Here is a 70,479-nt window from a genome sequence, read left to right as displayed (position 1 = left end):
GACTTCTCAAAAATTTCTCGGCCTCTGACTAATTTATTGCAAAAAGATATACCATTTGTCTTTGATGATGATTGTGTAGAAGCATTTGAAATACTTAAGAAAGCATTAGTCTCTGCACCTGTTGTTCAGCCACCTGATTGGAACCTACCCTTTGAAATTATGTGTGATGCTAGTGATTATGCTGTAGGTGCTGTTCTAGGGCAAAGAGTTGATAAGAAATTAAATGTTATTCATTATGCTAGTAAGACTCTAGACAATGCTCAAAGAAATTATGCTACTACTGAAAAAGAACTCTTAGTAGTTGTATTTGCTTGTGATAAGTTCAGATCTTATATTGTTGATTCTAAAGTAACTATTCAAACTGATCATGCTGCTATTAAATATCTTATGGAAAAGAAAGATGCTAAACCTAGACTTATTAGATGGGTTCTCTTGCTACAAGAATTTGATTTGCATATTGTTGATAGAAAGGAAGCTGAGAACCCCGTTGCAGACAACCTGTCTAGGTTAGAAAATATTCTTGATGACCCACTACCTATTAAAGATAACTTTCCTGATGAACAATTAAATGTTATAAGTACTTCTCGTAGTACTCCATGGTATGCTGATTATGCTAATTATATTGTTGCTAAATTTATACCACCTAGCTTCACATACCAACAAAAGAAAAAGTTCTTCTATGATTTGAGACATTACTTTTGGGATGACCCACATCTTTATAAGGAAGGAGTAGATGGTGTTATTAGACGTTGTGTACCTGAGCATGAACAGGAATAGATCCTACGCAAGTGTCATTCCGAGTCTTATGGAGGACACTACGCTGGAGATAGAACTGCACATAAGGTATTGCAATCTGGTTTTTATTGGCCTACTCTCTTCAAGGATGCCCGTAAGTTTGTCTTGTCTTGTGATGAATGTCAAAGAATTGGTAATATTAGTAGACATCAAGAAATGCCTATGAATTATTCTCTTGTAATTGAACCATTTGATGTTTGGGGCTTTGATTATATGGGACCTTTTCCTGCCTATAATGGATACACACATATTCTAGTTGCTGGTGATTACGTTACTAAGTGGGTAGAAGCTATTCCAACCAGTAGTGCTGATCATAACACTTCTATTAAAATGCTTAAGGAAGTTATGTTTCCAAGGTTTGGAGTCCCTAGATATTTAATGACTGATGGTGGTTCACACTTTATTCATGGTGCTTTCCGTAAAATGCTTGCTAAATATGATGTTAATCATAGAATTGCATCTCCTTATCACCCACAGTCTAGTGGTCAAGTAGAGTTGAGAAATAGAGAGCTCAAATTAATTTTGCAAAAGACTGTTAATAGGTCTAGAAAGAATTGGTCTAAGAAACTTGATGATGCATTATGGGCTTATAGAACTGCATACAAAAATCCTATGGGTATGTCTCCGTATAAAATGGTCTATGGAAAAGCATGTCACCTACCTCTCGAACTAGAACATAAGGCATAATGGGCTATTAAAGAGCTCAACTATGATTTTAAACTTGCCGGTGAAAAGAGGTTATTCGATATTAGCTCACTTGATGAATGGAGAACCCAAGCTTACGAAAATGCCAAGTTGTTTAAAGAAAAAGTTAAAAGATGGCATGAAAAAAGGATACAAAAGCGTGATTTTAATGTAGGTGATTATGTATTGCTATACAACTCTCGTTTAAGAATTTTTGCAGGAAAACTTCTCTCTAAATGGGAAGGCCCCTATGTTATCGAAGAGGTCTATTGTTCCGGTGCCATAAAAATCAACAACTTCGAGGGCACAAATCCGAAGGTGGTAAATGGTCAAAGAATTAAATATTATATCTCAGGTAATCCCATAAATGTTGAAACCAATATTATTGAAACCGTAACACCGGAAGAATACATAAGGGACACTTTCCGGAACGTTTCAGACTCCAAAAAGGTTTCAGACTCCGAAAAGGAATAGGTATGTGGTACGGTAAGTAAACCGACTCCAAAACAATTTTTAAGGCAATATTTCTCCTTTTTGGAATATTTAGAAAAATAGAAAAATAAGTAGCAGTCCGGGAAGGACACGAGGGCCCCACGAGGGTGGTGGGCGCGCCCTACCCCCCTGGGCGCGCCCCCTACCTCGTGAGCACCTCGTGTGCCTTCCGGACCATGTTTTCTTGCACATTACATATTTTGGTCGGTAAAAATTCATCATATATTCTCCCGAAGGTTTTGACTCCCGTATCACGCAAACCTCCTCTGTTCTTGTTTCGAGCTGTTTTCTGTCAGGGTTTTCCAGGCTAGGCATCATGTCGTCTCCCTCCTCCAACAATGGTGACAACGATGCTTGGCTAATGAAGATAGATCTGAAGAGGGAAGAACCCACGAAGGTCAACAAGGATGAAAGGATCAAGAAGGCCACGGAGGATCAAGCTCCAGCAGCAGAAGACACCCTTCAAATTGATCATAACCTTCTTACCCCAACTGAGATCGAAGCTTTCAAGATGATTGAGTTAGCTCGTGTTCAAAACAAGTATCTCACACAAGAAAATATTTTGTTGAAGGAGCATATTGTCGCACTCAAGGGCATTATTCGCAAGCTGGAGGACCTCTTACGCTCGATGTGCGATTATCCGTCACCTCCACCTTCGCCGTCTCCTCCAACAAAGAAGAATTGAGTACCTGGGTATGGGCACTCCCCTTGGCAACTGCCAAGCTTGGGGGAGGTGCCCCGGTATCGTATCACAATCACAACTCTTATCTTTACCGTTTTTCTTAGTTCAATCCTATTAGTAGTATCTTGATCTAGTAGAATAAAGTTTATGACATGATCTAGTTTTGAGTTTTTGCTTTATGATCTCTCTATGTAATCGAGTCCGTGAGCTATATATAATAAAGATTAGTGTTGAGTCAAGGGCTTGATTATTTTGCCATGATCTTGGGTGAATAAAAGAAAAGAGAGAAAGAATAAAAAGAAACAAAAAGTGCATATTGATCTTATTGAGAGTAATGACTTCACATAGAAAGAGTATGATGATTAAAAGTTGTTGGTAGTTGGCATACATAGCTTTGGTCATTGTTGCAATTAATAGGAAGTAATAAGGAAAGGGAGGTTTTCACATATAGATATATTATCATTGACATCTTCTATGATTGGGAGCACTCATTAAAATATGACATGCTAAAGAGTTGATGTTGGACAAGGAAGATAACGTAATGAGTTATGTCTTTCTTATATCTGAGATAAAGTATGTTGTCATGGATCATCTAACTTGTTGAGCTTGCCTTTCCCCCTCATGCTAGCCAAATTCTCAGCACCAACTAGAAATACTACTTGTGCTTCCAAATATCCTTAAACCAGTTTTGCCATGAGAGTCCACCATATCTACCTATGGATTGAGTAAGATCCTTCAAGTAAGTTGTCATCGGTGCGAAGCAATAAAAATTGCTCTAAATATGTATGATTGATTGGTGTGGGAGAAATAAGCTTTATACGATCTTGTGATGTGGAAGTAATAAAAGCGACGGACTGCATAATAAAGGTTCATATCACAAGGGGCAATATAAAGTGACGTTCTTTCGCATTGAGATTTTATATATCCAACCATAAAAGTGCATGGCAACCTCTGCTTCCCTCTGCGAAGGGCCTATCCTTTATTATTATATTCTACCTTATGCAAGAGTCATGGTGATCTTCACCTTTTCTTTTTCATTTTATCCTTTGGCAAGCTCAGCATGTTGGAAAGAACATGATATATATATATCTAATTGGATGTAGGGGAGCATGAACCATTATTGTTGACATTACCCTTGAGGTAAAAGGTTCTGGGGCAAAACTATAAGCCCCTATCTTTCTCTGTGTCTGATTAAAACTCCATAACCACAAGTATCGCGTGAGTGTTAGCAATTATGGAGGACTAAATGATAGTTGAGTATGTGGACTTGCTTTTTAGCTCTGACATAGACTCTTTCCGATGTTATGATAAATTGCAATTGCTTCAATGACTGAGATTATAGTTTGTCGGAGCCCAATAAGGTTTATGATTTATACTTTTGCATTGTGAATAGATCATCACTTGAACATAAGTAATCATATGACAAAATCTATATATGTTGCTATTATGAGAATAATCATGATGCCTTCATGTTCGTATTTTATTTTTATCGACGCCTCTACCTCTAAACATGAAGACATATTTATTGTTATCGGCTTTTCGCTTGAGGACAAGCGAGGTCTAAGTTTGGGGGAGTTGATACGTCCATTTTGCATCATGCTTTTATATCGATATTTATCGCATTATGGACTGCTATTTCACTTTATATCACAATACTTATGGCTATTCTCTCTTGTTTTACAAGGTTTACATAAAGAGGGAGAATGCCGGCAGCTGGAATTCTGGTCTGGAAAAAGGAGCAAATATTAGAGACCTATTCTGCGCAACTCCAAAAGTCCTGAAACTCCACGGAACGTCTTAAAAGAAATAAAGAAAAATCCACGCCAAAGATGAAGGCCAGGGGGCCCACACCCTACTCACGAGGGTGGGGGCACCCCCCTAGGGCGCGCCCCTACCTCGTGGGCCCCCTGGTGGCTCTCCGATGCCCATCTTCTCCTATATGAGGTCTTTTGATGAGAAAAAAATAAGGAGGAACTTTTCGGGACGAGACTGAGCCGCCACGAGGCGGAACCTTGGCGGATCCAATCTAGAGCTCCGGCAGAGCTGTTCTGCCGGGGATACTTCCCTCCCGGAGGGGGAAATCATCACCATCGTCATCACCAACGCTCCTCTCATCGGGAGAGGGCAATCTCCATCAACATCTTCACCAGCACCATCTCATCTCCAAACCCTAGTTCATCTCTTGTATCCAATTCTTGTCTCAAAGTCCGGGATTGGTGCTAGTAGGTTGCTAGTAGTGTTGATTACTCCTTGTAGTTGATGCTAGTTGGTTTAATTGGTGGAAGATCATATGTTCAGATCCTATATGCATATTATTACCCCTCTGATTATGAACATGAATATGCTTTGTGAGTAATTATGTTCGTTCCTGAGGACAAGGGAGAAGTCTTGCTATGAGTAGTCATGTGAATTTGGTATTCGTTTGATATTTTGATAAGATGTATGTTGTCTAGCCTCTAGTGGTGTTATGTGAACGTTGACTACATAACACTTCACCATTATTTGGGCTAGAGGAAGGCATTGGGAAGTAATAAGTAGATGATGGGTTGCTAGAGTGACAGAAGCTTAAACCCTAGTTTATGCGTTGCTTCGTAAGGGGCTGATTTGGATCCATAGGTTTCATGCTATGGTTAGGTTTACCTTAATACTTTTGTTGTAGTTGCGGATGCTTGCAATAGAGGTTAATCATAAGTGGGATGCTTGTTCAAGTGAGAACAGCACCCAAGCACCGGTCCACCGACATATCAAATTATCAAAGTATCGAACACGAATCATATGAACGTGATGAAAACTAGCTTGACGATATTCCCATGTGTCCTCGGGAGCGCTTTTCCTATTATAAGAGTTGTTCCGGCTTGTCCTTTGCTACAAAAGGATTGGGACACCTTGCTGCACTTTATTTACTTTTGCTACTTGTTGCTCGTTACAATCTATCTTATCACAAAACTATCTGTTACCACTTATTTCAGTACTTGCAGAGAACACCTTGCTGAAAACCGCTTATCATTTCCTTCTGCTCCTCGTTGGGTTTGACACTCTTACTTATCGAAAGGACTACGATAGATCACCTATACTTGAGGGTCATCAATCGACGTCTGCGATGATACGTCTCCAACGTATCTATAATTTTTGATTGTTCCATGCTATTATATTATCAACTTTGGATGTTTTATGGGCTTTATGATACACTTTTATATCATTTTTGGGACTAAGCTATTAACCCAGAGCCCAGTGCTAGTTTCTATTTTTTTTGCCTATTTTTGGGTTTCAAAGAAAAGGAAAATCAAACGGAGTCCAATTGACCTGAAACTTCACGGAACTTATTTTTGGATCAGAAGAAGCCCAGAAGACTTGGAGTCCACGTATGTGAAGCTTCGAGGAGGCCACGAGGTAGGGGGGCGCGCCCACCCCCCTAGGGCGCGCCCTCCACCCTCGTGGGCCCCTCATGGCTCCCCTGACGTATCTCTTTCACCCATATATACCCACGTACCCTAAAACTATCAGGGAGCACAATAGATCGGGAGTTCCGCCGCCAGAAGCCTCCATAGCCACCGAAAGCCAATCTAGACCCGTTCCGGCACCCTGCCGGAGGGGTCAATCCTTCTACAGTGGCCATCTTCATCATCCCGGTGCTCTCCATGACGAGGAGGGAGTAGTTCTCCCTCGGGTCTGAGGGTATGTACCAGTAGCTATGTGTTTGATCTCTCTCTCTCTTGTGTTCTTGAGGTGATACAATCTTGATGTATCGCGAGCTTTGCTATTATAGTTGGATCCTATTATGTTTTCTCCCCCCTCTACTCTCTTGTAATGGATTGAGTTTCCCCTTTGAAGTTATCTTATCGGATTGAGTCTTTAAAGATTTGAGAACACTTGATGTATGTCTTGCCGTGCATATCTGTGGTGACAATGGGATACCACGTGATTCACTTGATGTATGTTTTGGTGATCAACTTGCGGGTTCCGCCCATGAACCTATGCATAGGGGTTGGCACATGTTTTCCTCGTGATTCTCCGGTAGAAACTTTGGGGCACTCTTTGAGGTTCTATGTGTTGGTTGAATAGATGAATCTGAGATTGTGTGATGCATATCGTATAATCATACCCATGGATACTTGAGGTGACATTGGAGTATCTAGGTGACATTAGGGTTTTGGTTGATTCGTGTCTTAAGGTGTTATTCTAGTACGAACTCTAGGGCTGTTCGTGACACCTATAGGAATAGCCCAATGGATTGATTGGAAAGAAGAACTTTGAGGTGGTTTCGTACCCTACCATAATCTCTTCATTCGTTCTCCACTATTAGTGACTTTGGAGTGACTCTTTGTTGCATGTTGAGGGATATTTATATGATCCAATTATGTTATTATTGTTGAGAGGACTTGCACTAGTGAAAGTATGAACCCTAGGCCTTGTTTCCTAGCATTGCAATACCATTTATGCTCACTTTTATCATTACTTACCTTGCTGTTTTTATATTTTCAGATTACAAAAACCTTTATCTATCATCCATATACCACTTGTATCACCATCCCTTCGCCGAACTAGTGCACCTATACAATTTACCATTGTATTGGGTGTGTTGGGGACACAAGAGACTCTTTGTTATTTGGTTGCAGGGTTGCTTGAGAGAGACCATCTTCATCCTACGCCTCCTATGGATTGATAAACCTTAGGTCATCCACTTGAGGGAAATTTGCTACTGTCCTACAAACCTCTGCACTTGGAGGCCCAACAACATCTACAAGAAGAAGTTTGTGTAGTAGACATCAAGCTCTTTTCTGGCGCCGTTGCCGGGGAGGTTAGCGCTTGAAGGTATATCTTTAGATCTTGCAATCAAGTCTTTTAGTTTCTTGTTTTAGCACTAGTTTAGTTTATAAAAGAAAACTATAAAAAAATGGAATTAAGTTTGCCACATACGCTTCATCTTTTTAATATCTTTTGTGAGTATGATGGGAAGGAAAATTGTGCTCAAGTACTAGAAGAAGAATTACATAGAATGCTTGGCATAAAATATGTGAATGATGAGCATGATTGCAATGTTGTTAGTACGAATTCTTTGAATATCCATGATACTAATGATGATTGCACTAGTTATGATGAAAATGTCTCCTATAAACATGTCAATTTTTGTGGAGTACATTGGGTTTGTAAGTACACACCAAATAGGGAAGATAGATATTGCAAGAGACATAAGTACTTAGAAACTAAATTGTTGCAAGAAAGGCTAGATGAATGTGCTGAAAATTTAAATTACCTTGGCCATACTTGTGATCTTTGCAATGAACATGATCATTTCAGTACCCAATGCAAATTGTTTCATGATCGTATCATGTCCAAAAATTGTGATGACTTGATTTCCCTTGCACATCATAATGAACTTAGTTTGCTTATGGGTTACGAAGAAATGAAATGTATAACTAATCATCTTCCATAATTTGCCCGTTACAAACTTCTCAGCTTTGATCTAGAGGAAATTTATATGTATTGTGCGGTGAATTGCATTGAAAATCCTTATATTGCCAATTACATTGCAATCATGCTCATCATTCACATATTTTATGCCATAAGCAATCCTTATATTTACTTCTTGGCTTTGATCTAGATGAAGAGAATACTAATGAAAGGGAAGAGACTTCCCAATACCCTCCTATTATTTCTTGTGATGAATCAGGTAACGAGGAGGAGCCTCCTATTCAACCAATCTCATTAATAAGGAGCTCCAAAAAGAGGATTGAACCCACACATGATGTGGTGAAGAAGAAGAAAAGAAAAAGGAAGAGAGGTAAAAAGATATCTCTCCCAAATAATGATGCTCCTATTACTATTGTGCCTCATGAAAATATAATTGTGGAAGATAATGATACTTCTTATGATCTTGAAAATCTTTTTGGCACTTGCTTGGAAGAATATGATAATTGCTATACTATTGGTGCTATCTATACTACTAATGATGAGAGTGATTATGCTTATGATATGAAAAGGCCCAAGCTTGGGGATGCTATGTTTGATGAAGATGATGTTTTTGAGAATATATTTGCTGCAATTAATGTTTGTCCCAAGCTTGGGGATGCTACGCTTAATGAAGATGATATTTTTAATTTCCCAAGTTCTGATATGCAAATTTATAATGATGATAGCATGCCTCCTACTTATGATAATTATTGTGATGATACATATGCTATAAAAAGTAGTGATGATTATATTTATAAAACTTGTCATGATTATGATTACCCTTTTTCTGAACATTACTCTTTTAATGTGGAAACAATTTATAGTATTCAAGTCTCTTATGACACTCCCACTATTCCGAATGAGAATAATTTTGTTTATGTGAAGAGTAATAAAAATTCTATGCTTGTAGATCATGAAAAGAATGCTTTAGTTGCTGGTTATATTGTTGAATTCATTCATGATGCTACTGAAAATTATTATGAGGGAGGAATATATGCTTGTAGGAATTGCAATAATATCAAGTTTCCTCTCTATGTGCTTAAAGTTTTGAAGTTATGCTTGTTATGCCTTCCTATGCTAGTTGATTATTGCTCCCATAAGTTGTTTGTTCACAAAATACCTATTCATAAGAAGTGGGTTAGGCTTAAATGTGCTATTCATATTCTTCATGATGCTCTCTTTATGTTTCAATTCTTATCCTTTATGTGAGCATCATTGAAATCATCATGCCTAGCTAGGGGCATTAAACGATAGCGCTTGTTGGGAGGCAACCCAACTTTGTTTTTGTTCCTTGCATTTTGTTCCTGTTTAGTAATAAATAATTCATCTAGCCTCTGTTTAGATGTGGTTTTATGCTTTTAATTAGTGTTTGTGCCAAGTAGAACCTTTGGGAAGACTTGGGGAAAGTCTTTGCGATCATGCTGTAAAAAACAGAAACTTTAGCGCTCACGAGAATTGCTGCCATTTTTATTTGGATAGTGATATTTAGTTAATTCTTTTTGAAGATGATTAATAGATAAATTCCTCAGGTCCAGAAATTTATTTGAGAATTTTATGAGTTCCAGAAGTATACGTTTGATCCAGATTACTACAGACTGTTCTGTTTTTGACAGATTCTGTTTTTCATGTGTTGTTTACTTATTTTGATGAATCTATGGCTAGTAAAATAGTTTATAAACCATAGAGAAGTTGGAATACAGTAGTTTTAACACCAATATAAATAAATAATGATTTCATCACAGTACCTTGAAGTGGTGATTTATTTTCTTATACTAACGGAGCTTACGAGTTTTCTGTTAAGTTTTGTGTTGTGAAGTTTTCAAGTTTTGGGTAAGGATTCAATGGACTATGGAATAAGGAGTGGCAAGAGCCTAAGCTTGGGTATGCCCAAGGCACCCCAAGGTAATATTCAAGGACAACCAAGAGCCCAAGCTTGGGGATGCCCCGGAAGGCATCCCCTCTTTCGTCTTCGTTCATCGGTAACTTTACTTGGAGCTATATTTTTATTCGCCACATGATATGTGTTTTGCTTGGAGCGTCATTTTATTTTATTTAGTTTTGCTTTCTGTTTGAATAAAATACCAAGATCTGAAATTATTAAATGTTAGAGAGTTTTCACATAGTTTCATAATTATTCGACTACTCATTGATCTTCACTTATATCTTTCGGAGTAGTTTGTCATTTGCTCTAGTGCTTCACTTATATCTTTTTAGAGCACGGTGGTGGTTTTATTTTGAAGAAATAGATGAACTCTCGTGCTTCAATTATATTATTTTGAGAGTCTTTAGAATAGCATGATAGTTTGCTTTGGTTACGAAACTAGTCATAATATGATGGGCATCCAAGAGGGATATAATAAAAACTTTCATATAAAGTGCATTGAATACTATGAGAAGTTTGATACTTGATAATTGTTTTGAGATATGAAGATGGTGATATTAGAGTCATACTAGTTGAGTAGTTGTGAATTTGAGAGATACTTGTCTTGAAGTTTGTGATTCCCGTAGCATGCACGTATGGTGAACCGTTATGTGATGAAGTCGGAGCATGATTTATTTATTGATTGTCTTCCTTATGAGTGGCGGTCGGGGACGAGCGATGGTCCTTTCCTACCAATCTATCCCCCTAGGAGCATGCGCGTAGTACTTTGTTTCGATAACTAATAGATTTTTGCAATAAGTATGTGAGTTCTTTATGACTAATGTTGAGTCCATGGATTATACGCACTCTCACCCTTCCACCATTGCTAGCCTCTCTAGTACCGTGCAACTTTTGCCGGTACCATAAACCCACCATATACCTTCCTCAAAACAGCCACCATACCTACCTATTATGGCATTTCCATAGCCATTCTGAGATATATTGCCATGCAACTTTCCACCGTTCCGTTTATTATGACACGCTCCATCATTGTCATATTGCTATGCATGATCATGTAGTTGACATTGTATTTGTGGCAAAGCCACCGTTCATAATTCTTTTATACATGTCACTCATGCATCATTGCACATCCTGGTACATCGCTGGAGGCATTCATATAGAGTCATATCTTGTTCTAAGTATCGAGTTGCAATTCTTGAGTTGTAAGTAAATAAAAGTGTGATGATCATCATTATTAGAGCATTGTCCCAGTGAGGAAAGGATGATGGGGACTATGATTCCCCCACAAGTCGGGATGAGACTCCGGACGAAAATAAATAAATAAAATAGGCCAAAGAAGCCCCCCCCCCAAAAAAAAGAGGCCATAAAAAAAGAGAAGGCCCAAATAAAAAATGAGAGAAAAAGAGAGAAGGGGCAATGCTACTATCCTTTTACCACACTTAGTTTCTTTTGTTGAGTTTTCATACACTTATAGCTCTAGTGCATCCGTTGCATGGCAATCCCTACTCACTCACATTGATATCTATTGATGGACATCTCCATAGCCCGTTGATACGCCTAGTTGATGTGAGACTATCTTCTCCTTTTTTTTGTCTTCTCCACAACCACTATTCTATTCCACCTATAGTGCTATGTCCATGGCTCACGCTCATATATTGCGTGAAGATTGAAAAAGTTTGAGAACATCAAAAGTATGAAACAATTGCTTGGCTTGTCATTGGGGTTGTGCATGATTTAAATACTTTGTGTGGTGAAAATGGAGCATAGCCAAACTATATGATTTTGTAGGGATAGCTTTCTTTGGCCATGTTATTTTGAAGAGACATAATTGCTTAGTTAGTATGCTTGAAGTATTATTATTTTATGTCAATATTAAACTTTTGTCTTGAATCTTATGGATCTGAATATTCTTGCCACAATAAAGAGAAGTACATGATGAATATGTTAGGTAGTGATAAGGCCATAAGAAGATGCAATACAGTGCCACATAAAATTCATCGAGGAGCCGACGGAAAAATACGAGTATTGTGCGGTCCAGAAATAAGGGATAAAAATAAATGTACAGATGGGAGAGTAGTTTACTATAGCATTGTCCAAGCAAAAAAGAACCGAGAACCAGAACCGGAGGAAATAACCCCCACGTTCAGAACTCCACCGCAAGGAATCAAGATGAGTAATGCTACATCCACGTAAAGAGTTCTACGTGTTTTATGTAACCTGCCACATGGACAATTGTGATTGGAGAAGGGGGAGGAAGGGGCCCCACCCACCTAAAAATCATGGGGGCGAGAGAGTTATTAGGAAGGTTACGTAGAACGTTTCGTAAAGCTACGTAGGTCTAGGATTATCGAATCAAGATTGGGTCGTTTCTGTTCCCATGGAATTAAGAAAAGGAAGGCACGTTACATGCTATAGATAAATGCATACATGTGTAATTAAAAATGATTTTCTATTAGGAAGTTTCCTAGTGTTAGTTATGTCCCTTCGGTTAGTTAGGATTCCTATTTACTTTCCTAGTCCTAGTCATGCACGATTTGGTTTCATGAGATATTCACATTAGTTATTTGCTTGCTGGAAGGGACGTGCATTGGCCATATAACGGCCAGGCTACGGCCATTGTATGGGATCAGTTTTGTATTTGGAGTTATGAAGTATACAGAAAAACGTTTGAGTCGCGGGCGATCATATCGTGTGTATTATCTGTGATTTTCTCATCGAGGAAATTACTAGCGACGAAGGGTTGATTATCACATCGACGCCTACGTACTGATCCGAGGGAATCATTATTTTTGTTCATGTATTTTCGTACACGGGTGAATCTTATTATTGGAGGTTGAGGGACCAGGTGGAAGAATAGTTGATGAAGGATCGTCGTGAAAGATCGGGCCATCTACGCGCGTGAATTAGCATCTCGCTAGTTTGTACTTCATCAAGTGGTATTCAGAGTTAAGGTTAGTCACGGCGATTTAATTTGCAATATCATCTGTGGAGATGAGCATCACCATGTTGAGCAAGAACATATTGATGGAGGAGGAAGGCATTGGCGAGGTCATTCTTTTTCACAGTCGTTGCGTTGTGAACGAATGATGTGTCAATCTGACGATCGATGAGACTACTGCAGTTAACATGGTTAGCATCGAGGTGGTGGAAAAATTGGGGCTGAAGATGACACCTCTTGAAAGACCATACACACTGAAGTGGTTCAAAGGTGAAATCCACATTACACATCAGATTTTGCTAATTTTTACTTTGGGGAAATATTGTTGTGCGGATTTTTTTTCACGTTTGTCCTGTGCCCATGGTGTCGTGCCATCTGCTGCTTGAGAACCCATGGTGCAAACGTGTTGGGGCTGTTCGGAATTCCAAGAAAAATACTTACTATGTATCATGGAAGGGCCAAAAAATCTGTTTTATTCCTATGCCAGTGGATGTGTTCATGGCAGATTGGACGGGCCGTTTGCAGAAAAGGAGAGAAGAGCAAAAAGAAATAGAGGAAGAAGTTGATGCACCGATGAAGGGTGTAAATCTTTTGGTGGAAAAGGTTCAGGGGGATGGTGATGCAAAGGGGCAGCGATGGAGTGTTTTCAAAACACAGTGTAAGATCAACAATCGTGCTTGCAAGTTGATAATTGATGGTGGTAGCTTTACAAATGTCATTAGCAAAGATCTTGTGCAGACATTGGGTTTGTCCATGTGGCGCCACCCGCAACCGCACCGCGTGGAGTGGCTATACAACTCCGGAAAATTAAAGATCACACATAAGGTACGTGTGAAGTTTGCAGTTGAAAATTATATTGATAAGGTGGACTCTGATGTTGTGCCGATGGACGTGTGTCAGTTGTTATTGGGAAGACCATGGCAGTTTGATCATGATGCAGTTCATGCTGGAAGATCCAACACATACACATTTATGCATGACGGAAGGAAGTATATGCTGAAACCAATGGCAGACAACACAATCAACATAGAGCTACAAATTCCGGAGAAGGCGGAGCAGAAAATTGACACGGAACCAGGGATGGTTTCGCTTCAAGGGGGAGAGGATGATAAGGCCATAAGAAGATGCAATATAGTGCCACGTAAAATTCATCGAGGAGCCGACGAAAAAATACGAGTATTGTGTGGTCCAGAAATAAGGAATAAAAATAAATGTACACATGAGAGAGCATTTTACTATAGCATTGTCCAAGCAAAAAAGAACCGAGAACCAGAACCGGAGGAAATAACCCCCACGTTCAGAACTCCACAGCAAAGAATCAAGATTGGGTCGTTTCAGTTCCCATGGAATAAAGAAAAGGAAGGCACGTTACATGCTATAGATAAATGCATGCATGTGTAATTAAAAATGATTTTCTATTAGGAAGTTTCCTAGTGTTAGTTATGTCCCTTCGGTTAGTTAGGATTCCTATTTACTTTCCTAGTCCTAGTCATGCATGATTTGGTTTCCTGAGATATTCAGGTTAGTTATTTGGCTTGCTGGAAGGGACGTGCATTGGCCATATAACGGCCAGGCTACGGCCATTGTATGGGATCAGTTTTGTATTTGGAGTTATGAAGTATACAGAAAAACGTTCGAGTCGCTGGCAATCGTATCATGTGTATTATCTGTAATTTTCTCATCGAGGAAATTATTAGCGACGGAGGGTTGATCATCACATCGATGCCTACGTGCTGATCTGAGGAGATCATTATTTTTGTTCGTGTATTTTCGTACACGGGTGAATCTTATTATTGGAGGTTGAGGGACCAGGTGGAAGAATAGTTGATCAAGGATCGTCGTGAAAGATCGGGCCATCTATGCGCGTGAATTAGCATCTCGCTAGTTTATGCTTCATCAGGTAGCATTCCACATCAAAAATTCTGTTTTTATCATTTACCTACTCGAGGACGAGCAGGAATTAAGTTTGGGGATCATGATATGTCTCCAACGTATCTATAATTTTTGATTGTTCCATGCTATTATATTATCAACTTTGGATGTTTTATGGGCTTTATGATACACTTTTATATCATTTTTGGGACTAACCTATTAACCCAGAGCCCAGTGCCAGTTTCTGTTTTTTTTGTGCCTATTTTAGGGTTTCGAAGAAAAGGAAAATCAAACGGAGTCCAATTGACCTGAAACTTCATGGAACTTATTTTTGGATCAGAAGAAGCCCAGAAGACTTGGAGTCCACGTATGGGAAGCTTTGAGGAGGCCACGAGGTAGGGGGCGCGCCCTCCATCCTCGTGGGCCCCTCATGGCTCCCCTGACGTATCTCTTTCACCCATATATACCCACGTACCCTAAAACTATCTGGGGGCACAATAGATCGGGAATTCCGCCGCCAGAAGCCTCCGTAGCCACCAAAGGCCAATCTAGACCCGTTCCGGCACCCTGCCGGAGGGGGCAATCCTTCTCCAGTGGCCATCTTCATCATCTCGGTGCTCTCCATGACGAGGAGGGAGTAGTTCTCCCTTGGGGCTGAGGGTATGTACCAGTAGCTATGTGTTTGATCTCTCTCTCTCTCTCTCTCTCGTGTTCTTGAGGTGATACGATCTTGATGTATCGCGAGCTTTGCTATTATAGTTGGATCCTATGATGTTTTCTCCCCCCTCTACTCTCTTGTAATTGATTGAGTTTCCCCTTTGAAGTTATCTTATCGGATTGAGTCTTTAAAGATTTGAGAACACTTGATGTATGTCTTGCCGCGCGTATCTGTGGTGACAATGGGATACCACGTGATTCACTTGATGTATGTTTTGGTGATCAACTTGAGGGTTCCACCCATGAACCTATGCATAGGGGTTCGCACATGTTTTCATCGTGATTCTACGGTAGGAACTTTGGGGCACTCTTTGAGGTTCTATGTGTTGGTTGAATAGATGAATCTGAGATTGTGTGATGCATATCGTATAATCATACCCACAGATACTTGAGGTAATATTGGAGTATCTAGGTGACATTAGGGTTTTAGTTGATTTGTGTCTTAAGGTGTTATTCTAGTACGAACTCTAGGGCTGTTTGTGACACATATAGGAATAGCCCAACGGATTGATTGAAAAGAAGAACTTTGAGGTGGTTTGGTACCCTACCATAATCTCTTTGTTCGTTCTCCGCTATTAGTGACTTTGGAGTGACTCTTTGTTGCATGTTGAGGGATATTTATATGATCCAATTATGTTATTATTGTTGAGAGGACTTGCACTAGTGAAAGTATGAACCCTAGGCCTTGTTTCCTAGCATTGTAATACCGTTTACGCTCACTTTTATCATTAGTTACCTTGCTGTTTTATATTTTCATATTACAAAAACCATTATCTATAATCCATATACCACTTGTATCACCATCTCTTCGCCGAACTAGTGCACCTATACAATTTACCATTGTATTGGGTGTGTTGGGGACACAAGATACTCTTTGTTATTTGGTTGCAGGGTTGCTTGAGAGAGACCATCTTCATCCTACGCCTCCTACGGATTGATAAACCTTAGGTCATCCACTTGAGGAAAATTTGCTACTGTCCTACAAACCTCTACACTTGGAGACCCAACAACGTCTACAAGAAGAAGGTTGTGTTGTAGACATCAGGCGACACGCTACGCCTCTTTCCCCCTCCTCCTTCTTCCTCCTCTTGCCCCAGCTCGCACGCGCGCCGGCCGCCCGAGCGCCCGAGTGAGCGCGCTCGCATGCGTGGAGCCTCTAGCCCCCCTGATCCCTATCTCTACTCTCCCTCACTCTGGACCAACCCCACAAATGCCTCAGACACGCCCCGACGAGCCGCCGTGACCCGCTTCGACCGCAATAGGCTCGCCGGCGCACACCTCCTTGGTGGACCGCCGCCCGCCTATTTAAGGGCCTCACCGAGCCCTCCTCTCCTCACCACTCGCTCTCCCACTCCCCTAGTCACCCCCTACACCGCCCGCTCCTCTCCAGAAGGAGCTCTCCACGCGCCCGAGCTCGAGCTCCGCCGCGGCGGCTCACCGTCGTCCGCATGGTAGAAGCTCTCCCCGCTGCTCCTAAGCCCCGATCTGGAACCCCCGCACTCTACTGACTGTTTCCCCCCTCTTTCCCGCTTGTTTTGCAGTCGGATACGACCGGAACCACCGACGCCCGAAGCACCTCCGCCGCGTGACCTCGTCGCCGGCGAACCAGGCTGCTCCGGTGACCAACTCCACCTCCACGCGAACGGCGACACGACGCTGAGCCCAGCCGTGCCCTCGCCCGACCCCGCCTGTCAGCCTCTCCCCTTCATCGCCTCTCTCTCTCTCGCTGACGCCTGGGCCCCGCCCGTCAGGTTTAAACCTGGCGCGCGCACATGCACCAGTGCGCTGGGCCGCCTCTCGGACTGGGCCTGCTGTGCTGCGGCTGCTCTGGCCCAGTTGCACAGTGCTCCTTTTCCTTCTTCTTTTCTATTAGACTTGCAAAAATTCCACAGGATTAAATATTCATCCAAATGCAATAATTCCAGTTCCTAAAATCTTGTAAAAATCCCACCTATTTAATGGTATAACTTTCATACATGCCCAACCAACTTTTCTGTGCTGTTCAAATTTAAATTCAAATTTGAGCAATTAAATCCTTGTTTGAAAATCCATTGCTCTGTCTCTGTAGCTCCAAACCCAGAAATAAGAATCCCCCCTTCTTAGTTTTAACCCTAGTATTTAACAAAAATGAGTTGACATTTTTCTGAGCACTTTGGTTTTTCTGTTTTATTATTGCCTTATTTTGTCGTTATTATTTTGCGACGATAGATTGCGTTGTTGACGAAGGAGTTGGACCAGAAGACTTTGCTGAGCCAGGCAAGCAGCCCTTTGACCATGTCTATGAAACCCTTTTTCTATGCATGTCATATAGCACCATATTGTTGTTGCAACAGAATCATGATGAGGTGGTAACCACCTTGATGGTTGCCTCTATTACTTCCTTGTTGACACTTGCATTATGCATGACCCTACCTTCCTATTAGGGTTATGCCGATGGGAGTAGATAGGATGCTAAAGTAGTTGCTACGCAAAAAGGGACGGGAATATGCATGGTGATGGAGACAAAGTATTTCCAAAAGACTTCTCAAAAACCCCATCGGGTGCCACTTATGCCCGAGGGAGATGATGAGTTGGGTAGCCACTTGATGACGAAGTGGTGTACCGAGGCAAGTGTGTGTGTTGTTTTCCAAAACATATTGGTTTAAGTTGCGACCGTTATTCCAACCTTACATGCGCAACCACTCTACCCTTATATGGGAAAGGGCATTATTGATTACCTAGGCCGATACTAGCTTGGAGCCCGCATTACTAGTGACGGGAGAGTCGTTGTTGCGCTCTCTCGGGACGGGGTCGAGCCAGGTAGGGCGGCCATGACTGTTTTTACAGGGCACCGGACACACCGTTGGTACCCCGTGCTTGTGGTATGAGATGAATATGGGAGCATGGCACCAGATTTTTAAGATGTGAAATGTTGGGCACGGGGGTTACTACCAATCGAGTGGACTCTATTTTAGTGTCGTCTAGGGAAAGATAGTGATCGGGTGCTTACCCCGGGTACTTGAGGTACCGCGGGTCGTGGATGACACAAAAGTTCTCTGGATCTTGTGGGTAAAGTGTGCAACCTCTGCAGAGTGTAAAACTATTCGAATAGCCGTGTCCACGGTCAGGGACAGTTGGGTAACCACTCTTGGGCTATGTCCACTTGTTTACAAACCAGTGTGTGTGGGAAGAAGTACTTGGGTCAAGTCAAAGGACTTGACATGGATGAGTTGGGTTGGAGCCCACTCCCTTTATGTTGATATCTGTAACCAGTCCATATGGTTACTTGAATTCATACGATGCATGATTTACCAGTTATTGAACATGTCATAACGCAACAAAATTAGCTTTCTACAAAAATTTACCTATGTCATGCATTGTTGTATCTTGAGCCAAAACATGGGTTGTTTGTGAGTACATTCAAAGTACTCATTGGCTTTTCACTGGTTATTTAATTGGCCAGGCATGGAAGAACAGGAGTTCGATGAAGAGTTCTTTGGAGATAAACATGCGAACTAGGACGTTTCCCAGTCAGAATGCCTGTAGGGTTAAGGCAGATGGCATGGGTTCTACTTATCGATGAAGATTTCCGCTGCTTAAGTTTATTTGGTATTCAGCCCTTGTGGCTTTATCTATGTAAGACTTGACCATAATGGTCATAATTTGTGTAAGACGATATGTATGGATGTAAGACTCTTGTTATTCAGCTTCTGTGTGTTCAGTGAGCATTGATCTCTGGGATCACTGTACACGTGCATTCGGTGATCACGACTTATGAGTCGGGGTCCCCACAAAATGATATTTCTATTTCTGATGTTGAAACTCATTCTGGTAATGAACCTGAAACTAGTGATAATGCTAATGATAATGTTCATGATGTTACTCAACCTAGCAATGATAATGATATAGAACTAGAACCTGTTGTTGATCTTGATAACCCACAATCGAAGAATCAATGTTATGATAAGAAAGACTTTGTTGCTAGGAAACATGGTAAAGAAAGAGAACCATGGGTTCAGAAACCCATGCCTTTTCCTTCCAAACCATCCAAGAAAAAGGATGATGAGGATTTTGAGCGCTTTGCTGAAATGATTAGACCTATCTTTTTGCGTATGCGATTAACTGATATGCTTAAAATGAATCCTTATGCTAAGTACATGAAAGAAATTGTCACTAATAAAAGAAAGATACCAGAAGCTGAAATTTTCACCATGCTTGCTAATTATACTTTTAAGGGTGGAATACCAAAGAAACTTGGAGATCCAGGAATACCCACTATACCATGCTCCATTAAAATAAACTATGTTAAAACTGCTTTATGTGATCTTGGAGCCGGTGCTAGTGTTATGCCTATCTCTTTATATCGTAGACTTGATTTGAATAAGTTGACACCTACTGAAATATCTTTGCAAATGGCTGATAAATCAACTTCTATACCTGTCGGTATTTGTGAGGATGTGCCTGTTGTGGTTGCAAACGTTACTATTTTAACGGACTTTGTTATTCTTGATATTCCCGAGGACGATAGTATGTCTATTATTCTTGGAAGATCCTTTTTGAATACTGCAGGGACTGTTATTGATTGCAACAAAGGCAATGCCACTTTTCATGTTAATGGTAATGAGCATACGGTACACTTTCCGAGGAAACAACCTCAAGTTCATAGTATCAACTCTATTGAAAAAATTCCATCGATTATTATTGGAGGTTTTGAATTTCCTCTTCCTATTGTCAAGAAGAAATATGATATTCTTATTATTGGGGATGTGCATATCCCCGTTGAGGTAACATAGTGTTATTCAAAATTTCTCCGGTTCCATCTTATCCGGAATGAGTTCGTTAACAAGACTTGATCAACCTTGTTAGTGGATTCCTTTTGATGAGCATGAGATGGATGAAACTAGAAGGCACAACCTTCTGTACCCTCCTTTTACTTTCTGTTATTTATTTTAAATACAATAAAACTAGTATTTTCTGTCTGTTATCTGAATTATCCATGCAATATAAAAATACCCCGAAAATAAAAGTTCTCCAAATGCCCCGAAATTTAAATATGATTTTTTATGGAATATTTGAGAATATTTGGCACTGAGAACACAGCACGGGGGGCATCCACCTGGCCACGAGGGTGGAGGGTGCGCCCTACCCCCTGGGTGCGCCCCCTGCCTCGTGGACCCACGGTGGCCCTCCTCCACTTATTCCTGCACCCACACACTCCTTCTTCCTCCCACAAACACGAATATCCAGCTCAAGCACGAGTTCTAGCTCATTTTGCTGCGATTTTCGATCTCCTTGCTCAAAGCACCTCTCACAAAACTGCTTGGGGAGATTGTTCATTGGTATGTGACTCCTCCATTGGTCCAATTAGTTTTTGTTCTAGTGCTTTATTCATTGCAAATTTGTGCTGCCTAGGTGACCCTGTTCTTGAGCTTGCATGTCAAATTTATATGGTCCCAAGTAGTTCTAATGCATGATATAGGCTCTAGGCAGTTGTAGGAGTTGTTGCTATCAATTTTGTTGAGCTTGGTTCACTTTTGTTTGAAGTTACTAAAAATTTCAGAATTTTTCAAAAAATAATGAAGAGATTTTTGAGGGGCTCATCGAGCCGAAGCTCGAAGGAAAAGAAAAATGAAAAACCAGAGAGGCCCAAATATAATCTGCCTCGCACCGCGGAGGTTCGGCCGTGTGAATGGCCTTTCGATGATTTCTTGAGAGCAGCCGGGATTTATAATGATTTGTATGAATTGGCTGAGAATGCAGGCCTCACCGCCTTCCTCCACGACCAACGCGAACAGTATCTCTTACTCACCAATATCTTTGTGCAAAACTTTCATTTCTATGCTAGGGGCTCACCACCTACAGTGGAGTTTTATTTATATGATGAGCATAAGGAGATGTCACTTTATGATTTTTGTCGGGTTTGTTTGATCCCTTTCGAGGGCACAATAGAGGAACCACACCGCGGTGATGTGGATGGGTTTATTGATACCATCACTGTAGGGGAAACGAGGAAGGTTTCCGATGCACGAATCACTAGCATACATTTTCCTGTTTTATGCTACTTTGCAATATTTGCTAGTCGTTGCTTAATTGGTCGCGAAAACTGTGGAAACCTTAGTGTTCCTGATATTATTATTTTGTTCCATGGTTTATTCTGTGATAACTCTGTTAGTATGGGCGGCATTATTGCTAAACGGTTAAGTCTGAACCGTACAAAGGGCCCCATCTTTGGAGGCATCTATACTTCACGCCTAGCTGCACATTTTAACATACCTATTAGGCATTATGAGAAGGAAGAAAAATTGCTGCCCACTGTTTATTTAGATTATAAGAGTATGGTAGCACATGATTTTATTGTTAAGAATAGGGAAGGGGAGCTTAAATACAAATTGTTTTTTCATAAACATCATCCTGAGACTATTACCCTGCCTGCTCCTTCCTTGTTTGATTTATCTGCAGGACGGTACCTTGTTCCGTTAGAGGCTATTCACGCCTACTGGAACCCCACATTAGCCACAGAGCCAGAGTCGGATCCACAAGTTGATCCTCCACGACAGTCTAACTACCATTGAGATCCGGAGACGATTGTCAACCAGTGGCAATCAGAGTCTTCTTCTTCGCAGTACGACCCCAACTATTACTATGGATATCCGCCAGACCAACCGTGGCCATAGATGTGATGCCCAAGACCAGAGCTTCAGACACCTTCCATGTTTTCCGAGTTTCGTTGTGTGATTTGTTTTTGCTTGCGTGTTGCATTGCATATTTTGCATTGCATCATGTCATCATGCCATTAATATTGCAACCGTTTCAAAACTCTTTTAAATAAATCGTATGGATCTTCGATCCATTTAAATCGAGGGAAGGGTGACTTCTCTTTATAACATATCCTCCTGATATTAGGGAGCTATAGTAAATATTTCTTTAATTTGGAATTCACCTTAACACACTTGCATATTAAATCTCTTGGCCTTTTCTTCTTCAAGTGTTGACTCTCTAACCTTGCCATTTATTCTTTCATCATTTTCCGGAGCTCCGCCAAAAATCCAAACATTTTTGGACCTTCCTAACCCTCACTTCCTATTCGAACCATTTGAATTTAAATCAAATGAGTTTGAATTTAAACTTTGAAAAATGCCCACTCCCTTTTTCTTGGATCGTACACATTTTTGCGAGTCCGGGAAAATCAACATCTTGCCCAAATTCCTTTCCCTAACCCCCTCTTCGTTTTCCTTATCTCTAGTGTTGTTCTGTTAAAGAAATTATAGAGAAAGGGGAGAGAGAGCTTAGCCCAGTGGGCCAATCAGGTCCAGCGGCCGGCCCATCCTACCCCCGCAGCCTTTTGGCCAAGGCCCAGCCGGCCCCTGCCTACCTAACCCTAGTCCGCACCTAGGCCCATTTTCCTCTAAGGCCCAGCCTCCTTCCTAACCCTAGCCTTCCCGAGCCCGCTCCCTCTCACCCTCCCGCTACCGCCGCCACCCACACGCACCAGGGAGGAGTCCCGCTTGGCCCCCTCGTCCTCCTCCAGCAGGAGTCCTCGCACCTGCGCCTGGCCGATTCCCATGCCCGAGCGCATCTCCTCTCATGCACCTCATCCCCGGCGCCGTCCATCCATGCCGCGCCCGGTTCCCACGGCCATCTCCCTCTCGTCCCGATCGGGATCGTCCTCGATCCCCTCTGCCTGCTCCGAGCTTCTCCGGCCCCGACGTCCCCTTCGCCGGAGCCCTTCCTCCGCCTCTGCTCCGGCGACTCCTTCGACCGCCTTGCCGCCCCGTCGCCGCTCCATTCTCTGCCATCCCCTCTTCGTCATCTGCCAAGAGCGCCACCGCCTCTCTTCGTTGCCTTCAATAGGAGTTCCAAGCGCCATGGCCGCCCTTTGGTGCTTCGTGCAGCGCCTGACCTCCTCCTTCTGGTGGCCTCAGCCTTGTGCGACGCGCCATACGGGAGAGGAGCTCCCCGCAGCTAAATCTGGGAGTGGTTTTAGAAAAACTGGTTTAAATGGGTTGGTTTTTATTATGGGCTTGATTGGTTTAGGTCTTATTGGGCTGAGCTTTTTTAAGTTTGGTTTGGTTTCAGTTTTGAGAGGAACCAGTTTGGGTATAGTTGGTTATGGGCTGAAACCATTTGATGCATTATGGGCTACAAACCGTGGGTACAACCCGGTTTGCTGCGTCCAGTTACCCACACGCTGCCCTGATGCGGTGTTGCTCCTGTCTAGCTGTTTCTTCCCCCGCGCCGCCCTGCTCCCCTGCCTCTTCCTTGTGCCGCCGCCTCGCCGTCACCCTCCGGCGCCGCCCCTTCCTTGCACTGCCGCCTTGCCGTCACCCTCGGGCGCCACCCCCTCCTTGCGCCGCCGCCTCGCCGTCTCTTCATTGCGCCACCGCCTCGCCGTCACCCTCCGGCGCCGCCCCCTCCTCCGTCGCGCCACCTTCCCTTCGCCGGCAGGTACCCCCCTCCCCCGCCTCTCTCTCTCTCCCCCTCCCTCTCTCTCTTTTCTCTCTTTCTCTCTCTCTCTGACCGGCTCCTCCTGTTGACCAGGTCCTGCTCCTCCCGCAACAAGGTGCTCCGGCGGCAACGCCGGCAAGGTGCTCCTGCTGGTCCCCTCCTCGTCTGCAACAACAATAATAGCAACCAGGTTGATTCCACAGCTTGGGCATTAGTTGGATTCATGATGCAGGATATACAGATCTAGAGTATTCCATTTGTTACACTTTGCAGTCACAGCTTATGTAGGAATGATGGCTTTCTAGCTTTAGGTAGCCCCCTTTTTTTTGAGGAAAACATAGATAGCCCCTAAATGATCTGTATATATAGCATTGTTAACACACTTTAGCTGCTTCAATATTATTTCTGTACTTCTATAACCAAGACCTACCAAGTAAAATTACTATGTTTCACAAGTAGTACTGGTTCAAAATTTGACCTGTAGAGCAGGCACTGTGGCCTCAGATCTCGGCTACCATGCGTCTAGTGCAATCGATTTGGCAAACTCATTAGACTAGTGAAGTAAGGCAATTCCAGATCATGTTGATCATGGCAGCAGCAAATTGTATGATGATTTGCTGTGTAATTCATATTGATCATGGTTATTTTGCCATAATAAGATTGGGATGATTGTTGAGATATGAGGCGTGAACTTCTTTATGTACACTATACTCTATAGCATTTTAATGTCGGCATACATACGTTGTACTAAACCCAACATCTTTTTACCCTGTCGGTAGAGGAACTAAAATAACTGTCTGGTTCTCTCTTCTTTCACTACCTTCTTGCTCTATATTCTACCATTTTCTAACAGTAAGTTTCCACATATTTCCCCCCTGTAGTGTGCTATAAAATTTGAGGCATGTCTACGTCAGAGGGTTCGAAGACTGCTGATTCCATGGATGAGGATACGAGTCAAATACCACATGTTAGAAGGTCCAAGGTATGGGAGCATTATGAAGTAGATTTGGTTCTCGTAGATGGCGATTTCAAGGCTGTGTGCAAATACTGTGGAGCGCAACTTCACACCAAGTTTGGGACTAGAAGTTTGAGGACCCATATTGCAGAGGCTTGCCGATCAATCCAAGATGCTTGCAGACATAGGTTTTTGTTGACCATGAAAAAAAACAGCTGAAGGACTGTTTGTGTTTGATGAAAAAGTTTGTCGTGAACGCATGGTCAAGTATTGCGTCCATGCTGAGATCCCCTTTCTTAAGTTTGAAGATCCCCACCTTCAGCCATGGATTGACTCAATGCAGCCAGCGTTTCAAATCAAGGGTCGTCACACAATTCGTGATGATGCAGTGAAGATGTATAAGGGAATGAAGAAAGATATCGAAATAGAGCTACAAAATTTGGATTCTCGCATTTGCTTAACATCTGACATGTGGACATCATCACAGGACTTGGGCTACATGTGCATCACCGCCCATTATATCAATGCAGAATTCAACTACAAGAAGAAGACCATAAGTTTCGCAGAAGTGAAGTATCCCCACACAGGCTATGCGATAGAGGAAGAAATAGTTTGTTGCTTAACAGAATGGGGAATAAGAGGCAAATTATTCACTTTGACACTAGATAATGCCAGCAATAATACTAATGCATGTGAGGAGTTAATAAAATATCACAAACATGAGCTGCTCCTTGAAGGTCAACATTTGCATGTCAGGTGTTGTGCGCACATTCTTAATATCTTGGTTCAGGATGGAATGAAAATAATCCATGAAGCTATTGACATGATACGTGAGCTGATGAAGTATATTGACTCTTCTCCTTCAAGACTTCAAGATTTCAATACAATTGCAAGTGGGATGGGTCTACGTGCAAAGAAAGGCATCTCTGTTGATACACCAACCAGATGGAACTCAACCTGGAAAATGCTTGTAGAAGCATTGACGTACAAATCTGTTCTCACTAGTTATGCCAACAGAAAGATGATAGATTCTCCAAGTGAGGAGGAATGGGAGAAGGCAAAAGCTATTTGTGAGTTTCTAAAAGCTTTTGAAGAGCTTACTTTGATTGTTTCAGCTCATAGGAAGCCAACTTCACATAAGTTTCTGCCAGTTGTGCTTTCTATTCGCCATGCATTGAAAGATCCAGGTTGGCAGACCTCTGATGTGTTGAAGGAATTGGCGGCAGTGATGCAAACGAAGCTTGATAAATATTGGGATCCCGAGGAGAAGGAGAATGCAGATCCTAACCGTCGTAGAAAAAGCAAGGGCATTGAGTTTAACCATGCACTTGTCATTGCTACATTCCTGGATCCAAGGAGGAAAGAAGATTACTTGGATTTCTTCTATTGCAAGTTGTCTACCGACGGGGAGCAAATTACAAAACAAGTGGAGATTGCTTTAGAATGGGTGAGAAAGTATGTCAAGGAATATGAACTACTTGCAGCGACAAGCACTGCACACTCGACACCTTCTAGTCAAGGCAATACCATTATTGGATCACCTGTTGCAGGGAAAAGGAAGTTGGAAGAAGAGTTTGCCCAGCACAAGTCTCGCCGGAGGTCACGTGTACACAAATCCGAGCTTGATGCATACTTGGAAGAAGCATCCGAGAAGGTCGGTGATGACTTTGATGTCTTGGGTTGGTGGAAGAGGCATGGCGAAAAGTTTCCTATATTGGCATCTATGGCCCGTGACTTTCTTGCAATTCCTTTGAGCACAGTGGCATCTGAATCAGCCTTCAGTTGTGGTAAGAGGATACTAGGCGACAAGAGAAGCTCTTTGAACCCTGATATGCTGGAAGTTCTTGTTTGTGCTAAAGATTGGTTGTTCAAACCAAAGGAGGGTGAGTTAACTGCTTACATTTTGGTTCTACTACTTGTGTAGAATGGGATATATAAAACTTGCAGTATAGAAGTGTTCATATGCCTTTAAATTAATCCTTTGTTTCATTTGCAGGAGATGGACAGTAATCACACGGCTAAAAACATGAAACCAAGAAAAGGTAAAAATATGATCCTGATCATCGATTTGCCTTTGCCTTGCTCCTTTTTTCCGTTATAGTGATTGGACAAGCAAAACCACTGTTGCTAAGCGAGTAAACATTGCCAAGACTAGTCTATAGAACTATTGGACTTTGGTTTGATATGACACTCTTGACAAGAAGTGAGTGATGAATAAAGGAGTGATGAATCAGCTAGTCCATAGGCATGTCATAAGTTCATTGAATTTGTTGGCTGGAACACAGCCGGGTCTTGTTGCCCTATTTCTTCCTCTGTTCTTGGAATGAGTGTTCATTTCGTCTAGCACGTAATAAATCCACCAAAACCTGTAATAGGAGTTGCCAGCACTATTTTTCGTTGATATATATATATATATTCTAGGCTTCCAGTGATAAGCAAGTGTTTTCGAAGTGAAATGATGCCCATGTTATTTTGCAGGTCATGGCCATTCTCATGTTCTCGGGTGCTTGTGTCGGGGCCAGCGTGATGATCTTTTTCATAAAGGATGTGAACTTCTGTGCCGAGTACTAGCGGCTGCCGTAGCCATGGCCAAGCTTGTTACATAGATTGTCTATTTGATAGCCCATCTTTGTTTAGATGATGTGGACTCCTGATGCTCTGGTTACTTGTGTTGTTTCTTTGTTAATTTCATTTCTTTAGAGGTCCAAGGAGTACAACTAGAACCCCGTCTCCGGATGCCCGGTCTGCCTGCATGTCTGGTTTAAACCACACACTAACTGAAATCCACTACCCCCTAGAGTTGAACTGTCAGTCTTAAGTGCAGGACACAGTTATTGTTGGCCACCCTATCATTGCGCTATGTTATGTGAACGTTCTGAATTTCTGCTCACTCTTTTATAATCTGCAACTCATTTTTCTCTTCCTTTTTCCTGCTAATTCTGTTACAATCTGTATTTCTCTTTGCCTTTTAGTATTCCGTCTGTCTGTAAACATTCTGAATTTCTGCTCGTTCTTTCTATGATCTGTGGCCCATGCTTTTCTTCTTCTGCTCATTCTGCTATAATCTGAATTTCCTTTGGTCTGTCTCTCTTAGTCTGTACTCCCTCCGTTCCATAATCTGTGTTTGTTGTTTTTTGGTTGACTGTTAATATAGTGCTTAACCCATTTACAAACGGTTCTGAACCCATTTATGATAACAGTTTCAACCCATGGTTGAAGGCTTGGTTCAGTTTGGTTTGGTTAAAATTCCCAGCAAGTTTGGTTTTGGTTGGGTGGCAAGAGAGCTATCGTGGGTTTAGTTTAGGTTCAAGTGTCAAGCTAGCTCACGTGAGTTTGGTTGAGTTATGGTTCAGGTATCAAACTTTTCTCAGATTTACCCGCAGCAGCGCTCGAACCCATCCAGCCGTAGCCACCTGAGCTCCCTGCCACGCCGGAGTCCCGTCGTTCCCGTGCCTCCATCGTTCCCCCGTTCCAGCGAAGCTTCTATCGCCCTCGTCTCTCTGCGAGGGAGATGAGCCCTTGCTCGTTGACCTCAGCTTCCTCAAGCCCGGCGCCGCCACCGTTCCCTGCTGCTGTCGTGCGAGTACGCGGGGACGACGATCGGCGCCAAGTCTTGCTCGAGCACCCGCCTGCGTTGCTGCGTCGGTACACCGCGTCGTTGCTCGTTGCCTGCCAAGACCGCCTCCGTGGAATTCGCCAAGTACATCACCGACAAGACCACACGAATGCTCGAATGAGTACCGAACGAAACACCAAGTACCACTATCGCCGAGTACGACTACTTCCACGATGATACGAGAACAACTACCGTCGACGTGCATTTTGCCAAGTACCAATACCATCGACCCTCGAAGCCTCCGTGGATGTCAAGTTCCTCGCCGTGACCCCGAACATCTACGAAAAATTGTGCGACTAAAAACGTGAACGACTACCATCGCCGGGGACCGATAGTACCACTACTTCCACTACATCATGAGTACAACTACTACCACTACGAACGTGGCGAGAATGTCTACTTCCGCTACCATCACCACGAGAAGGACAACTTCCCACAACGACCCGTGAACAACCACTTCCACGACGTCCGTGTACCACTACCGTCGCGAGAACGCCTACTTCCTTTGCCGAACTCGAACCACTCCGTAAATGCACTTTTGGAAGGTATAACCGCCGGAATGATGCCCGTGGACCGTATGCATGTGATGTATTATATGAGATGCCCATGTTTGCACCATGGTCGAGTCGCTGCTTGCTCGTCCCTCCTCATTTGCCGCTAACCCGTGGGAACCCGGTTACCGGGATCACCCCACCATCTTGCATGACACGCTCACGTCACATTTCCTTTTGCACCGGTATCTCCATGAGCTACCGGAACCGACATGTTGCTGTGGCATCATTTTTGGATTAGTTGTCGTGGCACCCCTTTCGTTTCCGCCACGATGACAAATGCTTAATATAATGCTCATGTCAACATTTTCATAAATAATGCATAAAACTTGCACATGTCATTCACATCATGATAATAACATTTAAATGTTTAAAATTGTTGTTTGCTTTAAATTGCTAAATGCATATGGGGATTTACCGGAATTGTTGTTTGTTATTTCCGGCCTCATTTAAAATGCCTAACTGTGTATTCTACTCATGTTTCACCGCTTGCCGTGTTAAGAACATTTAATTTTGTTGGGTACATAACCGGGAGTGAACTAAATAATTGATGTGGTGTTTCTTCAATATGCAACTCGTTGCATATTGGGATCCACTTAACTTGTAGTTTTGTTTGTGCACTTTGCCATGCCATGCCTCTTTAAACCGGACATGCATCATACTTGTTTGCGCATCATGCCATGCTTATGTGATGGTTGTTTACTATGTTGTTTGCTTCTTTCTGATGTTGCTTCTTCGGGTTAGTTCCGATAATGTCACGTTTGTGAGGATCCGTTCGAACTACGTCCGTTTGTCTTCTTCATGGACTCATTCTTCTTCCTTGCGGGATCTCAGGCAAGATGACCATACCCTCAAAATCACTTCTATCTTTGCTTGCTAGTTGCTCGCTCTATTGCTATGTCGCGATACCTACCACTTGCTATATCATGCCTCACATGTTGCCATGTCAAGCCTCTAACCCACCTTGCCTAGCAAACCGTTGTTTGGCTATGTTACCGCTTTGCTCATCCCCTCTTATAGCATTGATAGCTGCAGGTGAAGATGGAGTTTTGTTCCATGTTGGAACATGGATATTTGTTGGGATATCATTATTATATCTTATTTACTTTAATGCATCTATATACTTGGTAAAGGGTGGAAGGCTCGGCCTTATGCCTGGTGTTTTGTTCCACTCTTGCCGCCCTAGTTTCCGTCATACCGGTGTTATGTTCCTTGATTTCGCATTCCTTACGCGGTTGGGTTATAATGGGAACCCCTTGACAGTTCGCCTTGAATAAAACTCCTCCAGCAAGGCCCAACCTTGGTTTTACCATTTGCCACTTAGCCTTTTTTTCCATTGGGTTCTGCAGACTCAAGGGTCATCTTTATTTTAAACCCCCGGGCCTGTGCTCCTCTGAGTGTTGGTCCAACCCTTCAGCCGCCGGTGACCACCAGGGGCAACTTTGGGTTGGCCTACCGGAAGTTTGGACAATCTGATGTGCCCTGGGAATGAGATATGTGCAGCTCCTATCGGGATTTGTCGGCACAGTCGGGTGGCTTTGCTGGTCTTGTTTTACCATTGTCAAAATGTCTTGTAACCGGGATTCCGAGTCTGATCGGGTCTTCCTGGGAGAAGGAATATCCTTCGTTGACTGTGAGAGCTTGTGATGGGCTAAGTTGGGACACCCCTGCAAGGTTTTGAACTTTCGAAAGCCGTGCCCGCGGTTATGGGCAGATGGGAATTTGTTAATGTCCGGTTGTAGAGAACTTGACACTTAACTTAGTTAAAATGCATCAACCGCGTGTGTAGCCGTGATGGTCTCTTTCCGGCGGAGTCCGGGAAGTGAACACGGTTCTTGTGTTATGCTTGGACGTAAGTAGTTTCAGGATCACTTCTAGTTCACGACCGTGCATTGCTTCTCTTCTCGCTCTTATTTGCGTAAGTTAGCCACCATATAAGCTAGTGCTTGCTGGAGTTCCACCTCACTACCTTTTCCTACCCATAAGCTTAAATAGTCTTGATCTCGCGGATGTGAGATTGATGAGTCCTCGTGGCTCACAGATACTTCCAAACAGTTGCAGGTGTCGATGATGCCCGTGCAGATGACGCAACTGAGCTCAAGTGGGAGCTCGATGAAGATCTTGTTCGTTGTGTTGTTTCGTTTCCAGTTGATCAGTAGTGGAGCCCAATCGAGGCGATCGAGGATCTAGCATTTGGGGTTGTCTTTCTTTATTTGGTTCCGTAGTCGGACCTTGGTTGTATTCTGGATAATGTATGATATATTTTATGAATTGTGTGAAGTGGCGATTGTAAGCCAGCTCTTTATCCCTTTCTTATTCAGTACATGGGATGTGTGAAGATTACCCCTCTTGCGACATGCCTACTATGCGATTATGCCTCTAAGTCGTGCTCCGACACGTGGGAGACATAGCCGCATCATGGGTGTTACAATAGACCAACTTAGGCCAAAAGCCTAAGCTTGGGGGAGTACGTATTTCTCACCGACATTACATTCATGTCCACACACTCATTGCTAGATGCCGGTGCTCATACTTTTTCATTGTATCATCCATGCTAGTTTATTTTCCTTTTTATGCTTTCTTCTTGTGTGTTTAATAAACCTTAAAAAAACCAAAAAATCAGTTGTAGCTTTTAATTAATTTACTTTCCATGCTTGTAGTAGTAATTAAAAAGAAAACCCAAAAAGATTTCCTGTTCTTCTTTTTGCTTGTTGGGAGCTTTCCCGTGTAAATAATTTTATTTCTTTTCTTTTCTTTGGGGGTTGATAGGAGAAGACCATAATTAAATTGTTGAAGTGGCTCTTATATGCATTATTGTTGATCTGACAAAAGAGCCCATATTGCCTTGTCTTCTCCTGTTTATTGAATGCTTGTAGATTCCAGCTTAGTCCAATGCACGTGCACTATTATTATTATCCACATCGTTCGGTCGTGCAAGTGAAAGACAATTATGATGATATATGATGGACTGACTGAGATGAGAAAAGCTGGTATGAACTCGACCTCTCTTGTTTTTGTAAATATGATTAGTTCATCGTTCCTGATTCAGCCTATTATGAATAAACATGTTTGCAATGACAACTAGAGATCATAGTTTCTTGTGCCATGCTTGATTAGCTAGGAGCTTATAATGGTTTACCTTGAGTGCCAACATGCTATTAAAATAGTTATGATGTGGTATGATAGGGTGGTATCCTCCTCTGAATAATTTAAGTGACTTGACTTGGCGCATGCTCACGCATGTAGTTAAAACAAAATCAACATAGTCTTCACGATATTTATGTTCATGGTGGATTATATCCTACTCATGCTTGCATTTGGTGTTGATTAATTTTAATGCATGTTCATGACTATTGTCGCTCTCTAGCTGGTCGCTTCCCAGTCTTTTTCTAGCCTTCACCTGTACTAAGCGGGAATACTGCTTGTGCATCCAACTCCATAAACCCCAAAGTTGTTCCATATGAGTCCACCATACTTACCTATATACGGTATCTACCTGCCGTTCCAAGTAAATTTGTATGTACCAAACTCTAAACCTTCAAATAAATATCCTGTTTTGTATGCTCGAATAGCTCATGTATCAACTAGGGTTGTCCATATCTTCCATGTTAGGCGGGTTATTCACAAGAGGAGTGGACTCCGCTCCTCACTCACGAGAAAATGGCTGGTCACCGGGATGTCCAGTCCCATGCTTTATGCAAATCAAATCAAAATAATTGCAAACAAAACTCCCCCTGGGACTCTTGTTAGTTGGGGCACTCATTGTTTCGAGCAAGCAATGGATTGATGCTTGTTGGAGGGGGAGTATAAACTTTACCATTCTGTTTGGGAACCACCTATAATGTCTGTAGCATGGAAGATATTGCCATCTCTTGGTTGTTATGTTGACAATGAAAGATGCCGCTCAAAATATTATTCACCTCTATTTCAAAACCGAGCTCTGGCACCTCTACAAATCCCTGCTTCCCTCTGTGAAGGGCCTATCTATTTACTTTTATGTTGAGTCATCATCCTCTTATTAAAAAGCACCAGTTGGAGAGCTCCACTGTCATTTGCATTCATTACTATTAGTTTACATTGAGTATGACTTGACTGGATCTCTTTTACCATGAATTACAATGTCTAGTCAGATCGTTAAAGGTGCTCTGCATTTATGTTTTGCGGTCTCAGAAAGGGCTGGCGAGATACCATCTTGTTATATCATATTATGATTGTTTTGAGAAAGTGTTGTCATCCGAGATTTATTATTATTGCTCGCTAGTTGATTATGCCATTGATATGAGTAAACATGAGACCTTTGCGTTATTGTGAATATGGTTAGTTTATAATCTTTGCTGAAAACATGAATGCTGGCTTTACATATTTACAACAACAAGAGCAAACATGATTTGTAAAAGTTTTTCTTTATCACTTTCAGTTTATCAACTGAATTGCTTGAGGACAAGCAAAGGTTTAAGCTTGGGGGAGTTGATACGTCTCCGTCGTATCTACTTTTCCAAACACTTTTGCCCTTGTTTTGGACTCTAACTTGCATGATTTGAATGGAACTAACCCGGACTGACGCTGTTTTCAGCAGAATTACCATGGTGTTATTTATGTGTAGAAGCAAAAGTTCTCGGAATGACCTGAAACTTCACGGAACGTCTTTTCGGAAATAATAAAAAATCCTTGCAAAAGATGAAGACCAGGGGGCCCACACCCTAGCCACGAGGGTGGGGGGCGCGCCTGCCCCCCCCCCCCCCCCAGGGCGCGCCCCCTACCTCGTGGGCCCCCTGGAGCTCCTCCGACCTCAACTCCAACTCTATATATTTGCTTTCGGGGAGAAAAAAATCAGAGAGAAAGATTCATCGCGTTTTACGATACGGAGCCGCCGCCAAGCCCTAAAACCTCTCGGGAGGGCTGATCTGGAGTCTGTTCGGAGCTCCGGAGAGGGGAATCCGTCGCCATCGTCATCATCAACCTTCCTCCATCACCAATTTCATGATGCTCATCGTCGTGCGTGAGTAATTCCATCGTAGGCTTGCTGGACGGTGATGGGTTGGATGAGATTTATCATGTAATCGAGTTAGTTTTGTTAGGGTTTGATCCCTAGTATCCACTATGTTCTGAGATTGATGTTGCTATGACTTTGCTATGCTTAATGATTGTCACTAGGGCCCGAGTGCCATGATTTCAGATCTGAACCTATTATGTTTTCATCAATATATGAGAGTTCTTGATCTTATCTTGCAAGTCTATAGTCACCTACTATGTGTTATGATCCGGCAACCCCGAAGTGACAATAATCGGGACCACTCCCGGTGATGACCGTAGTTTGAGGAGTTCATGTATTCACTATGTGTTAATGCTTTGGTCCGGTACTCTATTAAAAGGAGGCCTTAATATCCCTTAGTTTCCATTAGGACACCGCTGCCACGGGAGGGTAGGACAAAAGATGTCATGCAAGTTCTTTTCCATAAGCATGTATGACTATATTCAAAATACATGCCTACATTACATTGATGAATTGGAGCTAGTTCTGTGTCACCCTAGGTTATGACTGTTACATGATGAACCATATCCGGCATAATTCTCCATCACTGATCCATTGCCTACGAGCTTTCCATATATTGTTCTCCGCTTATTTACTTTTCCGTTGCTATTGCTATCATCACTACAAAATACCAAAAACATTACTTTTTCTATCATTACCTTTTGCTACCGTTACCACTATTATCATATTACTTTGCTACTAAACACTTTGCTGCAGATATTAAAGTTTCCAGGTGTGGTTGAATTGACAACTCAGCTGCTAATATATTTGAGAATATTCTTTGGCTTCCCTTGTGTCGAATCAATAAATTTGGGTTGAATACTCTACCCTCGAAAACTGTTGTGATCCCCTATACTTGTGGGTTATCGATACATATCATTGCTGGTGTTCAAGGACAATACATATGATTCATGAATACATAGGAAAATATCATCATCACATGATCACCTCTAGGGCATATCTCCAACACGTGCCGACACAACATAACTTTTTTAACAGCCCAAAATGCCAAAAATAGCCCAAAAGACCTAATAGCACGCGGGGCGACCCGTTTAACCTGGAAGTGCGGCTCGCCACAGGCTGTGCCTTGCTAGGCATGTTTACGGATGGGTCGGGCCAGGCCTGCTTGAACCACGCGACTACTAATGTATAGGGCATGAGCATAATTATGTATCTAGGTATACCTAAATCCAATCCAATAATTTGACTTTGCCACAATATTATGTGACCTCTACCCCACCACTCCATCTTTCCCTGTAATTTTTCTTTGTCTAGAAAATGCAAAATATATTGCCCAATCCCTGCCGCAACTTAATCCACTACCCCTTCTCATTCTTGTTTGTCCTCGTTAGACCACTCCATTATGCATCACATTTTTCTCCTTACTTACTCCTCCTCCCACCCTAGATATAGTCGACGTCTATCTGAGGAAGATAATGTTGCGCTTTGTAAAAAAATAGTGAGGAGGAAATCAAGAGCGTAATTGGTAGTATGAGAAAAAACAGATCTGCGAGTAGGTGTAGATGAAAACCTATTGAATTCTACCAAGCTTGTTGGCCTTTTATTAAGGATGATTTGATGATGTATTCTTTTGAATTGCATGTTGGGAGAATGGACCTGGATAGAATAACTTTGGAGTAATCACTCTTATACCAAAAGGGCTTGGTGTTGACATAGTTCAGAAATACAAGCCTATCTGTTTGTTACATCTCCTCTTCAATTTTTTTTGCTAAAGTTATGGATGAAGCCTTTTATGCATCAACTATTTTATGTTTGTCTGAATACATTTATCAAAGGAAGAAACATTATAGATGGGGTCATGTCACTTCACGAGATCTTGCATGAATCTAAAAAATCAACAAGATGAGATACTAAAAATGGATTTTTGAGAAGGCTTATGACAAGGTTAACTGGGATTTCTTATTCTATAGCACGAGACAAAGAAGGTTTAATGATACGTGGATGGGGTGGTTTGGTAATGTGGTAAAACATGGACACTCATTGTGAATATCAATGATTCAGTGGGGTGACTTTTTGTAGCTTTAGAGGGGTGACACAGTGAGATCCTCTCTCATATTTCCTTTTTAACATAGCTGCAAATTGCCCACAAAGAATGATTCAATTGACTCAATCAGGGGAGGTTATTCAAAGAGGGGAAAGCAAGCCAAACCAAGAGAAGAAACGCCAACGAAAAAGATGAAGACAACATCTAAGCATGGCAATTTTACATATGGGCACCGGTACCATTGGGTACCCGACCCGCTTAGGTTGGGTATGGGCACATTTTCGTGCCCATGGATAATGCCCAAACCCTACCCGACTAGTCATGAATAAGGCATGGGTACGATTGTTTGTCCACGGGTATGTCTAGACCCTACCCGATTATCTCACTGATGGCTCATGTGTAATAAACCCTAAGTTACCAGTCTTTATATACAAGCAAATCTCTCAGTGGCTCGCACCTTGTGAGTCATATTTACTCGATGGTAGGTTATGAGTAGGATTTTACACCCATGAGAAACATGTGTATGGATATGGTATTTGTGTACCCATACCATCCTTAAATGTACCCATACCATCCTTAACGACATCTCTAGGTTCAACGCTGATTTAATATCGATGCCTCCAACCCAATGCGGAATCCCCAAAACTGTCGTGAAGGACACAAGTACTAATTAACTTTACTACTCCCTCCGTCCTATAATATAAAATGTTTTTACAAGCTAACATCGCTTGCAAAAATGTCTAACATTGTGCAACGAAGTACTCCCTCCGTTCGGAATTACTTGTCGCAAAAATGGATGTATCTAGATGTATTTTAGTTCTAGATACATCCATATCCGAGACAAGTAATTCCGAACGGAGGGAGTAGTAATAAACAGGAGAACGAGTACCCCTCCCTCACCTCACCAAACTGTAGGAGAAAGGAAGGGAGGAGAGAATGGATTTGTAAATATCAAAGAAAGGCACGTGAGCCACCATTGTAGAGTTAGCAAAACCAGGTGAGGATTTCTTCGGAACAATTAGCAGTGCTGATCCGGGTTGCAAACAGCAACCTTCATAAATGTTGCGAACACCGCAAACAAAAGAAAAACCATAGAAGAATCCCACTTAAATGTATGGAATTTAGGTAATGAATTGCTCCCTCAGACCCTTTCTAAACATTGTTGTAGTGTCAAAAAACATCTTAAATTTTGATACAGATGGAGTAAAATATAGCTTCCAGTTGTTTGTACGCCAACCAAAAATGTCTAAGCTTCTACATTTAAACTGATCAGATGAACAAATGCCAAAATGAACACGATGATATTTCCTGGATATCAACATAGTCATTGTTATATAGATTTGGCAGCCAAGGACATAACAACAGACAGACCGCAAAAACTAGTCATAAAACAAAGCATATAAATTTGTAGAACTGAGGCTCAGCCAAGGAGAATCCCTCTGTAGAATTTGTTCCGGGAGGCTACATAGTAATTTGTTCCAGCATAGAAATTTGTAGAACTGAGGCTCAGCCAAGGAGTAGAATAATGCTCTGCGTCTAGTTCTTTCTAAGAAAAACATTCTAAATAGAAAATAAGATCATTTGGATTCAGATTTTATACAATGGCCACTTGAGGATGGCATCGAAAACTAGGATATGACCGGGAACGCTGATAGCAGGATTGTACAGCTAGCAACTTGATGCACGCCTAGGAGTCAGCATCACTGCTTGAAGCCCTGCAAACAAAGATCTATTCAGTCACCTGCAGCATTTCAAACAACCACAACAGTGAACCACGTCAAGGTTTGGTTTAACTCACATTATCATGCCCATGAGGATCCCTAATTTGCTCTGACACCTCCTCCCTCACTTGTTTAACTGTCGAGTGAGAAGCAAAAATTACCAGATTAATGGTAGCACAAATAAGGCATTAAAATCGAACCCACATATTCAAATAATGTGGTGAACTGGTGATGCCACAACGATGAAAAATACTCCCTCTGTAAAGAAATATAAGAGCGTTTAAATGAAACACAAAGTAATGATCTAAACGGTCTTATATTTCTTTACAAAGGGAGAAAAAAATGAAATTAATTTAGTATACAAATATCCTATCACAGAGAAAATGACTTCATATACAAATTCACTATAGAAACCAGTGATGCGAATATTCTGCCAAGAAATTCTCGAACTGATATTCAACCGAAATTGGTGAAACATTAAATGAGCAACATTACCTCTAGATGAGAGATTCTCGAAAGTCTTGTTGGTCCTCACAGCAAACCTCTGGAAGGCACGGCTGCACAGTAAAAAAAATCATCTTACTCAGAACAAACAGCAAGGCAAGTAAAATAAAACTAACGGATATCAAGGGAAATTAAGGTGGCTAAACAAAGCAGATAGTAAGAGTGCTTCCTTGGCATCAGAGTAAAATATAACAAGATGACACAAGAAAATCTCAACAAGCTCCTCGTCCAAAGCACATGACACAAACACATACCAGCTTATGAGGACATAAAGCAATCACAATTTTGAAGGAATATCAAAATTTTCATTTACAGAGTCAGATTCAGAAGTCAATCAGCACAGGTACACCAAAGCAGACCCTAAGACTGGGGCGACAAATATGAAATCATCATCCTCTTGGATATTCAATGCTGACACGAAGGGCCTGTTCGGTTGACAGGGAAAATGGAGGGGTTTGGCAGGGATTGGCAGGGATTACACCCTCTACAAGTCAAAACCTCCTCCAATCCACCCCAATCCCCCTGTGAGGAGGTGTAACCGAACAAAGTCTAAAGCATCTTTAGTACAATCATTAAAAGCAGCAGAAGTTTAAAGCAGTTCGGCCAAATGAATTATTGGCAAAGTGCCACAGCTCGTCTTATTCCCACTCACTGCAAGATAGCAAGAGTGGATTTGTTCAAGAGGAGTGGTATGTAAATAAAAAAGATTAAAAAAACATCTTACTCAGAAACAACAGCACAACAAGGCAGTTAAAAAAATAAACAGAAATCAAGAACAAGGAAACTATGGTATCTAAACAAAGCAGATAAAAATACTTCACAAGGCACATGCAAGAGTTTGGTTCCTGAACATCAGAGTAAGATTTAATAAGATCACAAGAAAGAAAAACTCAATCAAGCTCCGCCTCATCCAAAGTACAGAACACAAACTCACACCAGTTAATGAGGACCTAATAAGGCAAGCACAATTTAGAAATAAATATAAAAAATTCATTTACAGAGTCAGATTCAAAAGTATGTCAATCAGCACAGATACACCAAAGCGGACCCTAAGACTGGGGCGACAAATATGAAATCATCATCCTCTTGAAAATTCATTGCTGACACCAACTCATCTTTATATGCATCAGAAGTAGGAAGACAACTCAGCCAAATGAAATCATTGGCTATGTGGCACAGCTCGCATGGATTTGTTCACATAGCATGTTCTCTTCAGTATCCTTGATCGAGTTAAAATAATTTAATTTGCTAGGTTATGATTTCTCAAATGCAATTTCAATCAAAATTGAACAGGCAGACAAAGGTCATCAGCTAGGAGCAAAAGACTATTTTGTTCAAGTCATCACAGTATGGTCATCTGAACTATGCACTTGTAATCATCACCCGAGCTTGCAGACCGGTAAAAGGAAGTATAAAGACAAACAGAGTTTGACCTCATTGATAATTATGCTTTCCACATGAAGAGAGTTGAGACACATGCTTGTCTATTAGTTTAGTTTAATCATTGGCCAAACAAACAAAATAAAACAGCAAACCAATAATGAGGTCGTCGGCAAGGCAAACAAATGCCAGTTACGACAAACGAGACCAAATATAAATCTTCGCCATCCTCTGTAGCAATTCAGACAGTTTCGTTCAACAACAAAGAACAAAATAATGTGTTCTTTATTATCGAGATAAGGGGTGCGACCAAGGTGATCAGATATGAGCGAAATACTGGTTTTGTTGAAAACCTTAAATATAATCAGACAGAAAACACGTACTCCCTCCGTGCGAAAAAATTGTCTCTCAAATGGATGTATCTAGCATCAAGTTAGTGCTAGATACATCCATTTGAGAGACAAGCTTGGGACAAACTTTTTCGGACGGAGGGAGTACTATACAAGAAATCTAGTGCAAATTCTCCATTATAACTCAATCCCTTGGATGTGATTTGAATCTTCCAATTATTCCCGCAAGAATAATTACATGTCTGCTAAAACTCTCATTGAGTCATTGTTTCCATGAAAAAACAAACTGAATACCAGCTCATAGTCAAACAAGAGAAAGGACACAAACACATACAGTAACTGTTGTGCAAATAGGAAAGGAAACACAGCACACAAATGTAATGCAAACGTTGCATAACAACTCAGTCCCTTAGATGTTCTTTGAACTGTGCGATCATTTCCGCAAGAATCATTACAGGTCTGTAAGAACTCATCACTGTTGCCATGCCAACGTCATTTCAACGAGACAATCAAACATAACAAGACTCTCACAGCCAATAGCTCCGGAAACAGAATTCACATGACACCTCAACTCGGCCCCATTGGCTTACTACAACGACTCAGTCCCTTACATGTTCTTTGAATCAAGCGATCATGCTCGCCAGAATCATTACAGGTCTGTAAAGGCTCATCACCGTCACGTACGTGCACAACCCTACGAATCTGTGGGATTTGGCCCAAAATAAAGTTTGACCTTGTTCCTAGTACATGCTAGAACAAATCAACAACAGTAGCATGTACATGTAAGAGCTTGCTGCGCCCTGCGCCATAGGTAACCCTACGAAGAGCACATGAGAGGGCAAGCCCATGATACAACGAGATGATGTGGCTTCAAGGGAACGAGTCCCGCTGGGAACCGACCGGAGGACCGATCGTCCCAAGGACCAGATGACGAAGCGCTACCAATCAAATCAACGACGACGAAACCCTCGCGCGATGACGACGGGTAGATCTAATCTAAGTTCTGGGGAGAGGGATGGAGGGAAGGGGGGGTCGAGCATTACTTGTTGGCGAGGCCCTGGACGAGGAACTCGTTGACGACGTAGCCCAGCGCCCGGCTGAAAATGCCGCCGCCGCCGCCGCAGGCCATGGTGGACACACTTCGGAAAGGTGGCGGAGGTCAATTTGGAACGGCGACGTGATGCGACATTCGGGTGGATCGGTACGATCGTCTATATATACGCGGGCTGGGTGGCCCATTGCGGGCGGCGAACGAACCCTAGGAAGCGTGCGATCCGGTGGGCCGGGTTATTTGTGGGCTAGGCCCAGCTTACGGCAACGGTCCGCGTGGATTTGGGCCCAACTGGCCCTTAACGGATTTTTCTCCATAAACTCTGAGCCTGCCCATCGAGATCCGCTCCTGCCGGCAGTTGCTAACCGTCACACTGACCAGTAGAGCACTGGAGTGAGTGAGGGAGTGATCGGCGATCGCTGACCAGGCACAATGGCCGGCTGGAGGAAGGCGTGGCTGTCCGTGCTGGACCGGGGCGGCGGCGGCGGCGGGGGCAGCAGCGGCTCCCTCAAGGCGCACCTCAACGGCCTCCTCTCCCCGTCCTCCTCCTCCTCCTCCCTCGTCACCGCCCACAAGCGAGGCAGCGGCCTCGGCGGTAGGCACGGCGGCGGGCCGTACGTGAGCACCAAGGCCGCGCTGGCCTGCTTCTCCGTCGTCCTCGTGATCGCCTTCTTCTACGTCTCCATCACCGGTCGCCCCGCCGCCGAGGACTCCTTCCCCACCCCGACGGGCTCCTCGGCGGCGTCCGGCGCGCTGCTGTCGTCGAACTCGTCCACGCCGACGTCGCCGAGGAAGTCGCCTCCTCCCCACCCACCCATTTCTCCTAATGTAAGTAGCACTGGCAACGCAACCGTGGTGGCGCCGCGTCGAGTGCAGAGCAACAACTCGGATGATTACTGGGCGCCGGCCGATGGCTCGGGGCAGCCGGCATTGGTGCCGGAGGAGGATATGGGGAAAGCGCAGGGTCCCCTCTATGACGCCGGAAACGCCACGATCAGCGGATCGGACGAGGAGCCCGTCGTCGGCAACGGCACTAAAGCGCAAGATGTAACCGCAATGCCGACGCCGCCGTGGCGGAGAGCGGATGCAGCGAATTCCACCGGAAACCCCATCATCGGCGCTCCCGATGAGCCCTCGGACTCCGACGGCGCCACCGGGAACTCTACCGACACGGCTGTGCCTTCGAGTAAGGAAGATCGAAACGCGAACGCCAGCGTCGACAATGTACCGCCGAACTCGACGCGGCGAGCAGCGCTGCCATCTAGAACGCCGGATCAGCGAAAGGAGGACAGACGCAGGCGCAAGAGAGCGTCCATGGCGAGGCACAAGCAGCGCTCGACCAGGCGACGGAAGGAGTTCGTCCACCCGATGCAGGAAGTAGCTGCCGCCGACAACAGCGACGGCACCGGTACCGGCACCGGCACGGCAGGCGCGAACACCAGAGTTGCCAGCGGGTCAGGCAACCAACGGGTGGTGTGGACGTCTGCCGCCGACCACAGCGACGGCGCCGGCACCGGCACCGTCACGGCAGGCGCGAACACCAGCGTTGCCGTCGGCCCAGTCAACCACCGGGTGGAGTGGACGCCTTCCGCCGACCACAGCGATGACACCGGCACTGGCACCGTCACGGCAGGCGCGAACACCAGCGTGGCCGTCGGGCCCGGCAACCACCGGGTGGTGTGGACGTCGGGCGTGCAGGACCTGGTGACCTTCGCCAAGTGCGACCTGTTCAGCGGGAGGTGGGTGAGGGAGGAGAACCACGCCTTCTACCCGCCGCGGTCGTGCCCCCACATCGACGGCGACTTCAACTGCCACAAGAACGGCCGGCAGGACACCGGCTTCCTCAACTGGAGGTGGCAGCCGACCGGCTGCAACATTCCCAGGTGCATGCATCCTCTGACTAGCTTCTTCTTGTCATCGCAAATGTTCCGAGCAATTCCATTAGAGTACACTCTGTGATCGAAACTTAAGTTATCTTCTCTTGTGTTGCGTCGGCCAGGATGAACGTGACTGATTTCCTGGAGAGGCTGCGAGGCCAGAGGATCATATTCGTCGGAGACTCGCTGAACCGCAACATGTGGGAGTCTCTGGTCTGCACTCTCCGCCATGGCGTCAGGAACAAAAAGAACGTGTACGAGAAGTCCGGGAAGAACCAGTTCAAAACCAGAGGATTCTATTCCTTCAAGTTCAGAGTACGTACTGGCTGCCTCACTGAATAGTGAATACTGACATTTTTTTGTTCTCATCTCACATTCAAAAGGAGAGAAAGAGAAACTTGGTAGAATCTTGCCAGTCCAACTCACTGGCACTTGATTGCAGGACTACAATTGCTCTGTGGATTTCATAAGATCGACATTTCTGGTCAAAGAGACGGTCCGCGAGAGCCCAAACGGCACCGTACTCGACGAGAAGCTGAGGTTGGATGAGCTAGACGCAACGACTCCGGCGTACCAGACCGCCGACATCGTCGTCGTCAACACCGGGCACTGGTGGACTCACCCAAAGACGTCAAAAGGGTCTGTATGTGTATAGTGCAACACTTCCCCCAGAACTCCGCAGGCTAAGCTGATCTGCTAGTCAATCTGTTTACATCCTGATTGGTGAAATGCTTGTGACAGGCTCAACTATTATCAAGAAGGCTACCGTGTTCACCACAGCCTTGAGGTGATGGAGGCATACAGGAAAGCACTGACCACATGGGCCAAATGGGTCGACAAGAACATAAACCCAACAAGAACTCAGATCGTGTTCAGAGGACTCTCCCTAACACACTTCAAGTAATTATTAAGAGACCGCCACCACAACCATATATTAGGCCATCGGTACAATTAATCTTACTCTCATGATCGATCCGTTTCACTGCAGGGGAGGGCAGTGGAACTCGGGAGGGAGATGCCATAGGGAGACCGAGCCGATATTCAACCACACGTACCTCACCGAGTACCCCGAGAGGATGAGAGTACTGGAGAAGGTCATGAGCCGGATGAAGACCCCTGTGATATACCTCAACATCAGCCGGCTCACCGACTACCGGAAGGACGGCCACCCGTCGGTGTACCGGGTGCGCTACGACACGGAGGAGGAGCGGATGGCGGCGGCGGCGACCAAGCAGGACTGCAGCCACTGGTGCCTGCCGGGCGTGCCGGACACGTGGAATGAGCTGCTGTATGCCTCGCTGCTCCAGGCAGGCAAAGGTTCCTGGAGACTATGATAGGATGGTTACATGAATTTTGTTATCCTTTTTATAGCTTGCGAGGGGTAGATAAGATTTACATGTAGTTCACAAAGTTCGGTTCTGTGATTAGAGGTGGATAAACTTGCAGGAAATCATGCATTCAGTTCGGTTCTGTGATTTAAAGGCGGCGGCATTTTAGATACTACTTCCTCTGTAAATCAATATAAGACTTTAGATTATTACTTTAGTGATCTAAAAGGTCTCATACTAGTTTACAGAGGCAGTACTTCACATAGCATAATAAGTTATAGTAGACACAAATAGTCGGATAACATTAGTCGATTCACAAACAGTTGGACAGATTAATAACTAATCGAAGAGAAATAATTCTGCAGTTTTGCAAACCACATGCAAGACAAAAACAGATAAAATTGGGCAACAGGTACATAACAGATTTACTAATCAAAGACAAATAATTCTGCAGTCCACAACATCCACGGCACAAGAGCCGTCAAACATGTCCTTCTAAGAGGATATCTCTCTTGTGCTTAGCAAGTTGGGACCAAGCGACAGTTATCTCCACCTTAGAGTCACCAATCTCACATATCGCTCGACTTATGTTGCAGTATTTGGTCCTGAACCTGACACTACCTTGTCTAGCAATAGCATCACCAGACTGTGAGTATGCTTGTACGACAATCTGCAGGCTTTCTTCAAGTTCTATAGAAACAACATGCCTTGACAGATCAAGGAAACCATCCGAGCCCATTGGCATTTCTCCGCCACCATCAGAACGACGAGAATCAACCAACACAACTTGCCTGGATAGGGAGTCCGTAACTTCCCGTGGTGGCGAGGAGCACATAATCCGCCCGCCATATTCAAAAGGCCAAGGCGCCCCTTCAACAACACGCGCACTCAAGATAGTAGCCTGGACTGTTTCTGTAAGTCGCTCATAGCTAAACTCTACTGTGCAAAAGCTGTTGCTGGAGAAGGTGGTGTGTAAACCTTCATGGTAACCACCGGCGTAAGTAAAGCAGTGACTCATCAATGCTCTGTCGCGAGACCTTGATGAGCCCTTTACTTTCAGTTGGACTTCGAAATCAACATCGTCCACAGCCACAATTGCACGGGACGGGCCAGTTAAGCGCAAAAAATGATCCTGCAGGCATCATAATCATCATTATAGTTGAATCTAATGAACGAATGCACATGCAGGAAGAAAAGGGGGAAATTAAGAGAAATACTATGTGATATGGTACATACCTCTGGAGTGAGTTTTTGGCAGTTTTCCCTTCGCCAGGAGAAGAGAATGTTGCGGTTGTAGTCCACGGCATCTCGGGCAGCGACAATTCCATAAACATGGAGTGGCAACTTCAACTTTCCATCTGTTCCAACAATCTTCACGGAGTAGATTTGCAAGATGCTCACAGTGCGAGCAGCGTACGGGATCAGTCCCGGCGTGCAATGTGTAAAGTGCATAGGACTCAATACGGCTGCAGCAGCAAGTTAATCCAAATGTTAAGACATGTTGTAACATCAATTATTTACTTACTCATACAAGGAAAGAAGATAGGAAGGGACGAATCTGACTATGTTGCCATTGTTTTGGAAGACTAATAAGATGAGAAGGAATCGATGGATTTTATCTTTACTTACTGCTGTCTTCGAAGTTACCGCAGTCGTCTCCCCATGCAGATTCCCAGCTTTTACGCCCTAAAGCAAACAACTTGTCCGCCATCTCCATCTCCTCCGTGTCTGATTTTGTGAATTCTGTCTCCTCCGCCTCGTCCTGAAGTGAGAAGGGGATCGGGTCCATTGTGTAACAGCTCGGTGTGTCAATTTGATCCCGCTCCCACCTCAGCGCGTCCTTTTGATCCTGTTCCCGGTCCTTGCGTAAGCCAGCTTCCATCTCTAATAGCTCCTTACGGAATTTGTTATACATCCTTACACCCTCCGGAGTCATCTCCTCATCTTCCTCCTCCACATCCTCACATTCGAGCATCTCGTAATATTTGCACCAGTTGGGCATACCATTCTCATCGCAATCCAGCACCATCCTAAAGCTTGATTTTTTGCCTTGGTCCATCATCCTCGAGGCATGCGTCTCCGTGCTTGATTTGCTTTCGTTACTTGATTGGACTTGCATCTCCGTGCTTGATTGGCCTTCACTACTTGATTTTCCATGGTCCATCATCCTAAACGCACGCGTCTCCGTGCTTGATTGGCCTTCACTACTTGAGTTGCCTTGGTCCATCATCCTCGACGCCAGGGCACGCGTCTCCGTGCTTGATTTGCCTTCGTTACTTGATTCACCTTCATTGCTTGATTTTCCTTGGTCCATCATCCTCAACACAGGCGTCTCCGTGCTTGATTGGCCTTTGCCCACCGTGAGATCAGTCATCTCCAGGCACTCCACAACACTCTGGTTCTCATAACAGCGCACAGTCATCTGGTCGGAAAGACCACTTATCAGATCTGCTGCCACAAAATGTTCCTCTTTGTCATCTGTCGTCTGGCTATCAGCAGCCATGTGGTGCATCTCCATGTTTGATTTGCAAAGGTCCATTGCCAAATCTGTCACAGATTCATCCGCCTCTTCCTTGCTCCTGGTGCTCCACCTGATGAGTCATCTCCACACACTCCTTGGTCCTCTGGTCCTCAGCACATTGGCCAGCCATCTGTTTACCAGCATTGCAGGTACAATCGTATATACTCCTGGAGATCTTGCTCCGCGGCGCTGTGCGTTTGACCTCCGGAACCACCAAGGCTTGCCGCTCCCTTGCCGACTTCTGGCACGCCATCTCGCTCGTCAGGGACGTGAGTTTCCTCACGGTCTCAGGATCCAGCGAAAGAACGTCAGACTGCTTCTCCCTGAGCAAGCTCACCAGGGACGCAATCTCCATCCTCAGGATCTCTGCTTCGGAAAAAACGCCGGGCTGCGGATCCATCTCTTCCATCGCCGACTCGCGAGGCGTCAGCGCCTCGCCTCCAGCCGCCATCGATCTCTCCTTTTTGGGGGCCTGAGATTGCTAACCAGGCCTGCCGCCTGGTATGCTCGCCGCCGCCGCCGCCGCACTTTAAGTTAGGGTTTCTACTAAACGAACACGGGGGGAGGGGGCGGCGGACGTTTACGTTTTTTTTTTTGGAAAGGAACACAAACACATTCCATCAAGAGATAAGAGAAGGATGTTCCTACAAGCCTCCTTAGAGCTCAGACGAATCCGGCCGTCCGTTGCGTTCGCTTGATGACATTTCGGCCGCCGGATCAAGCCATCGGACGTACTCTGCCGTCGGATTTGGGAGTAGCACTATAGGAATGAATAGTTTCGCTTCCCACGCGCTTTCGCTTACTCCGCTATTTTGTCCGGTTCCCGCTGACGAGTGGGGTCTGTCACTGGTGGGCCCAGAGTGTCATTTGCGGTGGCTGGCGCGTGTTCTGTCTGGCCCGTCGGCGTTCTCCAGAGGCAAAATATCCCGTGCCACCGCCGAAATACTCGTCTCCCGCCGAGGGCATTTTTGACTTTTCGCGTACCCGACGCCAGATGGCTTTCCCTGGTTCGCAGCCTCATCCCCAATCGGGTGAGACGGCTAGGGTTTTCTCACCCTCCCCACGTCTCTCTCTCTCCCTCGCATCTCTGGCGTAGCTGTCGCTCTCGCTCCCCTTCTCTCCGGCCCGAGCGGCCGATTCTCCTCTGTGCCTCCCTCCTCCTCCTGACCGTCCCTTGTGCTAGCCCCTCTCTGCCATGAAGTGCGGAGGAGCTATATTCGTTTGTTTGTACGGTTCAGTTTTAAAGATTTTCCAGTCAGTTTTAAAGATATTTCCCTTGAGATAGTACTTTATTTCTATGGTCTTTCTGATGGTTTATAGCAACATTTAGTATGTCATATATAATGTCTATGATAATTGATCTGTGATCTTGATTCTTGGATCAAAATGATTCACAAGATGATGAGCGTGGCAATCTCGGCGGGCTCGCTAAAGTCAGGGGAAGGAGAGAAACAATGGGGAGCATAACATGGATGTGGGGCAGGAGAGGCCGTGGTCGGAGCGGCATTGCGTGGGCATATTGGTTAGTTTGCCATTTCTGGCCCAATTCAATGTTCAAAGCTTTCTATACATAATGCTCTAATTCTTACTGGACTGCCATTCCTGACATGGCAATGGTTTCAGGGTATTATTTGAGCTGATACTCCATTTTCTTACAAGGTAAATAAGATACAGCTGTATCATTCTGAACTTTTGCCTTTCATGTATATTACAGAAATGACGTACATATGTTTTTCTTCTGTGATCTCCTGGGGTCATTAATTATGAAAGAAATCTGAATAATTCTGAATGAATCCCCTGTGATCATTAATTCTGAAAGAAATCTGAATGATTGCCAGAATGAGGAGGAAAAAGCAATAAAATTCTGACCATTTGGGTCATGGTTTTGGAGGAGGATTGCTGGTGTTGTGCGCACTCGGCGCTCTAATTAATCTTATTTGATCTCTAGGTCTAAATTAAATTTATCTCAATTAGATGTTAAACGAATAATTAAATGTGTTGGCGTTCATCCAGACTACATAGATCCGATTGTATTAGTGTTAGTTCTTTGAAGTCAAGTACTACTATGGTCGAAGGGAAATCGTTTTAAAGTGATGGCCAAAGTGATACAAGACAGAATACAAATTAATCAATTTTAATGTCTACATGTTTTGTTTGCTCTTATGTTCACTTCTGTCGAGTTACAACTTGACCTTGTGAATTTGTTTACTTCAGAGATGTGGTCCCATCAATGTTGGCTGTCGAATTTGTGCTGCAGTCCATGCCCACCACGTCCGAGTCTTCGCCCCTTCGTCATCCAACACAAACAGCAGAACAGAGTAGCAGTTGTGATTTGCCAGGTTGGAGAACTGACGCAGCTTGCTGTCACGGAGTGCTCGCCCTTCTTCTGTGCCATAAAGCCCCTCGGTCGAAACTTGCAAATCAAAATTGCCGACCCTGTCAATCTCGCTGGAACGACGTCTAGCTCGTTGTGCTCCACTCACTGTAAGTACCTTGACCTCTGCTTATTCTGAACCATTTATTTATCTGTTTGGGCTGTAATTTGTAAGTTTGCTTTCTTAGTAAAGAACTAAATAAAGCTTTGCTGCTGATGACTATTTTCTTGGATAAGATTATATTCTTTAGATTGTGATCTGACCTATTTGTGATTTCTATCTCAGCTAACGGCATATCTCATAACTAAAGCTATGAACAAGTGCTTCAGTTATGCTGGTGGCAATACATTGCTTGAGGTGACCTCGTGTGCAAGATTATCCCCATGGAGGGCGCTGGCACGGAGACATTTGCTCACATCAGTACTATGTATGCATTATTATTTTGTACTTGAAGATTAGAGGATTATAAGAACTGAGACCATTGCATGGAAATCAGCTTAGCACCATAATAATTAGGTAGTGTATCTTGCAGTCCGGGCAGGATCACCACTGATTGACATCTATCCTTTTTAATCTCCTAAAGCAAGAGTATTTTGGTGGAGGACAATTTATGAAGGCAGGCTTAGTTGTGTGATTAATAAACCTGAAACTTCTTAGCAACTACTTCCTCTGTAAACTAATATAAGATCATTTAGATGACTACTTTAGTGTTATAAAAGATCTTCTATTAGTTTATAGAGGGAGTATTCAATTATTATGTAACGCTAGATTTTCTCAACTACACATGTGTTCTGTTTTTCACACTGGTGTACTGTTTTTCTTATTCATCCTTTCAAAAAAATAGTCTTTAATGATTTGGTATAGTCAACGTGCATACTATCCGGTGTAGGCATCTAATTTGTTTTATTCTTTGTTCCATGATGAGATGATGGATTGTAACAGGGTAGCCATTTCCTTCTCTTTATAACTCTTAGAAAACGAAATGGTTTTGCTTATATGGTTTATATCGATGTTTCATTTGGACCATGATAAAAAGTACATTAAGAGTGTCCGTTGGACAATCCGAACTTAGATATGAGCACTACTTCTATTAAAATTAAGAGTTGTTGAATATGTCTGTAACACCCGTGTGTTACTTAAGGATAATTAAAATGCATCGATTGTCATTTAGAATTAAATTTTGCTTAACTATCATTTTTCTAATAACTCAGGCATGCTAGTATTTATAAATAATTTTGGAGATAAATATCTTAAGACCAATAGGTGCATCTCAATCATTAGTAGATTTTCTTTGTATTAGAAGATGGTGGAGTATTGCATTTGCTTGAGCAATCCACGTACACTTACATGTATGCATCAATGCATGGCATGCACCACATCCATGGTCTGTACTCAACGCACTGCATGCATCCATCTAGTCACCGTTGCCGTAATGCATGTACGTAGCCTGCCGACTAGCTCAGTAAGGTTAGCTGTATTTTCTTCTCACAGGCCAGCTAGCTCTTGGATTACACTGTACCACCGTCTAGGGCAGTAGATATTTTTGCATGCAGCAATGAGAAGGCTTGTTGCATGGCTACGAGTCTTTTCCTTGAGAGATAGAATGTACGTGTCATTGCTCTGGTTAGAAACATATGCATGCATGAGCTAGTAGGTGCATCGAACCAGCCATTAGGTGAAGCAAAGGGGCACTAGCTTATCCTTTGGAGCAAGCAGGAGTTACGGCGGCAGCTGGACGACGATTAATGTGTTCACAAGGAGCTACTCACTTGTTACCAGTATATAAGGCGACCAGGTGCTGTAGCGTAGGACCATTGACACACTAGTCAGAGTCGTCTGCTGGAAGAAGAAGTTGGAGCTCTCGCTGGTGTTGTTCCTAGCGACCGCGTGGTAGACGGGTACTGCTGTCAGGCAAGTAGCAGTTCCTCTGTTCATATTTCGTTGCTGTGCTTGGTCCTGCGACTTGCACACTGTTACACTGATCTAGAGATATACTGCTGCTAGTATTTCTTTTGCTAGCCACTGTACCGTGATATATGAGTTCTTCTGCAACTGTCCTCTGTTCGTTGGCCACGGTACTGTTGAAGAGAAATATGTTCCGGTGAGCAAGTAATCGTCATGATTATTTGGGCTTACGTGGAGACGTGAGGATTACTACATAAGTTTCATCATACCACTGACCTCCTTATTTCCATATTCACATATTATCTATATTGGTGTCACGACCGCAAACATATTGTACCGGTCACGGTTCAGGTATGGGACTGTCTGAGTTCTCCGCTGGGGGCGACACTTGTTTCGAACAGGGTATCGGTGATGGATCCTTGGGAACGACCCATACTAGTAAGTCAAGTTGTCGTGCCTCAGGGGGTCGAAGGGCTCTGCTCTTCTAGAACCCACGTGGTTCTGGTCGAGACTGTCGATGTCGGAGTACCCCTCTTAAGAGTGTAAAAGTGTGAATATTCACCCCTGTGAGTCCCGGGTAGGGAACCTTGCTGGTCACGTGTGATACCAATATTTTTCCCTATACACCGCTATAAATATTTCCAGTATTCCGTTGAACTCTGTTTAATATCATCTTTTAATTCAGCCTTTTGCACTACTTTATTTTCCGCCGCTAAATCTGTCCATTGCTATCGTATCATTTCCTTGAAACTGAATTACACCGTTGTGATATCCATAACACTTTCTCCTTTTGTACCCTTGAATAAATGCTACTTGCTGGGTATGAATCATCATACTCACCCTTGCTTAATTTCTATTTTTGCAGCCCAAAGTGGTAATGATCCTGAGCTTGGCTTTGAGAAGTAGGCGTAGCACGCGCCGGGAGGGAATAAATTGAAGTACTTTAGAAGTTTATTTTCAGCAAGAACTATGTATCCCCAGAATAAAGAATACATGCTTATTATGTGTATTATTGTGAAAAGTTTTAGTTTAGGCCTCACACGTTTATAATCTTTTGTTTATAAACGCGTGGCGGCTGTTACGTCCGAACCATGTTTTGGGGCGTGACAGCTTAAGTGGTATCAGAGCTTAGGTTAAATAAAATTAAAAACTATTGCAACTAATGGGGAATAACCAGGGTATTATTTTGTGCGTGTAAGTTAGAAACACTCTTTTTTGTGCTTATTTTATGTGAAGCTAACATTTACGTGGCTCATTTGATTATATGTCCTGTCATGAAATTTAGTATTTCACTTCTTATGCATGCATTTTGTTAGTGCTAATATGTGTGGTTGGAATCAGGGATGGATGGCCCAACCATCTTCCATCTTAACTTTGTGCAAATCCTCGAGGAGGTAGCCGATCATTTTCACCTAGAGCCACCAGTGATCTTACTAGTGCTCTTTCGGATGGAGGAATCCAGGGAGCTGTGCACGTGCAGGTCACTCCACATGACCCTGGTGCATACACTACCTTCTATGGCTATGGCGAGGATGATCATGAAGCTGGGTGCTCGGCGGCTCGTGAAGCGCTTAAATCACTCTACTTTAGTCTGAACTTTGGCCTAGTGGACTTGCACAGCTATGAGTACTGGGAGACTTTGCTGGACTTGGCACGTTCTGAGCAGCAACACCAGGAGGAGATTGCACAACTCCAGCAGTACCATGAGGTTCGTAGGAAGCAAGAACTAGACGAGTTAGAGCAGGAGCATCAGGCCCAACTTTATGAAATAAAGCATGACCATGAAATAGAGGTGGAGGACCGCGATCGCTGGATCGAGGAGGAGGGACACAAGACCAAGAAGCTGAAGCAAGAAAGAGATGAGCTGGAAGACGTCAACAACAAACAAGAGAGTGAGATGATGGATTTGAAGGCAGAGAACTGGTGCCTCCGTCAGCAGCTTGTAGCAATGAAGGATGAGAAATGAAAGAACTAAGGGCATGCAACGTACTAGCTAGCAGGCGATAGTACAACTTGAGTGGTCGTACGTACTAGCTTAAATAAATGAAGTGGCAGAGCTACTAGTATCTAGTGTGTAATGGTGTGACCTATCCAGTTCGCATGTGATGTCTGCCTCCTGTAGCAACCCTAGTAGTAGTAGGTTGCTTCCACTTTTACTAGCCTTTGCATGTAGCTTGATGTTGACACGAGCACTCCTGTCAGGTGAGGCTGTGCAAATTTTGGTTGTACGTGTCAACCCCTCTTATATAGTAAAATCAACTTTTATGTACTGATGCATGCTATGAAGAGTGGCAGTTTATTTATTTATTTTGCTCTCCATCATTCATGATTGTATAGATGGCTAACCACGATCATGGAGATTTTTCTACTACCCACGCTGGAGGTAGCGGTGGATCTCAAAGGACCGCAGAAGATCAACTTCCTCCAAGTAATTTGCTCTTGGAGATTTTGAACCGCCAGGAACAAACTCAAATGCGACAGACTGTAATCTTGGAGCAGTTAGTACAACAGTCACCCCGAGGAGAGAACTCTCATGAGGGTGGGACACAGGACAGCTTGCGCCAATTCATGCGACTGAAGCCGCCTGCCTTTCTTGGCAGTGCTAATCCTATGGACGCAGATGACTGGTTAACTGAGATAGAAAAAATATTTGAAGCAAGGCACTGTCCAGAGCAAGAGAAGGTGACACTAGCTACGTTTATGTTACAAGGTGGAGCTTTTGATTGGTGGAATGTGCACAAAAAGAAATATCCAGAAAATTATTTGGTTACTTGGGCGATATTTAGGCAAGAATTTCAAAGAAAATATTTTCCTGAAAGTGTTCAGAGGAAAATGGAGCTTGAATTTCTATAGTTAAAGCAAGGTGATAAAAGCGTGGCAGAATATGAAATTAATTTTTCTAGACTTGCCCGTTATGCGATGGCGTATGTTGAAAATGATGAAGTAAAGGCGCGAAGGTTCGCTCAAGGCTTACGTCAACCCATCAAGGCGCGCGTGGAGGTATTTGAATTAAAATCATTTCGTGACATAGCTAACAAGGCTCTTACAGTGGAACAAGCATACCTTGAAGAACGTGCTGAAGTTGAGAAACCAAACAAAAAGATGAGGTTCGACGACCGTGGTCAAGGAAACATGCAAAGGAAGGCACATCAAAATTGGCGCTCAAATAATCGAGCAACATATCAGCCCATAGTTAATAAATGTGTTATTTGTCATGGAGATCATATGGCTTCCCAGTGTGAGCAGCGACAGGGAAAATGCTTCGGATGCGGCAAGGAGGGACATGTTATCAGTCAGTGCCGGAACAAGAATTTTACTCATAATCAGTCATTTGCTTTGCCTGCACCAAAAACACCATTGTACCTACCTGCACCGCCTCCTAAGCCGAATATTGCTCCTCGGTACACGAACAATCCTGGAAGGAAGCAACAACCTGTTCATGCTAAAGTAAATCATTTGACCCAAAATGAGGTGGACAATGATAGCAATGTGGTTACAGGTACGTTCCGAGTATGTTCTCATAATGCGGTTGTTTTGTTTGACTCTGGTGCTACCCACTCTTTTATATCTTCTAAATTTATTGGTACCCATGGAATAGAAAGTACACCTATAAAGAAAAAAATCGTGGTAGAGTCTCCAATGGCTGAGATGATAACTCAAAGGGTATGCACTAATTGTCCGGTTATTATAAGGGGACATGAACTTCGGGCAGATTTGATAATACTAGATATGCATGATTTTAATATAATATTAGGCATGGATTGGTTGATTGAAAATCATGCAACTATTGATTGCCATGGGAAGAAAGTGATACTTCAAGTACCTGGTCAACAGAAAATAGTGTACCAAGGGAGCCACAAGAAAACAAGGTACGTACAAGTTAGGAACTTGGAAATAAAGGAGAAACGTATAGAGGATATTCCTGTGGTTAGAGAATTTCCTGATGTATTTCCTAAAGAGTTACCTGGAATTCCACCGGACCGAAAGATTGAGTTCAGCATAAACCTGGTCCCTGGTACTAATCCTATTTCAAAGACCCCATACAGAATGGCTCCAGCAGAACTAAAAGAACTCAAGCAAGAGATCAAAGAGTTAGAAGAAAAGGGATTTATTCGTCCAAGCATGTCACCATGGGGCGCTCCAGTATTATTTGTAAAGAAGAAAGATGGCAGTTGGCGATTATGTATTGATTATCGGGAGCTGAATAAGGTAACTATTAAGAATAAATATCCCTTGCCTAGGATCGATGATTTATTTGATCAGCTACAAGGCTCGCGGGTATTTTCAAAGATAGATTTGCAATCGGGGTATCACCAGCTAAAAATTAAAGAAGGAGATATTCCAAAGACAGCTTTTCGCACCAGATACGGACACTACGAATATATAGTCATGCCGTTTGGATTAACAAATGCACCCGCAGCTTTTATGGATTTAATGAATCGTGTATTCAGACCATTCATGGACCAGTTTGTTGTGGTATTTATTGATGATATTTTAATATATTCAAAGACAGAAGAGGAACACGCCGAACATTTGAGAGCAGTACTTCAAACATTGAGGAAACACCGGTTATACGCTAAACTCAAGAAGTGCGACTTTTGGTTAGACAAAGTATCATTCCTAGGCCACATTATTTCTGGAGAGGGTATATTTGCAGACCCAACAAAAGTTCAGGCAGTGTTGGACTGGAACAGACCAACCACGATTACTGAGATAAGAAGTTTTCTTGGGTTAGCCGGATATTACCGGAGATTTATTGAAGGTTTTGCTCAGCTTGCAGCGCCACTGACACAGCTCACTCGCAAAGGAGTAAAGTTCGACTGGACCGAGAAGTGCGAAGAAAGTTTTCAAGAATTAAAACGTCGACTAGTGTCTGCCCCAGTTCTCGCAGTACCAATAAATGGGATTGGATTTACTATTTTCTGTGATGCTTCAAAAATTGGTTTCGGTTGTGTCCTCATGCAGAACAACAAGGTAATCGCATATGCCTCTCGACAACTTAGACCATATGAGAAAAATTATCCAACACACGATCTGGAATTAGGTGCTATAATCTTTGCTCTAAAAATATGGAGACATTATTTGTATGGAGAACACTGTGAGATTTTTACTGACCACAAGAGTTTAAAATATATCTTCACACAAAAGGAATTAAATATGCAGCAGAGAAGATGGATCGAGCTATTTAAAGACTACGATGTCAATATCAATTACCATCCGGGTAAAGCAAACGCAGTAGCTGACGCGCTAAGCAGAAAAGCTGATTGCAATGTGGCATCTTTAATCACCTCACAAAGGAAGATTTTGGAGGACTTAGACAAGATGGGAATAGAGGTGCATGTACGTGACCCATCGATCACTATTATGGCACTACAGGTCAAACCTGATCTTCAAGAAAGAATTAGGATAAAGCAACTGGAAGATCCTTTTCTTGTCAGTCTCCGAGAAAGCATAGAGCAAGGAAAGCCATCAGAATTTCACATACGGATGGATGGATCTATATGGTTGAGAGAACGTATTTGTGTACCTAAAAATGCAGAGTTGAAATTGGAGATCATGCAAGAAGCTCACACCACTCCATACACTGTACATTCTGGTAGCACAAAGATGTATCGGGATATTAAAGGAAATTTTTGGTGGCCAAATATGAAGAGAGAAATAGCAAGATTCGTCCTGGAATGTCCAATATGTCAGCAGGTAAAGGTGGACCATCAAAAAGCACCAGGCCTCCTGCAACCGCTAAGAATTCCTAGTTGGAAATGGGAGGGTATCAGTATGGATTTTGTTACCGGATTGCCGAAAACTTCCGCAGGATATGATTCTATATGGGTTATAGTAGACAGATTGACCAAGGTGGCACAATTCATACTAGTCAAGAAAACAATGACCCTTGAAAAATTAACAAGGTTATATATTAGGGAGATAGTTACGAACTATGGCGTCCCTGTAAATATTGCTTCAGATCGAGATCCAAGGTTCGTTTCAAGATTTTGGAGAAGTTTACATAAGACCTTGGGGACCAAACTGAATTTTAGTACAGCCTATCATCCCCAGTCTGATGGACAAACAGAGCAAGTCATACAAATACTGGAAGATATGCTTCGAGCAAGCATGTTGGACTTCAAAGAAAAGTGGGATGAGTCCCTTCCTCTAGTCAAATTTGCATACAACAACAGTTATCAATCCAATATAAAGATGGCTCCGTATGAAGCTTTGTATGGTAAGAGATGTCGTTCTCCTATATGCTCGGAAGAAATTGGTGAGAGGAAGTATATAGGCCCAGAATTAGTTCAACAGGCAGAGGAAAAACTACGAGTAGTTCGGGAGCATTTAACGGCGGCACAGAACCGTCAAAAGAAACAAGCAAACACCAAACGGAGGGAAGTTGAATTTCAAGAGGGAGATCTAGTATACCTAAAGGTTTCACCTCGAAAAGGTACGAGACGTTTTGGTTTGAAAGGAAAGTTGAGTCCAAGGTATGTAGGACCTTTTCAAATTATTGGCAGAGTTGGACCAGTAGCCTACCGATTAGAGCTGCCTCCAAACTTGTTAGGGGTACATAATTTTTTTCATGTATCCACACTGAAGAAATGCGAGACACTGCCAGAAGCAACACAACTACCAATCGTGGAACTAAGACCAGACCTATCATACGAGGAGTACCCCCTGAGAATACTAGATGTCAAAGATCGAGTAATGAGAAAAAGGACTATCCGATTTGTCAAAGTCCAGTGGAGTAACCACAATGAGGACGAGGCGACATGGGAAAAAGAAGACGAACTTCACAAAAACTTTCCGCATCTTCTATCGACCGGTAATTGAATTTCGAGGACGAAATTTTTATAAGGCGGGGAGGATGTAACACCCGTGTGTTACTTAAGGATAATTAAAATGCATCGATTTGTCATTTAGAATTAAATTTTGCTTAACTATCATTTTTCTAATAACTCAGGCATGCTAGTATTTATAAATAATTTTGGAGATAAATATCTTAAGACCAATAGGTGCATCCCAATCATTAGTAGATTTTCTTTGTATTAGAAGATGGTGGAGTATTGCATTTGCTTGAACAATCCACGTACACTTACATGCATGCATCAATGCATGGCATGCACCACATCCATGGTCTGTACTCAACGCACTGCATGTATCCATCTAGTCACCGTTGCCGTAATGCATGTACGTAGCCTGCCGACTAGCTCAGTAAGGTTAGCTGTATTTTCTTCTCACAGGCCAGCTAGCTCTTGGATTACACTATACCACCATCTAGGGCAGTAGATATTTTTGCATGCAGCAATGAGAAGGCTTGTTGCATGGCTACGTGTCTTTTCCTTGAGAGATAGAATGTACGTGTCATTGCTCTGGTTAGAAACATATGCATGCATGAGCTAGTAGGTGCATCGAACCAGCCATTAGGTGAAGCAAAGGGGCACTAGCTTATCCTTTGGAGCAAGCAGGAGTTACGGCGGCAGCTGGACGACGATTAATGTGTTCACAAGGAGCTACTCACTTGTTACCAGTATATAAGGCGACCAGGTGCTGTAGCGTAGGACCATTGACACACTAGTCAGAGTCGTCTGCTGGAAGAAGAAGTTGGAGCTCTCGCTGGTGTTGTTCCTAGCGACCGCGTGGTAGACGGGTACTGCTGTCAGGCAAGTAGCAGTTTCTCTGTTCATATTTCGTTGCTGTGCTTGGTCCTGCGACTTGCACACTGTTACACTGATCTAGAGATATACTGCTGCTAGTATTTCTTTTGCTAGCCACTGTACCGTGATATATGAGTTCTTCTGCAACTGTCCTCTGTTCGTTGGCCACGGTACTGTTGAAGAGAAATATGTTCCGGTGAGCAAGTAATCATCATGATTATTTGGGCTTACGTGGAGACGTGAGGATTACTACATAAGTTTCATCATACCACTGACCTCCTTATTTCCATATTCACATATTGTCTATATTGGTGTCACGACCGCAAACATATTGTACCGGTCACGCTTCAGGTATGGGACTGGCTGAGTTCTCCGCTGGGGGCGACACTTGTTCCGAACAGGGTATCGGTGATGGATCCTTGGGAACGACCCATACTAGTAAGTCAAGTTGTCGTGCCTCAGGGGGTCGAAGGGCTCTGCTCTTCTAGAACCCACGTGGTTCTGGTCGAGATTGTCGATGTCAGAGTACCCCTCTTAAGAGTGTAAAAGTGTGAATATTCACCCCTGTGAGTCCCGGGTAGGGAACCTTGCTGGTCAGGTGTGATACCAATATTTTTCCCTATACACCGCTATAAATATTTCCAGTATTCCGTTGAACTCTGTTTAATATCATCTTTTAATTCAGCCTTTTGCACTACTTTATTTTCCGCCGCTAAATCTGTCCATTGCTATCGTATCATTTCCTTGAAACTGAATTACACCGTTGTGATATCCATAACACTTTCTCCTTTTGTACCCTTGAATAAATGCTACTTGCTGGGTATGAATCATCATACTCACCCTTGCTTAATTTCTATTTTTGCAGCCCAAAGTGGTAATGATCCTGAGCTTGGCTTTGAGCAGTAGGCGTAGCACGCGCCGGGAGGGAATAAATTGAAGTACTTTAGAAGTTTATTTTCAGCAAGAACTATGTATCCCCAGAATAAAGAATACATGCTTATTATGTGTATTATTGTGAAAAGTTTTAGTTTAGGCCTCACACGTTTATAATCTTTTGTTTATAAACGCGTGGCGGCTGTTACGTCCGAACCATGTTTTAGGGCGTGACAATGTCTATATGAACACTACTTCTATTAAAATTAGAGTACTCTTAAAACTATCTCATTGTGTGATATCGACTGATGTATCTATGATTTGGGTGTCTTCCTTCAGGAGCAGCCTGGTTGGGTGGTGACGTTTCCGAGTGGCCAAGCAAGAGCTTTTTTTGGTCTACACCTATGCAGTGGTGACTTCTGCTACAATGTGCATCAACACCAGAACCATGTTCCTGATCATGGTATGGTGCTTAGCATTATCATTTGCTTCCATTTGGTGTAGTTGAAGGGCTCCAAAAGTTTGTGTTGTCAAATTCTACCTCATTTTGGGATGTCCCTCTAACTGGTCCTCCCATTATCTTGGTTTGCAGGACGCTGTTGTGTCCCTCACCGGCTCTCTCCTTGCCATCACCGACAGGGTTGTGCAGGCCACTACTCGCGCAACTACTTTGCAGTGTGGAGCATGCCATCGAGATAGACCAAAAGAAGAACACCGCCGGCAACAACACCAATGGGGGCCTCCCTGGTTTCCACCACCGCCGTTGCCATCGTCGCCCTCCCCGCCGCCCCACACCACACTGCCAGATAGGTCTGTGTGCTTTGCCCTTGCCCCCTGCTTATTGCACTCAGGATGTGTTGGTGCCATGCTTTGCCTATATGTAATCTCCTATTCTGTTGTAAAATTCTTTTTGCTTATGATTTCTTACTGTAGTGTGAAATTTTAATTGCTTGGGTTGTTACTGCTATGCAAATATATTGCTATATTTTAGGTTTGTTACTTTAGTCTCTCTTCCTCCCTTGTTTTATAATGGTATGAAATTCTATTTTGCTGCAAGATCGAAGAGATTTTTTTTGAACACAATCTGTGTCGTGAGGACTGAATTACTTGTAGCTATGATATCTTTTAATTTTGGTCATCTGTATTTTACAGGAGTTCCAGTGTATATTTATTTTTCATCCTTATCAGAATAAGGATGCACCTTGAATTATATGCAGTTTTGAAGACCATCGTTTGGAATTTTATGCAGTTTCTTTTGATGAAAATATTTAGTTTGTCGTAAAATTCCAATGAATACAATTCTGGATGAGGACAGAATAATGTGTAGCTATGATGGATGTTCTTATTCCAGTGACTCATCATCCGGAGATAATAGTAAGATGAATTATCAATTATGGCTTTCTTTCAATATATCATACCGAACGTTCATCCTTTGGGCAGCACTTGCATGCAATGGGCTTTGGCGCTCTGGATCTTTTTAGTTTTTTCCGAACCTTCGGAATATAAACATATCTTAGTAGGTTGGATATTGATGACACAGGTGGGGTGTGGCAAGCCGCACACAAGACTCATGGGAGAATCCTTGGCTCCTCGGAGTTTAGCGATTCCTGGCTGTTGGGTGTATTTTTTATGCACATTCTTTTTTTTTCTGCGTTCTCGGCCGTCGGATCTACCTCCTGGATGACCTCGGTCGTAGGATCAAAGTTGAGCATTGTAGATTGAAATAGTGTCAAACTAGGAAGCCACCGCGTGTAATTCTCAAAGCCCATCGAGTTGTGATTTCGCGTGCTGGGTGGTAAGTGGCGTCGTGTGGATGGCTTCAAGATGGATAGGGGTGAGGAGGTCGTCTTCTTCTCTTCTTCCTGGTCCACATTTACCTGATTGGGAAAAAACCCTAGCCGCCACTCCCGATCGTGCAACCGTCATCGTGCTTCCACCCCTCCTCGCCGTTCCTCTTTCGTCGCCGAGCTCGCCGCTGCCACTACACTCCCCATCGAGCTTGCCTCTCGCCATCCTCGGGAGGAGAGTGGCGGATGGCGCTATCGTTGCCTCCCCACTAGGCCGCATCAAAGGACCATGATCTCGTGCAGAAGTGAGACTCCATCGCCGGGATGTGTGTTAGATGCATCCTTCCGAGTGTCGAGAGGAGCCCCTGCAGCATGCTCCTTGGATGCAGCACCCTGCTGCAACACAAGAGTGAGCGGCGGGTCGAGGTGGTCGTGGCCATGTTGAACAGTTGAACTTAATGATGTTACTCTTCTGGTACAGAGTGAATGTTTCTTCTTATCCCCGAACTCGATAATTGGTTCTCCTGTTACATGTGTTGAACTTGCCTCGGAGTAATGCATCATGTCGTTTGATCTTCCAACGCTTGACCATATCGTTGGGACCGGCACCCTCGCGCTAAGGCGCGTTGCCGATCTAGTTACAAAAGATTGCTGGCGGCGGCCGCGACCAAGCAGGACTGTTCCTAGGCAGGCCATTTTTTATTAATAATAAATAATAATTCTGTAATTCTGAAACTAGTAACGATAAGTTGAAATTTTGAAAAATAGGAAGGACGCAATGATTAGTAGCGTCCAGACCTGGTCGCTGTTGCAAACCACGTCCACACCTGGACGTTATTGTTAGCAACGTCCCATGTGTTGAACTTGGCCTCCGTCCGAGGGAAACTTCGAGGCGACACAAACTGACACGGATTTGCTTCGTTCTTTGTTCATTTGAGTTGGTCAGGTGGACACTAGTGTTCGTTTTTGTCTGCCGGTTCGTAGGTGCGTCCAACACGGTCGGAAGCATTTCACATTTGCGCTAGCTTTTGGAAATTTTAAAAATAAAACAGCCAACAGGAGTAATAAAATCTAAAAAATAAATGAAAACTATAAAACAGTCAGCTACAGGCAGTAGATATAGGCAGCGTCGTCGTTGTCCTCCTCCTCCTTGGTCAGGTTGATGTAGATTGGCGCCACCATCCACGGAAACGCCTGTTGGAAGGCTGCCAGCTGCTGCTCCACCTGCCACGACCGGCAGTGGTGGTGGAGTGGTGAGTGCATGCGGTGCATCGTACGCACACTCGAAGCACTACCGACAACGCTGGCCATTCTCGGTGGCGAACCACGCACCCCCCTTTGGCAAATCCACCGCGTACATTGGGTCGCGGCGAAGGTCGGCGGTAGTAGAGCACGGGTGGCGGTGGATCTTCGTCAGCTACGCGTGACCTGAGGCCGGCAGGGCTGGCACCGGAACCCTATCAAGGTTGAGGTGGCACCCTTACAGTAGGTTCACATTGAGCTACGGCGCCGGCACGCCATGCTCCCAGAAGTACTGGCAGCGGTGCACCAACATGTAGAGGCAAAAGCGCGGCCGCCAACTCAAGGTCGACTTATCTATTCTCATAAACTAGCCAATTACCAATTATATTACCCAAGAGTAACAACCAAGTCATCTATACAATGTACCCTTGTAACCACTGAATAAATTAGATAGAATAGCAAACGAAGAAGATTCAACGAGTACTTGGAACAACTCACATGCGCCATTCATAGGTCGAGTGGATGATCCTAATGACGAGCGAATGATCCTAATGACGAGCGGCCAGTGAGACGATGTTGCTCCTGTGATGATGGGTGATACCCGCGCTAGAGCTTGCTTACAACCCTACGAGGTAAGGAAACGATGGCTGCATGCGTATTAGGTTTTATAACTCATGAAACCTCTATCTATAAGTGCAAAACGACTCGATTGAGCCTAATCAGAGCACCAATGGAACGACATGACTGGACGCCGTCGATACTAGCGTCCAGACCTGGATGCTATTAGCAACAGAGTCCATCATGGACGCTGTTATTCATGACGGCCTTCCTATTTTTACAATTTCCACGAGCCCTTTACTAGTTTCGGAATTACAGAATTATCATTTAGGCTCCTGGAGACTATGATAGGATTAGAGTGGTTACATGATTTTTTTGTCCCTTTAGCTTGTAAAATAGGTGACGCTACGCGTCCGCTGACAGATTTCTTGATTTTATCCGCAGCCTTGACGACCGTTGGATGCCCGACCTAATAGCCGCCCGTTCTACTGTCTGCGCCCCGCATGCCCACTAGTTATTTCCCGCAACAACCGCTCTGTTGCAGAAACATTAGCACTCTTGCTTCCAGCCCTCGATAGATCTGCACCCCGCACAATTTTGCAACAAGAGCATTTCCTGCAACAATGCTCTTGTTGCAAGATCTGGTCTTCTCTGATTTCATGCAACAATGCTCTTGTTTCCTGAAGCTCCATCTAGCAAATCCCATCAACAATCTTCGATGAACTCTTGTTTCTGAAACACTAGCTCTGTTCCACTCTGAATCATGAACACCTGCGTGAAAAAACAATAGCTTTGTTTTAGAAACGACTCCGGCGACTCCGGCGAAGCTGCGATGCACTGGCGGATGTTGCGACAACGGCAGAGCGGGAGGCGGGGCCCCTGTTGTGCTTCTCAACTGCGCTTGAAGCAACGATAGATGCAGAAGCAGAAGCAGCAGGCTGGGAGCACGTGGGCCGGAGTTGCAGCAAGCATCAGCAACCGTGGTAGACGGCTGATGGGGCGGGGTCTTTGGTTGAGTGCGGGGGCAGTGGGTACACGAGAGAGAGAGGAGAGGAAGAGATGATGATGAAAATTCTCGGTGAAGATGATAGATAAGGTTGGGACATGGGGAGTGAGACGGGACCACCGGGGCACGTGGCGGACACCAATGGTGGCTGATGGAGCGGTGGAAATTAGTCGGTTGAATAGGATTGTTTTCCTTGTAAAAGGGTTAGATAGAGTTTACAGGTAGTTCACGAAGTTCAGTTCTGTGATTAGAGGTGGATAAACTAGCAGGAAATCTTGCATTCAGTTAGTCAGACCCGGTTAGCAGCTAATAATCATCACAAGGCGGCGGCATTTTAGATATGTTTTCCCCGGTAGTTCATGTAAATAGGAGGCCACAATAACCGGTGCAACATGTGAAGTTGGATACTGGAAGTTCAGAGCTCGTATCCTGTATATTCTGTGCATGGATTTGTTTGTTACACCTTCCGTTTCATAATATAAGGGCATTTTTGACACTCCCTCAATCTTATAATATAAAAGTGTTTTTGATTGTTTAGCTCTCAAAGACACAACGGGAGAATCTCATTAAGGAACAAATGAAGATCATTGGCTTGCGCCATGGCTGATTTTTTTTTCAGTATACCAATCAGGACTTGTGCACAAGATATGCTAAAGTTCCGGACAGCCCGAAGGGGGAAACCTTTTCATCACTTGTTCCCCTTCTCTTTTCAGTTTTAGATCTTATTGCCATCATTCATATAGATGGTTCTTAGCTATCAAAAAATTCCGGAAAATGTCTGACTTGAAGTACATCATACATACTCCCTCTGTAAACTAATATACGAGCGTTTAGATCACTACTTTACGGAGGAAGTATTATTTTTATAGCAGCACAGATCGCTGTAGGGTCAACGTATTTAAAAGAGACATAGAGTTCAAAATATGCACCCTATTCTGCACAACCAGCATACACCAATTTGTTTCAAAGCAGCATATGTAACAACCTGCTAACCAGTAAGACTACACACAAGCGAATCAAACAAGACACCATAAAGTGGTTTCGCTAGATGAACATCAGCCATTTATAGTAGTGTTTCCAGAGTACACATAAAGGAAGAGGGAAAAACATGGACTTGAAGCATCCATGGATTCACCACACACACAGACTTCCGATTATTCGACTTCCACCTGATACAACTGAATGGAGAGAAAAGGATAAAAAGGGGGTGGACTCCTGCCGGAGTTCACCATTGCCGTTTTGTGACTTGCCGATTCTTGCGTACCTCAGGCGACCACCTGGGAGGTCAGGAGAGGCACCGCAAAGCTGAAGCGCTTCCTGCGCAGGAGAGCTCAGCTTTGCGCTTCATCCCGACCCTACTTCCGCTCTCAAGAGCCATGTAGATGCTCGAGCCATGCGCCTTCCATAGTCGGTAGGGGCTGTGGACAAGAGGAGAGGGAAGGGTTGCCTTATATGCTCGTGAGGCTGCTGATGTCTGCAAGTGCTTTGCCAGGTAAATCATAGTGCAAGGACCAAGAATCTGCAAGGTGGCATTTTAAATTGGCCAGCGTACAATGCATTATTGGAGAAAGGACAATGAGAGTAAACTAAACTTTACTGTGTCGAGTGCTCAATTGCTGGAATTCACAATGATGTCGTTGTTGCCTCCCTACATGTCAATTTCATCATACATTCTCTCTAGAGAAATTCCCATTCCACTCCCAGACCCACTGTTATCAAAAGCAGTTATTTACTCACCAGAACAATGTTAAACCTATATTGTAAAAAAGGAGAGCATTTACAAAAGGCACTGCAGAAGCTATGATCAACATCCAATTCCAGGGCATCTATACTCGTAAACTTCATATCTCTTTTCACTAGATGCAGATTTTACCTCATTATCTCTTTGATTTGTCATTCGATTTTCACTAGTTGTCCCATAATTCCATTGACATTAGACCTTCCAGTTTTATCCAGTAGCACGTATAATAGGTGATAGGTCCTTCCTCGCAGAGCAGTGCTTTCAGCTAGAGATATTTACCAGCAAATATAAAATTCAGGAACTGATCATGTGGGCTGAATCTACCATAAAATATAAAGGTAGCCTAAGCCTTTACAAAAAGCTGAAGAAGCACACTCCACCTCTAAAGCTATGCCTTTAAGAATATGGAGCTAGAGCAATGTGGCCTTCCTATTCAGCCAATACTTCATGCTTATCCGAAGTGTTGCATTTCCCAACCCTGGAGTGTAGATTAGAAAGTCCTCTATCTAATTAAATCATCTCCCATCTCGATGCTGTTAAAGTTGACATGATCACCAGATCTCAGTTCCAACTTCCAAGTAAGATTAGCACTCTCGAGTCCCAGCTGGGCCATCCCTGGATATACATTAAAATCCTCAAATAAAATCAACTACGTATAATCAGTGGACAAGTGCTCCCAGTACGACAGCGAGGAAATCACTACCACCAATCGTGGGGCTCCACTGCTCCACCAAAGTGGGGTTTAATCGTTGGCCGCAATCAAGTGGAGCAATCCAACGAACTTTCCGAATGTTCGTTCTTTTAGTAGATGGCTGAGGGATGCACATAGTGAGTGCCCTCGCAGAAATGCACCAATCAGTGACGTCAGAGACAAGAACCAAGGTTTGTGGTTCCCACCATAGTGATTGGTTGGTTACCACTGGCGATGGCCACGGAACATGCTGTACCTGGTTGATTCTATCAAATCCAGGCAGGCAGGCAGACAGGGAGTAGATACTAGATTTATGTTTTTAACCAAGTTAGTTACTTCTTACCAATGGTTATGTGGGTAATTCATATAGCTGCTGTAGAGCTGACTAATTGGGGAATGGCTATTATGCCACCAAATATACAGCATCTCCTCGTGGATGTGGAAATCCAAATGCTCAGCCAAACTCAAAGCTTTTGTCTGTTTACTCTTTAATGACAGACTAAATACTCAAGATATGCTTGAAAGGCATAACTTCCATACGAATGGCGGTTCCAGCTGCGTTACGTACCTCGGGGACCCTTGAAACTCATGATCATATTTTCTGGAACTGCTCCTTCAGCAGGGGCTGCTGGGCCTCAATTAATCTTCACCTTGCTCCTTCCTCTCAGCAAACCTCTCTCAAGAGAAGCCTTTCTTGTAGCAGCTTGGAACATTTGGAAACAAAGAAATGCTAGAATTTTTCAATAATATTCCTCCTAGTTTAGCCTCCTGGCCTTTCCTCATTAAAAGAGACCTTTTCCTTCTCTCTTACAGAATGAAGGATGAGCAGGCTTACCAGATTAGCAGTTCTTCTCCCCCTCCCCCTGTACAGCCCTCTCTTGCAAATATTACTACGTACAACTTTGTACTAAACCAGCGACAAGTAATATGGATCGGAGGGAGTACTTGTTTTACTAAATTTGTACTGTCGACCCCCCCCCCCCCCCCCCCCCCTATATAATTTTCCGTTCAAAAAATATATATCATGTTCAGGGTTGCAAATTAGGTTTCTCATGCTTAAGGAGAGTAAAACAGATGTATAGACAGCGCGTGTTTACTTAGAAAGTTAAAGTCTGGAACATAGATACAGTATTCTTACCAGACTAATCCATAAATTAGGTTTAGCCATGTAGGGGTGAACCCCTTCACGTCAAAGAAATCCCCTAGCCATTAATGATGAAACCAAAGGAGGCCATGACATCAGCAGATAAGGTCTGGAAAGTCAACTATATTGTCAATTCAATACAACAGGGCTGCAAAGATGAGTAGGATCAAACTAGAGATTTTATGTCAGACAGTAAATCAGATTCTCTACAATGAAAATTCAAGCAATAGGTTGTCACATAGCCTCGTCTTGGGTCTAGATGCCTCGTGTATCAGTGGGATGAATCCAATACAACTCTATAAGGCTCAGCTAAAGGGTAGATTAACATACCCACTGCATGTCAGCCATCAGGTGAAGGCCTAAGAGCACAACTAAACCGGCTAGTGTAAGCCATTCTAGCATAATAAAATTCAAGTCCCCTTGGTAGCTAACCTAAACAAACAGTTGCTATTGAATCCTTTTTAAGGAAAAAGGTCAGAAAACATCAAAGGTTACTTAGCTACATAAGACTGAACACATCACTATCTTTATTGTTCATATTCAGAATACAGCTATTCTTGGTGACCTGATGTAGAAACAGATAATTCTTATTAGTGCACAGTTAGTACTTAGTGGTGTCAGATAGAAGGATGCAGGAAGGGAAACCTTAGAGCTTTCTTCACTTATCATCCCAAGCAAACCATATGATTCTCATTATTCTATCTCTCTGACTTGCCAACCAGCATTCCCGCTTATTCAAAGTGACACAGATCACATCTTGTCCATTATTACCAAGGTATCTCATTCTACTGTAGATGATTTGCCTCTAATGAATTCAGAACAAGTCACAAACAAATTGAAGCATCCTTTGAAGTTATCTTCAAATATTACCCATAGTTATTACCACTGTCATGTACATGTCAAAATTGATTCATGTCTTCATTATTTTCACCGATAGGAGCAGAACAGTTCTGTAAACTGGACCAGTTGATCTGATCTGCGTCCTGCCTTCTGAGCCATGTGTGATTAGCACAAAGGCAGGACTCAGAACTTTCTGGGAAAATGCAAACGATAAAGAATAAAGTAGCTGTACTGAAGCGTGGTTTGAGTATTGCTTCATGAGTCACTAGTAACTTAGTAAGATCCACTAGACCGCAATATATTTTTAACTTATCAGAAAAGTAACTAACAACTTTTTTCCTTGTTTTGGCCCGCTGAGGCTGTGGCAACTACCCAACACCTCAAATTTCATCCAAGAAAAACAATGATCCAACACTTTTAAGAATTGTGATTAGCATGTTGACCATACTGTGCAGTAGGTTAATATAAGCAACAGTGCATGCACTGGAAAAGTAAAATCGGTAACCATTCCAGCCGTTATCAGAATGTGATCAAAAAGAAAAATAAGAAAGCACTGCGTACAGCATACTGTAAGTTTTCAGACAGAATTATTAGTTTATGACCAGCGAAAAGCTTAGTCAGAGGCTCTTCCAGGTAGATGTCTAGATTGTTGCTGAATCATCACTTCTATGCACCAGTCACCAGATGAACTTCAAAACAGTTTGTGCTCAAATAACATGAACAGATAGCTTCAAAGTTTTGTGGAAGCTTACAACAAATACTGATTGCTGTGAATGCCTAGCTATAAATTAGACATCATACTACTATAAGCTCATCATTTGAAATAAATTAACATAAATTCAAAGAGCTACCTGAATGAAATCAATTTGGTTCATTCAGGGAATAGGTTGGTCCATGCCATATTGATACTTCAACTGGGAATAATGATGTTTTATGCCTTAAGAGGTTGGGTGGTTGACTAGGTTCTCTGGTTGCCACACACGGAGAAGGCGGTCATAAAATGAACAAGTAGCGATAACTGAAGAATCTGTGTTATGTTCCGCTGCTTCACTTGTCTGCCAATCTGCACCATATGCTAAGGACTCATGCTTGCAATATGTTTCCATTATGGTAGCATCTCCAGCCCCTGCTTTAACAATGGCAAAACCGTTGTGCATGCATGCAGCCAATACGATATCTGGAATATTAGGATGATATTTCAACCTCCATACACCACCTCCTAAATTTAGGGACTTCTCGTCCACAGGTTTCATCATTGATCTCATGTCCCAAACTCTGAGAAATTCATCATAGCTTCCAGTGAGTAGCATATTCTCCTCCAATGGGTTCTGAGCAATGCAACATACACCCATAGTATGAGTCTTCTTATTCCGAAACACAGCATTCGATGGGCTTTCCCGCAAATCCCAGCAACCGAAAGAGCAGTCATCCGATCCACTGTACAACAAGTGTGGTCTTGCACGATCGAAATAACATGTCCAAACTTCATACTGATGAGCAGTCCATTGTTCTGATACCTCCAGGCGGTCCTCTCTCATGGGAACCACAGACAGTGAACCATCTGATAATGCAACGGCAAGGGAATCGGCATTTTGGTTCCAGTCCACATACAAGCACATTGATGAAGAAATGTTTCCAGCAACCACGTCTGTGAGAACAACACCTGTGTAATTTGGTCATACAAAGCACTTGTATCAGCCCTCAGGATGTACTTTTAGACATGATCAAGATATTACATATATGAAATGTTTGTTATACTTTACAACTATACATCAGTTCCCGGCATCAGTGTGGAATTCACAAGGCTAACTTTTTAATCGAACAACGATATTATGAAAAATAT

At 43.4% G+C, this 70,479-nt stretch overlaps 5 protein-coding genes, 1 long non-coding RNA gene and 6 other non-coding genes across 14 annotated transcripts in view; 3 read left to right on the top strand and 9 right to left on the bottom strand.

Moving 5' to 3' along the window:
- The first annotated feature begins 22,841 nt into the window (after positions 1-22,841).
- LOC125533716 (uncharacterized) lies at positions 22,842-25,098 on the top strand. The gene is made up of 3 exons (XM_048697083.2): positions 22,842-23,937; positions 24,031-24,127; positions 24,819-25,098. Exons 1-3 carry the CDS (start codon positions 23,055-23,057, stop codon positions 24,826-24,828), a joined length of 990 nt encoding a protein of 329 aa, XP_048553040.1. The 5' UTR covers positions 22,842-23,054; the 3' UTR covers positions 24,829-25,098.
- A 12,287-nt stretch (positions 25,099-37,385) lies between these two features.
- On the bottom strand, positions 37,386-41,228 carry LOC125533715 (uncharacterized). Its single transcript, XM_048697081.2, has 4 exons — positions 41,095-41,228; positions 38,313-38,374; positions 37,895-37,953; positions 37,386-37,811 (listed from the first exon to the last, which is right to left on the bottom strand). Exons 1-4 carry the CDS (start codon positions 41,178-41,180, stop codon positions 37,797-37,799), a joined length of 222 nt encoding a protein of 73 aa, XP_048553038.1. The 5' UTR covers positions 41,181-41,228; the 3' UTR covers positions 37,386-37,796.
- Positions 38,636-38,718, bottom strand: LOC125541972 (small nucleolar RNA U31b). The gene has a single exon (XR_007297760.1). It is a non-coding gene; the product is annotated as a small nucleolar RNA U31b (small nucleolar RNA).
- Positions 39,321-39,407, bottom strand: LOC125541971 (small nucleolar RNA U31b). The gene has a single exon (XR_007297759.1). It is a non-coding gene; the product is annotated as a small nucleolar RNA U31b (small nucleolar RNA).
- Positions 39,621-39,713, bottom strand: LOC125541882 (small nucleolar RNA snR60/Z15/Z230/Z193/J17). The gene has a single exon (XR_007297722.1). It is a non-coding gene; the product is annotated as a small nucleolar RNA snR60/Z15/Z230/Z193/J17 (small nucleolar RNA).
- On the bottom strand, positions 40,230-40,318 carry LOC125541828 (small nucleolar RNA SNORD25). Its single transcript, XR_007297675.1, has one exon. It is a non-coding gene; the product is annotated as a small nucleolar RNA SNORD25 (small nucleolar RNA).
- Positions 40,447-40,534, bottom strand: LOC125541821 (small nucleolar RNA SNORD25). The gene has a single exon (XR_007297668.1). It is a non-coding gene; the product is annotated as a small nucleolar RNA SNORD25 (small nucleolar RNA).
- Positions 40,645-40,732, bottom strand: LOC125541823 (small nucleolar RNA SNORD25). Its single transcript, XR_007297670.1, has one exon. It is a non-coding gene; the product is annotated as a small nucleolar RNA SNORD25 (small nucleolar RNA).
- Positions 41,229-41,523: 295 nt separating the features above from the next.
- On the top strand, positions 41,524-44,427 carry LOC125533714 (uncharacterized). The gene is made up of 5 exons (XM_048697079.2): positions 41,524-42,985; positions 43,102-43,294; positions 43,422-43,618; positions 43,721-43,879; positions 43,968-44,427. Exons 1-5 carry the CDS (start codon positions 41,535-41,537, stop codon positions 44,311-44,313), a joined length of 2,346 nt encoding a protein of 781 aa, XP_048553036.2. The 5' UTR covers positions 41,524-41,534; the 3' UTR covers positions 44,314-44,427.
- A 276-nt stretch (positions 44,428-44,703) lies between these two features.
- LOC125529491 (uncharacterized) lies at positions 44,704-47,433 on the bottom strand. The gene is made up of 3 exons (XM_048693905.2): positions 45,937-47,433; positions 45,544-45,773; positions 44,704-45,439 (listed from the first exon to the last, which is right to left on the bottom strand). The coding sequence occupies exons 1-3, from the start codon at positions 46,844-46,846 to the stop codon at positions 44,789-44,791; spliced, it is 1,791 nt and encodes a 596-aa protein (XP_048549862.2). The 5' UTR covers positions 46,847-47,433; the 3' UTR covers positions 44,704-44,788.
- Positions 47,434-47,883: 450 nt separating this feature from the next.
- On the top strand, positions 47,884-60,880 carry LOC125533713 (uncharacterized). 3 transcript variants are annotated; one of them, XR_007294339.2, is made up of 7 exons: positions 47,884-48,350; positions 48,452-48,487; positions 49,043-49,312; positions 49,489-49,630; positions 59,967-60,090; positions 60,220-60,437; positions 60,780-60,880. It is a non-coding gene; the product is annotated as an uncharacterized LOC125533713 (long non-coding RNA). The 3 variants fall into 3 exon arrangements; XR_015617007.1 differs by lacking the exon at positions 60,780-60,880 and having other exon boundaries at positions 47,884-48,055; positions 48,227-48,350; positions 60,220-60,626; XR_007294338.2 differs by lacking the exon at positions 60,780-60,880 and having other exon boundaries at positions 47,887-48,350; positions 60,220-60,626.
- An 8,441-nt stretch (positions 60,881-69,321) lies between these two features.
- The window catches only part of LOC125538987 (uncharacterized), a 1,949-nt gene continuing 791 nt past the window's right edge, over positions 69,322-70,479 (bottom strand). Inside the window, exon 2 of the mRNA XM_048702322.2 lies at positions 69,322-70,299. Coding sequence (XP_048558279.1) covers positions 69,575-70,299 — 725 coding nt within the window. The 3' untranslated portion in view covers positions 69,322-69,574. The remainder of the gene's footprint in view (positions 70,300-70,479) is intronic.

The sequence above is a fragment of the Triticum urartu genome, chromosome 2A (genome assembly GCF_056163025.1).
Source record: "Triticum urartu cultivar PI428250 chromosome 2A, HENAU_Tu73, whole genome shotgun sequence".
Classification (NCBI taxonomy): domain Eukaryota; kingdom Viridiplantae; phylum Streptophyta; class Magnoliopsida; order Poales; family Poaceae; genus Triticum; species Triticum urartu.
The sequence above is the reverse complement of the archived record's forward strand: the minus strand, read 5'-3'. Positions and strand labels throughout refer to the sequence as shown.

Excerpts from the sequence above, each read along its gene's own strand:
- LOC125533716 (XM_048697083.2), top strand. The coding sequence starts at position 23,055 with ATGCCCGAGCGCATCTCCTCTCATGCACCTCATCCCCGGCGCCGTCCA. Across the intron at positions 23,938-24,030 it reads CACCTTCCCTTCGCCGGCAG|GTCCTGCTCCTCCCGCAACA; the intron begins GTACCCCCCTCC and ends CCTGTTGACCAG.
- LOC125533715 (XM_048697081.2), bottom strand. The coding sequence starts at position 41,180 with ATGGCCTGCGGCGGCGGCGGCGGCATTTTCAGCCGGGCGCTGGGCTAC. Across the intron at positions 38,375-41,094 it reads GTCCAGGGCCTCGCCAACAA|CCGTGCCTTCCAGAGGTTTG; the intron begins GTAATGCTCGAC and ends TTTACTGTGCAG. Across the intron at positions 37,954-38,312 it reads CGAGAATCTCTCATCTAGAG|TTAAACAAGTGAGGGAGGAG; the intron begins GTAATGTTGCTC and ends CTCACTCGACAG.
- LOC125533714 (XM_048697079.2), top strand. The coding sequence starts at position 41,535 with ATGGCCGGCTGGAGGAAGGCGTGGCTGTCCGTGCTGGACCGGGGCGGC. Across the intron at positions 42,986-43,101 it reads ACCGGCTGCAACATTCCCAG|GATGAACGTGACTGATTTCC; the intron begins GTGCATGCATCC and ends TGCGTCGGCCAG. Across the intron at positions 43,619-43,720 it reads CACCCAAAGACGTCAAAAGG|GCTCAACTATTATCAAGAAG; the intron begins GTCTGTATGTGT and ends TGCTTGTGACAG.
- LOC125529491 (XM_048693905.2), bottom strand. The coding sequence starts at position 46,846 with ATGGACCTTTGCAAATCAAACATGGAGATGCACCACATGGCTGCTGAT. Across the intron at positions 45,774-45,936 it reads CGGTAACTTCGAAGACAGCA|CCGTATTGAGTCCTATGCAC; the intron begins GTAAGTAAAGAT and ends TTGCTGCTGCAG. Across the intron at positions 45,440-45,543 it reads GCCAAAAACTCACTCCAGAG|GATCATTTTTTGCGCTTAAC; the intron begins GTATGTACCATA and ends TGATGCCTGCAG.